Source organism: Podarcis raffonei, chromosome 5 (assembly GCF_027172205.1).
Source record: "Podarcis raffonei isolate rPodRaf1 chromosome 5, rPodRaf1.pri, whole genome shotgun sequence".
NCBI lineage: Eukaryota > Metazoa > Chordata > Lepidosauria > Squamata > Lacertidae > Podarcis > Podarcis raffonei.
This window is the reverse complement of record NC_070606.1, coordinates 23,132,775-23,204,863: the sequence shown is the minus strand read 5'-3', so window position 1 is coordinate 23,204,863 and position 72,089 is coordinate 23,132,775. Positions and strand designations below refer to the sequence as shown.

The following is a 72,089-nucleotide window of genomic DNA, read 5'->3' as shown; positions in this document are numbered from 1 at the left end:
TTGACCCTGGATGCATTTTGCCTGTCATCTGCTACATCCGTTGGACTAGTGGTTGTTTCTGCTCCACTATCTAATTTAATTTTTTTTTCTTTTTGTTTTTTCCCCACTATCTAATTTAAGAAAAATGGTTACAGCAGCTACGGGAACTGTGCTATACCATTCTTGTACTCTGCTAGTCGCTGAGATGACATTATACCTATCAGCAATGTGCTCATAGCCTGTTCCACTTTCGAGCTGCCACATTTTTGCAAAGTGGCTTGTTCAAGAGCATTTGTAGGAAAATACTCAGAAGACTAAACACAATCTAGGCTTCTGCATGTTTCTACATCTATTGCAAGCTCTGCTTTTGGCTACTAAACAGCCCTCTTGTGGTGCAGATTGTGTTGGAGGTTTTGCAAACTGCAAGGATGCTTTCATTTTTGCTTCAGCAGCAAGCGCTGTTGCTTCAGCTGATGTGATTTGAGCCTGGGCCTTCACTTTGTGGATATCCACAGCCTGTTAGAGAGTGGAAGAGGGTGGAAGACCCTCAAGTTTTTTCTTGAGTTCACTGTCAGTTAATGCTGATCTCGCTCATCACTAAATCTCAAAAGAGCAAGATTCACAGGCTTTGCTTTACATCTCAGCTGCTTGTTCCTGGTGTAGGTCTTCACTCAGCCCTTATTTCTGTTTGTTTGGGAGTCAGAGATGGGGCAGGGAGGGTGCCTGGCTCTTGTAAGAAACAAGGACCTGCAGGACCTGCAGCTAGGTGGTCTCTAGATACCTTCTGCAGTAGGAGCCTTTTTAGCAGTAGGGACAGCCAAGACCCAGCCCTTCCTTTTTTATAATAATTTTTATTAATTTTAACATATAAATTATAATACATACCACAAAACTTCACCACTTATACAATCTTTTTTGGACTTCCATCAGCACCTCTGATGATCCACCGTTTTTATCACTTCTTATGCATTTCTTAAATTCATATTGCCTTTAACTATCTTAACTAACCATCCTCCCCTTTATCCATTTTTGCAATAGTTCCAATAATTCACCTCACAAAACGTCTTGCAAACCAAGACCCAGCCCTTCTAGGCCTGTTGGGAATGAGCCAAAGAGAGAATTATGTATGCAGCCTTGCAATGACTTAGGGAGGGCTTATGCCAAGAGGCCGGGACCTAGCTTACAACCCCTCACACCCTTCCTTTTAAACCGACTTCACAGGAAAGCATATTGCTGGCCAGCAAACGTGACCAGGGATGATGGGAGTTTTTGTTTAGCAACATCTGGATGGCCAATGTTTTCCCGAAGCTGCCTTATTCTGTAAAGCCATGTGAGAGTTCAGTTACACTAAGAGACAGTGACTTGCCATAAGACACACTGTGGGTTTTGTGGCTGAACGGGGATTTGAACCCAGCACCCTACTCATTGCATCACACTGGCTGTCTTTAATTGCATCCACAAGACAATACGGAGTTGGCACTAATATTGGCAGCATCACTCTGCAGTTGTACGAAGTACAAAGCAAATTAAAAATCCGCCCTTGAGCTAATTCCTGTTTATTTACTCAAAAGCTCCCATTGATCCCTGTTTGCCTTTCTCCAAAGCAATGTACACAGGATTACAGCTGCAGAAATTAAAATTGTTCTTAGTTGTGTGGTTTTTTTTAAAAAAGAAAGAAATCAAACCAAATCTTGATATCTTTAAATACAACTCAGTCCTAGCTATGTTTACTCAGAAGTAAACCCCACTATGTTCAATGGCATTTACTCCCAAGTAAATGTGGCCAGGTTTGCAGTCACAGGGTCAATTAAAAAGATGGAAAACATCACTGGTTTATCTCGTAATTGCACTACTTTCAACCTTGTCCTTATGTATTTCATCAAAGGCTGCTTGGCTGCTTTCATGCTTTATTTCATGGCAGGCATGCCATGAAAATGGGAAGAACCAGATTCCTGTATTAAAAATCCTTGGCCCAGTAAAATATTCATGGTACTATAGGCTTGTTTGATTTTCAATAATCTTACCCAACAGGGCCTGTAAAAAGGATGCAAACCAGAAGTGATACTGGCAGCCAGGAAGATTCAACTCTCTTTGACACAACGTTGATGCGAATACAATCCCATTCCCTTTCAGACATATGCAGGTGTCAGCGACCAGAATGAGGCCCATTCTGTTTAATAGTGCTTAGTATTTCCCCTCCCCTTTGACAAGCCAGTGCTGCTGCATTCATACGCATGTAAAGCTTTTATGTACTGCAGCACATAACATTTTGCTTATGACAGAACTGCTCTTTAAAATATGGGCTGACAATTCACCCTCCCGGCTTCTCCAATGTCTTTACCTGCAGGAGGGGAGGGAGAGCGCATAAATTTGGAATAAGGGCATTATAAAGTACTTCTTCTCTCTCCCCCCCTCCCTGTTTGAGATATCTTGACGTATCTCAACCTCTTTTTCCAATCTACAACATGGGAATAGTGATGGCTACTGGATGGATTTGGGGATAAGTGGGACACGTACTGCAAAACAAAAGCAAAAATCACAGGCACCCCGTCCATCAAGGGATGCATAGAAGCAGGCTTCTGTGGCTGCTACTGATGTCCATGTATATAAAAACCTAAGAGCCCTGCTAGATCAGCCCAAATGCCCACATAATCCATCATCCTATTCCATGCCAAGGCTCCGTGAGCCAGTTGCTCCCTGTGTGGTGAAATAACCAGTCAAGACAGCAGAACAGAGGTTTTTTGGGTTCAAATAGGCCACAGCTTTATTGAATACAGATGTGAAAGGTCTGGCATAGGCATTAGGTGAAGTGTGTCTAATGATAAACCACAATTGGGGGCGCGCTGTTGTTGCATAAAGAAACACTTTTATTTTCATCTGGGATTCTTATCATTAGAATGCCTAATAGGAAAGCTAATAGGCTTCTTTTAAAATGTATGTTTCAGCTTATTATTATTTTTAGTTCCTCATAGATCATATCCCAATTTTTTTTGATTTGGGGACATGTCCACCACATGTGGAATAAGGTTCCTCCATTTTGTTTACATCTCCATCACTTATTGCTGTTATTTTTATTTTGACTAATTTGGATGGGGTCAGGTACCACCTGTAAATAATTTTCAGTGTTTTCTTTTATCAGATAGCACACAGTGAATTTTAAGTCTGTTTTCCAACATGGACTCTCTTCATGTGAAAATTCGTTTAGGCACAAGGTTTTGTTCGACATCTTTTCCATGAAGACAGATGTACAAGAATTCATGCAAATTTCTGCCAAGGGCAGCTGTTCTTTTGGATTCAGAGGCAATAAGTACAGTTATAGGTGAAGTCCATGGACTTTAGTGGTGGTTCAGCAAACACTAGACATAAAGCAACCTAATTAGATCATATTAATGCATAGCAGGAATAAAGCATCAGACTACCAATCAAGATTGTAATTCTTATACTGCTTTGGTTGCTTATGTTTCCTTCTTAGGCATGACAGCAGATGGACTCTCTAGCAGCTGGAATGGGTTGACACATAACACCATCCTGATCTCTCTCTCTTTTCTGGTCTTCTCCCCCCCCCCCCAGGTCTTCTACCAGAATTTGCATTCATAGGCTGCATTCTGCTGAGTAAACTATCTGGTGCATTGCTCACACCCATGTGCACTGAGGCCTACAGTTATACTTTAGCTTAGTTGCACCCAATAACTTAAAACTGAGCCTACATTGAGCCTGAGCTGAAAACTAGGCCTAAACTTTTGCTTTGTAACTCACTTCCCTACTACCGAGGTTTGCACTATGTCAGGGTTGCCATATTTCAAAAAGTAACAACCAGGGCACCTCAAAAGTTGTTGAGTGATTTTTCAAATGATTTGCCTAAGATCCAGGACAATGCGCCAACTTTCAGAAATTCTCCCCCGGTGTCAACTCCACCTTTGAAATTCTGGTAATGTCCAGGAAAATATGGACATACGACAGCCCTACACTATGTAGAACTGTATATATGGCTCCCCACCCCATCTCTCTCCAAATATGATGCCAAGATGACATCAGGTGGCATATAGGGAGTTGTCCTACAAACCTGCCAAAGTTGATCTGCTGTGGGTTATGCTTTGCCAGTGGGCTGATGAGGTAGCACTCAGCAGGACTGAACTCATTGCTCACTGGCTGATGAATGAAGGGTTCAGTTCTGCTATTTGCAGGGATCTCCTTTGCCAGCACATTTCCAGCCAAAGCAACACCAAGCAAGGTTGCCACAGGGTTCTGTCTGGTGCCACAGGATTCTGTTTTGGGCCCGGTCTTATTCAACATCTTTATCAACGACTTGGATGATGGACTCAAGGGCATCCTGATCAAATTTGCAGATGACACCAAACTGGGAGGGGTGGCTAACACCCCAGAGGACAGGATCACACTTCAAAACGACCTTGACAGATTAGAGAACTGGGCCAAAACAAACAAGATGAATTTTAACAGGGAGAAATGTAAAGTATTGCACTTGGGCAAAAAAAATGAGAGGCACAAATACAAGATGGGTGACACCTGGCTTGAGAGCAGTACATGTGAGAAGGATCTAGGAGTCTTGGTTGACCACAAACTTGACATGAGCCAACAGTGTGACGCGGCAGCTAAAAAAGCCAATGCAATTCTGGGCTGCATCAATAGGAGTATAGCATCTAGATCAAGGGAAGTAATAGTGCCACTGTATTCTGCTCTGGTCAGACCTCACCTGGAGTACTGTGTCCAGTTCTGGGCACCACAGTTCAAGAAGGACACTGACAAACTGGAACGTGTCCAGAGGAGGGCAACCAAAATGGTCAAAGGCCTGGAAACGATGCCTTATGAGGAACAGCTAAGGGAGCTGGGCATGTTTAGCCTGGAGAAGAGGAGGTTAAGGGGTGATATGATAGCCATGCTCAAATATATAAAAGGATGTCACATAGAGGAGGGAGAAAGGTTGTTTTCTGCTGCTCCAGAGAAGCGGACACGGAGCAATGGATCCAAACTACAAGAAAGAAGATTCCACCTAAACATTAGGAAGAACTTCCTGACAGTAAGAGCTGTTCGACAGTGGAATTTGCTGCCAAGGAGTGTGGTGGAGTCTCCTTCTTTGGAGGTCTTTAAGCAGAGGCTTGACAACCATATGTCAGGAGGGCTCTGATGGTGTTTCCTGTTTGGCAGGGGGTTGGACTCAATGGCCCTTGTGGTCTCTTCCAACTCTATGATTCTATGAATTCTCCACTATCCCCTGATGAACAGAGGCTTTGGTCCTGCTCTCTGTGGGGCTCAGCTGCAGAGGATTGAATGCCACTCCTACCCATCAGCTGACCTCATCCAGTGACACCAGTTGATTGACAGGTGGGCATTGTTTTGCGGAAATTGCTTAAGGGCAAAACTGAACCCACTGGCAGGCCAATTTTGGTGCATGGGTTGCTGTAGTGCATGCTCTATACCATCATCCCTAGGCAGCAGGACCAGTGGTCAGGGGTGATGGGAACTGTAGTCCAAAAACAGCTGGAGAACCAAGTTTGGGAAACCCTGCTCTATACATTATAATATTATAATGCTGTGCATTGCCATGGAGGGAAAATGCACAGTGCAAGGATATCACATCGCAAGCTGCATTATGTTGAGGAAAACAAAAAAATGGAAGTGGCAGCAAAAGCAGCAGCCCTGTGCTTCTTCTATCATCTAGTTCTACCCGCAGACAAATGGGGCAATAGGATGGCCTAATAAGATTGCTCATTAACCACCTGCCAGCCAAAATATAAGAGAACGGTCTGATTTATTGTGGAAATAAAAGAACACACATTTTTTAGAACGGAATTATGTCTGCTGGTAAAAGGCACAAACGATCATTGCTGTGCTGGAGACACACATGCACACAAACCCCGTTAAAAAACCCAGACCTGGTTTTAGACTCCCCCACCCACCCCCAGTCATGTTCCACTGATTTTTAATGAAACTTGTTAAGTTTATTGAGTTATAAAGGCTTAGCAGATGGTTAATGGCCCAATCAAGTAATTAATTGCTACTTCCGGTTGAACAATGTTTTGTCAATCAGCCATGATGGCAGGTTTAGTGAAAACAGTTGATTATTTAAATGCTCTAATCATGCATACTTAAAACATTTTTTGGGGGGGTGGGGAGGGGCGGTTACTTAAGCCAGTCTGAAGAATTCTGTTCTCTTTGGAATAGCAAAGGCATAATTAAAACAGATGTGGTTAACATCTTTCTCTAGGGGAATGAAAACTAGAGCAATTACTGATGACGATGGTTCTTTAGAAAACCAAGCATAGCAAAGCAGTTTCTGTGCATTAAACATCTAGTTTACTCATAACCTTCTTACTTATAACCCGTTAATTTTTTTAGGGATTTACTTAAATTTTATTAATTATACATCAAATAAGTATAAAGTATGAGTGATAGCAAAGAAATTTGATTCAGTTAAAGGCAAGCTAATAAAATTTGCACTTTTTGAAACAATACATTAACTGAAACACAGCCACCCTTTGAAAGTTGCACATTACGAATGTCGCAATGCACTTATCCAGCGAAGTAACACATACAAAATTGCATAAACTAGGGTAAGCTGTTCATAGAAATGTATATGCACAAGTAAAAAATTATTTTAGAGGAAATTGTGTTGTGAAAATGTGTATATGAGGGAAAATTGCATATAATTCATTATATTGCATGTAAAAAAATGCCTATTAGGAGATGTTCTGGCTAAAATACTGATCAATTTTCATGAGGAATTATTTTTTTAAAAATTGCAAACTGTTGTGGAAATGTGGGGAACAGAATTTGACAGGAAAATGAGAAATTGAACGAACCTGAAATTGACCTATTTGCCCATCCCTAGTTCAGATAGACAGACAGACACACACACACACACACACACACACACACACCTCTTTCAACAGGCTTGTATGGGAGATTTAATATCTGCCATGGTCCAATTGTTTTTGCTACTGTTAATTTCATCCATTTGTCTCCACTGCATTGCTCTTGTTATTATATTCTTAAGATGTTGGTGATTATAGCACATCCTAATATCACTTATGATATAGGGTGGGTTAGAAATATTTTAAATACATAATGTAAATATTTTCAATAGCAACCCTATCATACCCCTAATATGAGTAAGTAGGAACTAAAGTGACTTGGTTGTATGGGAGGAATCATTTATGGGTGAGACCAACAGGAAAAGGAAACAAGGGAGTACAGTACAGTATATGACTAGTTTCAATTTTGTATATTGCTTTGTGGCAACACACTGCTAAGTATAGTTTGTTTCAATTTAGTCTGTGGTTAATTCATAATTTTGCAAATACAGTCGAACCTTTGTTTTTGAACGGCTCTCAAACACCGAAAACCCGGAAGTAAATGCTCCTGTTTTCGAACGTTTTTTGGAAGCTGAACATCCGACGCAGCTTCCACTTGAGTGCAGGAAGCTCCTGCAGCCAATCAGAAGCCACACCTTGGTTTTCAAACATTTCGGAAGTCAAACGGACTTCCGGAACGGATTACGTTCAAAAACCAAGGTACCACTGTACTATAATAAGTTAAGGGTAAAGGGACTTCTGACCGTTAGGTCCAGTCGTGGATGACTGCTCATCTCACTTTATTGGCCGAGGGAGCCAGCGTACAGCTTCCGGGTCATGTGGCCAGCATGACTAAGCCGCTTCTGGCGAACCAGAGCAGTGCACAGAAATGCCGTTTACCTTCCCTCCGGAGCGGTACCTATTTATCGACTTGCACTTTGATGTGCTTTTGAACTGCTAGGTTGGCAGCAGCAGGGACCGAGCAATGGGAGCTCACCCCATCGTGGGGATTCAAACCGCCAACCTTCTGATTGGCAAGTCCTAGGTTCTGTGGTTTAACACACAGCGCCACCCGCATCCCATTTGTACTATAATACTCGGGGCTTAATTCTGAGTAGATATAGAATTGCACTTTTTTCAAAAAGGGCAAACTGGAATGTAAAATTTTTTCCATACATTTAATATTGCTTAGATCAAATCACTCATTTTATTTCATGTGTCAAATCACTCCTTATAATGGTGTCTAATCTTGAAAACCCAGAACCCAAAGCAATTCTATTCCAGCCATTTCCCTTGGGGAATTTGACTACATCCTAATCTACTAGTTCAGAAAAACTTTTTCCTTCCTCTCCGACCATTTCTTCCTAGTTATACTATCATGTATAATATTACTATATCATTAAATAAACCCCTGTTCTCCCTGTAAAATACCTATAGGCTTTTACAATCTAAACCAAGCTGTGGCACTGGGGGCTCTTAATCCTTCCTCACAAATTCAGTTCTTAGCTCTTTTATACAGGTTTGCTCTTTCAGCATTCTAACACTTTCTCCCAGCCTTAAAAAGAACTGTTTTCATTACACCTCACACATTTACAAGATCTTTGCATTAACTGTGAGTGATTTTGCATTAACTTTAATTTTTAGAGCAGCTACAAACAAACAAGCACTCTTGAAGAAGCACCTTTAAAATCAACACCATGAGGCTGTTGAAGCAGTCAAGCCTATTGTTTTCATGTTGCTGCAAACTTCTCAATTTGGTAGTAGCAAGCTTTTTGGGAGGTAGCAGGTAGCTCCAGATAAATTGCTGGCATCACAGAGGCAGCCATCATGTAGAGTGACCCTTATGAGTGCCACGGAAAACTGGGAGTGGAAAACAATCCAGGTTCCAGCTGTAGATTCAGGACCTGGTCGCCGATTTGAGGCGTCAATATTTGTGGACACATTTCAATTTAGATTTGATATGGCATGGTGGGTCTACAGAGGATTCTGAACAACACTTAGCTTGTCTTGGAGCCTCTAAAGTTCAGGGTAGGCACTCTAGTTGGGCTACAACTCCCATCATCCTTAGCCATTAGCTATTCTGACTGGGGCTTATAGGAAATAGCGTTCAAAAGAACTGAGAGTGCCCCAGGTTGCCCTCCTCTGCTCTAAGCTCTGATGTACAAACAGTGTCATTATTGTGAAATCAGGGCCTCCAAGCCAGTTGCAAACACCAGGCTGCAAAATCAAGCCTTTCTAACCACTCCCTCTGGATGACCAGTTTCTCCGAACCATTAGATTTACGGGAGGCACTGGGGGTTGTGGAAAGGATCTAATTCATGCTCAGAAGCTTTCAGGATGAACAGATTCCAGACCCTCTAAGTGTCCCCATTTTTCAGCGACAGTCCCGGATTTAAAGAAGCTGTCCCAGTTTCTGATTTGATCCTGGAATGTCCCACTTTTCCTTAGGACATCCCTATTTTCATCAGAGAAGTGTTGGAGGGTACAGTAGGACATCCCTCTTTTCACTGGAGAAATGTTAGAGGGAATGGAGTTATGCGACCCCCGAGCCCAGGAGATATGTAACTATACAACCATTAGAAGACATATGAAGGCAGCCCTGTATAGGGAAGTTTTTCAATGTTTAATGTTTTTATATATGTTGGAAGCCGCCCAGAGTGACTGGAGCAACCCAGGCATATGGGCAGGGAATAATAATAATGATGATGAAATAGGATGTCCCTATTTTCATCGGAGAAATATTGGAAGATGAGATTCCAACTGCTTTCCTTGGGGATGGGCCTATGCGAAGTGACAAGCTGTTCTATCAGAGTCCTTTTAGAGCAGTGATGGCCAAACTTGGCCCTCCAGCTGTTTTGGGATTACAACTCTCATCATCCCTAGCTAACAGGATCACTGCTTTAGAGGTTATAACCCACATTACATTTTGTTACAGGTGAAGTCCTTGCTTTAAACTCCAGTAGCGGGTGGCGCTGTGGGTTAAACCACAGAGCCTAGGACTTGCCAATCAGAAGGTCGGCTGTTTGAATCTCTGCGACGGGGTGAGCTCCCATTGCTCGGTCCCTGCTCCTGCCAACCTATCAATTCGAAAGCACGTCAAAGTGCAAGTAGATAAATAGGTACTGCTGCGGCGGGAAGGTAAATGGCGTTTCCGTGCGCTGCTCTGGTTCACCAGAAGCGGCTTAGTCATGCTGGCCACATGACCCGGAAGCTGTATGCTGTCTCCCTCGGCCAATAAAGCAAGATGAGTGCCGCAACCCCAGAGTCAGCCACGACTGGACCTAATGGTCAGGGGTCCCTTTACCCTTTACCTTTAGCTTCATCATATTAAAAACTAACAGGAATATTTTCTTTCTCCAGAAAGCCCTGGTAACAGATAGGGATTTCCCTCTCTTGTTAACCACAGGATCTTGATTCTACTTTCAGAGGTACCAGAACACCAAAGCAGCAGCCAAGGATATACAACAAGAAGGAGGATAAGGGGAGAGATGGGGAAAGAGGGACACATACATTAACAAGGCATTCTCCACTATTCAACTGTAAGTGACAGAAACTATCAGTAAAACTATTCAAAATGGCATTGTCAAGGTTTGTTAGGTTTGGACTACACAATCCAATTAACACGAATTCACCCTGCAGGAGGCTGGAGTCAAGCATCAGCAATCCTTGGCTGAACTGTCAAAACTCTGCAGATTTCAAAGATGGAAGATGAGGCAAATGATGATGAAGAGCTTTGTGAGTTTTTTTGAAGTCCAGTTGTACTGCTTTTATCGATATGATTGCTCTATTGTGTGAGCTCAGTTTATTCATTGGAAGACAACCATGGAGCGAATATTCAAAATAATAATATTTATACATACGCAAACAAGTGAGCACCTTTTCATGAACCTTCTGGCCACCAAGCTGTGGGGAATATTATTGTTACTTAAAATATGTGTCAGCGCTGCCCAAGGTCCCAGCTCACACAAGACCAACGCTGCTTCTTCCTCAAGTTAAAAAGTCTTTATTGAAGTTCAGTTTCATTTCCAGACGCGCAGCGCGCAACGCTACGTCTATGCCTTAGACCGTACAAGTCCCATCTGAATCTCCTCCCCCCTGACACCAGCTTAAGATTCTAGCCTTACTCCACCTCTTCCTCTGTTCCTTCTTTCTCTGGGTCCTCCTGCTAGTCGGAGTCTCAGCCCTCCTAGATTCTTCTGACGCTGAGTCCGCCGACTCTTCTCCCCCCCTCTTTCGGGCTTTAGGACCTGGCTCCCAATCCGGGTTTTCTGCTGTCCCGCGCTCCTCCACATTTGAACTTGGCGCGCGCGCGCAGCCTCCCACTTTCCTTCTGACCGTTACACTTGTGTCACTGCTCCCTCTTTCGGGGAGGCTAGCTGGACCTGGCCTTCCCTCCGTTTCCCCACTCCCCGATGGAGGAGAAGCTGGTCCTGACTCATGTGACTCTTCCCCCCCACTGTGCTCTGGTGGGGGAACTGGTCCTAATCCTCCGCTACTCCTTTGGGACTCCCCTCTGGTTCCTTGTTTATGGATCGTCCCCCCTGGGACTCGCCTCGCCCTTACCATAGGCGCCCCCTCCTGGGAATCTTCTGATTCGCTGGAGAAGCTCATGGAATCTCTCGGGCCACTGTCATATTCCCCTACGCTCCCCTCTGATTCCTCTCCTCCGCTCTCTATTTGCTCTCTCCCCTGCTCTTCTGCTCCTGAGCCTCTGACAATATGAAAGACCATCAACATTCCCAGGGAGATGAGTCTGCTGACATTTTCCTACATGTTAGAACTGTAGAAATCTTAATAATGGGCAGTCTTTTCAGTGCTAAGACTCTGGCAGAGTTCTGGAGCAGAATTAGAGAGGGTTGCCCATGAGGAAGAGAGCTGAAACACAAACTCATTCAGGGAGCAGTAATCTTGTGGTGCACCGTCTGGTCAACCAAACAATTTGAAAGGCGTGCTACTTATTTTAGCAAAACCTTTACAAAGCTACCGCAGGTTTAGTAGCTCCTATTTCAGCTGTGGTTTTAATTCCTTGCAGAGTTATCAACCACAAGGCTCCCACAACTCCAAATGCATTTTATAAAAGTACAAATTGAAGGAAAGACAAATAAACTATTCTAGTTTCCAGAGACAGTTCTGTTGCATTCTGTTATTAGCCTGCTCCATTTTACATTTGTTTTCTAGAGCCAAATTTATTTTATTTTATTTTTTGGCCTTGTATAGTACGGCAAGCACCGTAACAGGTTTTGCTGACTTGGGGGGGGGGGGAATTGTTCCGCTAGTTAGGCTGTCCCTCTGACCATCTGTTTTTCATGCCTGTTTTCCTGATTTAATATGCTTCTTCATCATTTCAGCTTGCGTCTCAGCCTTTTCAAATAAAAAGCAAGCAATAGCATTGACTGAGCATTCACCTGGTTTCATTGCTAGAAGCAGAATATCTTGACCATGTGCTGTGGATGGGGGAGAGGTACAGTGTTGCTTCAAGATGTGTTACCATGCGGTGGGAGGGAATCTCCAGATGCATTGCTGGGAGGGGAAGGGGGAAGAAGCACATTACTTAGAATGAAATTGTTCAAAATTTGAGAGGAGGAAATTTATGAAATGGCAGTCAACCTAATTGTGGGAAACATTGCCTTAAAAACAAGCAAGCACCTTGGTAGCCAAGTGCCTTTTGGTTTGTAACTCAGATGGAATCATCCAAAGTATGGCCATGATCACAGTCACAAGACCCCCCTAGGTATGCAGGAGTATATCTGTTTGTGAATTAAAATGGAAAGAATATGCCCATCTCTAGTTGCCATATGCTTCTGGTTCATTCAGTTATTTGGCTGGGAATTGTGGAAGCAAAGCTGTTTCTTCCACAGCTCTGTAGGTTTGCCCTTCACAGGGTGAGACCCTTTCAGTCAAATCCTCCCAGGTTGCTAAATGTTACAGTCCAGCCCAGAGAGATGCAAACAGAACAAACTTTTATTGATCCAGAGCCACTTCAACATTTCTACAGGGGCCTAAACAGAGTAGGACCATGACAGAACTTTCACTCAACTGCCCTTGGGGGTCTACCTCTTTCCCCTCACTTTCCCAGACTTCAACTTGTTTGTTTACTTTTACTTAAAGGGGCAGCAACATAATAAACATCAGAAAGGGCAAAACATGTACATTCATTTCTCTGTAATCCCCTTTCACATAAATAAGCCTCCCAAGAAACTAAGTTTTACGTGGCACACATGTACTGTTAATAAAAAACAACAACCTAAAATTAAAGGTACTAAAAGGTACCCACCCTGAGACCTGTGGGTATAGGGCAGTATATAAGTTCAATAAATAAACATTTTTAAAAGGGTTTCCCTCTCTGTTTCTGTAGTTGCCTACTGAAACAAATAAAACTTGGGATAGACAAGGAGTAGATTTTTGTGTGTAGGAGCTCTGGTCAGAATTCTGGTACAGATACAAAATTCCTGATCTGAGCTGGGAATGTGCTCAGAGGCCCCAGTTCCTTCACAATTCTGTCTGTTCCCCTGAGCAGCTATGACTCCAGATAGTCTTCTGAGGTGGCATTGGCCTCTTTTGCTCCATGTATCATGGTTTGCAAAATGTCCTCTTCATGCTTTATGTAGAAATTTATGCTTTGTCATCTTTTTATATCACCTTCCAAATGTCATGGCACTCCCCCATTCTGAAAAAAGAGCTAAATTCCTCTCTCAAATCAGCTGTCTGATAATTGTCAAAATGAATACTTGTTCCCTTTCCCCATATTCTGTAAAGAATTACTGGAAGGCAGCCATTTCCCTGACAATCTGTCTCGGCAACGTTTCTCCACGAGCTGCAATCTGGCTTCTCTGTTACTTGTACTACAGCCCCCTGCAGTGCTCTGGGTCACAAATGATTGATTTGTACTGTCAAATTATAATGATGATTTGGTGCTTTCTCTCTCCCTGCCCTGATTTTGGATATCTACCCTCTTTTGCTGCAGTATGCCATCACACAATCTTTATCCCCCCCCCTTTTTAGCTGAACCCTTTTAAAAGTTTTTAAATGAATATCAAGAATAGAATCAGCCTGTGCAATGAATAACAGCTGAGCATTCTCTCTGCCACCATCCTGCCCCATAACACTTGATTTTAACAATGAAAACAATTCTGTGATGCCTTTAAGGAAATTCAGCTCCACGATCCTAAATGAATATTCAATGTGACATTAAAATTTCACAAATTTTGATGATGCAGGTTTGAATGCAGAACATACTTTTCTTATATGAAATAGTTCTTACATTTTTAAAAAAGTTATATTCCCAGTTACATCCCCAGAGATGGATAAGAGTTGTCCATAGGAATTTATAAAGATCTCAATGATTTTAAGGTGTGTGGGATGGAGTGCCAATGTGCTACCCCCATCTCAAAACCTTTCCAGAGGTAGCAGCAAGAATAGAATCCACCATCTTACTGAGTTCTTATTTAGTGTGAATTGTGTGTGTGTGTGTGTGTGTAGTGGTACCTTGGTACTTGAATGGCTTGGCTCCCGCAGAAATAGGCTCCTGAGTGCCTCAAACCCGGAAGTGAGTGTTCCGGTTTGCGAATGTTTTTCGGAAGCTGAAAGTCCAACATGGCTTCTGCTTGAGTGCAGAAAGCTCCTACAGCCAATTGGAAGCTGCGCATTAGTTTTCAAACTGTTTCGGGAGTCAAATGGACTCCTGCAAAAGATTAAGTTCAAGGACCAAGGTACCACTGTATTTACCCACTAATGCAAATTCCAAACCAAATACAATTCATTCTCCATAAGCTATGTTGGGAAGGGCTGTGGCTAGAATAGAGTGATTCATATCAGCTCTGCCGTGTAATTCACAATGAATACTGCAGCTCATACTGGGAGTGATTTACCAAAATGCTTGTTTACAAAGCTATTGTACTACCAACCTTACCATATGCTTGTGAAACATGGACCACTTATAAACGCCATCTCCAACTCCTCGAAAGATTCCATCAGTGGTGTCTCCGAAAATTTTTACACATCACTTGGGAAGACAGGCAAACTAATGCCAGTATACTGGAAGAAGCAAAGATCACTAGTGTTGAAGCAATGGTTCTTCATCAACTTTGTTGGACTGGTCATGTGTGGATGCCTGATGATCGTCTTCCAAAACAACTATTCTGAACTTAAAAATTGAAAGCGTAATGCTGGTGGTCAACAAAAGAGGTTTAAAGACTCTCGCAAGGCAAATCTTTAAAAATGTAGTATAAACACTGACAACTGGGAAACACTGGCCTGTGTGTGCTCCAGTTGGAGAACAGCCTTTACCAAAGGTGTCATGGGCTTTGAAGACACTCAAACTCAGGACACAAGGGAGAAACGTGCTAAGAGGAAGGCACGCTTGGCAAATCCACACCATGATCAACTCCCACATGGAAACCAATGTCCTCACTGTGGAAGGATGTGTGGATCCAGAATTGGCCTCCACAGTCACTTACAGACTCATTGTTAAAACTGTGTTTATAGAAGACAATCTTACTCAGCTACGAGTGATCGCCACAGAAGGAGGTTTACAAGAACCTGTCAGTGTCGTCCAGTGGCATTAGACCCATATTGCAGCTCTTTCAGAAGCCAATAGATAGTGCTTGGTTGTCCTCCACTTTGCCTATGTGATGCAGAGACCAGATTCCCTCAAGCTTTGCAGTCCCGAATCAGCACATACTGAACACTAATTGAGCCAACTGTTGTGTATATTTATGGAACTTAACAAACAGAAGTATGCAAATACTCAGTAAAAAAGGAGAGATGATGTCCTACCTAATCAACTGACACAGTAAGCTCTTTTGGTCACCAGTCCTTTCCTTTCTGGTCCTTTCAACCAACTCATCCTGATCCTCTCACTCATCCTGATTCCACCTCACTGTCCTGCTGCCCTTCTCCATCCATCCATCCCCCATGTTCTTCTGATGCAGCAGCACTGCAATATATCATGGAAGGATAACAGTGGGGCAGAGCTCTTCCTTTTGAAGAATAAAAATTTTTGCCCTAATTTCAAAAGAGATTATATAGATGAAATGTCTATGGTTGGTAAAAAAGGGGGGGTAGGGAGAGACTCAGAGTCATAAAGTAGTTAAATAAGTGTTTGCATGTTTATCTGAATAGGAATTTGACAGCTGTATGTTATTCATGACCTGCAAACCATCAGTAGGATTAGGGGCATGCTTCTTCTGAAAATAACTGTCAGCTTGAAGTAGCAATTATGGTCTTTGGGCTGTTTTGTAGCATTTGAAAATAAAACAACAGTTCCATTTCCTTTGGGGGAAAGTTGTTTGAATATGATTTTCTAAAAGGTTGCTAAGACGGGGTCAAATATGCAGCTCCTTTTCTTATGGCCAAAGAAGTTTGTAGAAGGAAGTGGATAAAGGAGCAAAGAGGGAGGATTGATGAGGAACTGCCTAAGTGACTGCCAGGCCCTCATTTGCCGAAGTAGAATTTGAGAGGAGAACCCCCTTTCCTTTTCCCACCATGGTGAGACATTTTGGAGAAAGCTTCCTTTGAACTTGGTCCCCTTTATTTTGATTTTGTGCATCTGTCAGCTCTCACTAGAGACTACTGGATAAGGGCTACTTACGAGCTGATGAAACGAGATTGAGGGGATATATGAGCAGGCAGTGATAAAGATTGGGTCTCACCTGTGCTGGCATGCAAATATCACTGATTTACTCAGCTGTGCCACAATTACATTGCTAATATATTTACTCACACAAAATTGGATGACCAGCTGGGGCCTATTTATGTTGCTTTGGAGAGCTAGACAAATGAAGCCCACTCAGCCATGTCGCTGTTATACCTTTGTCTCATAATCAGTGCATATGATACATGCGCCTACTGAGAGAGAGCACTCTCAGTTCCCACAGTCTCTTTGAATGTGGATTCCCCTTCGTGTGGCATGACTGCCACTTATTAGGCGGTGTGTGCACATTTCATTTCACTTTTAATTTGTATACCGCCTTAAGGAAATCAGTCCTGAGTGCTCACTGGAAGGACAGATCCTGAAGCTGAGGCGCCAATAATTTGGCCACCTCATGAAAAGAGAAGACTCCCTGGAAGAGACCCTGATGTTGGGAAAGATTGAGGGAACAAGGAGAAGGGGATGACAGAGGATGAGATGGTTGGACAGTGTTCTTGAAGCTACCAACATGAGTTTGACCAAGCTGCAGGAGGCAGTGGAAAACAGGAGTGCCTGGCGTGCTCTGGCACATGGGGTCATGAAGAGTCAGACACGACTAAACGACTAAACAACAACATACACAAGGTGGTTGGCAGCAAGAAAATATACAGCAAATGACACACACCTTATAATAAACTAACCCAATACAAAAAGTAGTAGTAAAACATAACTTTAAAATGGAACAGCTTGTATCAAATAAAGTAATATTCAATAATCAATTAGGATACAACAGCACACAATGAAATTAACTCTCAAAACTTCAGCAAATGATAATTAAACAGAAATTTACTCTTAACAATTACAATAAATGACCAAACTATGATCAAGAAAAAAACCCCTTCAAGACACAATGCATAAAATACCACAATACATGCAAAACCCATGTAAAAGAATCAAATTGGGAAAGCCACACAACTTATAAAGCTATTTCTTTTAAATCCCTAATCAAGAGAGGAATGCAAAAAAATCTGGGCACTGTCAGGTACACTTTATGGAATTGCAATTCCAAGCAACCATTAATAAACTACAGTGCCCAGAATTCTTTCAGGAAGAGAATGTGCTTCAGATGTGCTTTAAAGGTATTTTGAAGAAATCAGCATAGCACTAAGGAGATCGTTCCATCAGTACAAGCATTTCAGCTTGCCAGATGGAATGATCTCCCCTCTCCCCTCCCCCTCCCCCATGCTATTCTGGGGTTTGCTGCCAAGCCAGATGCAGAGGGCACACAAAGGAAGAGAGGGCTGGAAAGCCCATTGGCTAATGGTAGACTTTGCATTGGCTTCTGCTAGCAGGTTTCATTCATTGAATCAAGTCCATCGTGTGTAGGCTGAATACACTGTGGGTTAAATCAGTAAATACATACTGAACCTTGCTACTTACAGTCTATGGCTTCTGCTGTTTTGCTCTACTTCAAGATCCTAGAAGTGGGTCAAGGAGAACTGGGGATCTTCCACTTTGATGTACACTACATACATTTTTAGTGATGACTTCAATTAAACACATTCAATATTTTTGTTGTATGCTGCCTTGGGAGGGATTATTTTGAAAGGCATATTATAAACAAACTAAAATAAAACAAACCCTATGTTGGTTTTGTCTGAGGCTGTCTCGTGAGTTTCATAGTAGAGGAAAAATCCAAATGAAGCCTCTTCCTAGGTCTCAGTTTAATCCCTAAAACACTGGTACACAGTGTTTTATGATAGTTCTCGACCCATCCCCTATTTGTCCATCCATTACATGCAGCTAATGTACTGCATCAAACTAATGCCCTTTTCAACAGGCTTCCATTAATGCTATAATTTGGATTGGTAGTGGTGTGCACAAACCTGATCAGTAACAATTTTATGAGGCTCGCAGAAAGAAACCCAGTTCCATTAGGTTGCTAGGGGTAACCCTGGAATGTTGTTTTTATGGAAGCTAGCTGTGTTCATGTGGCAGTTGGGAATTGGTTGGCTCATGTTGAGAAAATGGTTGAAGATGGCTTGGCTGATGAAAGCGGATAACATCTGGCACAGGGAGGACAACAACTGTGAGAGAGAATATGTGCAACATGTTCAACCATCCTTTTATTGTAGTGCTGAATGAAAAGATATGCCTGCCTCCTTAAATTAACTATTGCCGAAGCTTCCATCCCTCTCTCTCTCTCTCTCTCTCTCTCTCTCTCTCTCTCACACACACACACACACACACACACACACACATAACCAAATGGTCAAGTGTTTTCTCTTATGGAAAGCTGGGACACTAGGGTTCAAATCCCCATTTAGCCATGAAGGCTACTGAGTGAGCTTGGGCCAATCACCTTCTCTCAGCCAAAGCTACCTCACAGCCAAAGCTATTTGTGAAGAAGAAGAAGAAGAAGAAGAAGAGGAGGAGGAGGAGGAGGAGGAGGAGGAGGAGGAGGAGGAGTAGTAGTAGTAGTTTGGATTTGATATCCCGCTTTATCACTACCCGAAGGAGTCTCAAAGCGGTTAACATTCTCCTTTCCCTTCCTCCCCCACAACAAACACTCTGTGAGGTGAGTGGGGCTGAGAGTCTTCAAAGAAGTGTGACTAGCCCAAGGTCACCCAGCAGCTGCATGTGGAGGAGCGGAGACGCGAACCCGGTTCCCCAGATTACAAGACTACCACTCTTAACCACTACACCACACTGGCTCTCGATGATGAAATGGAGAAGGGAGAAGTGTCCTCATTTGAGAAAAAGTGAGGTATAACAACATATATGCCATTATTATTATTATCTGAGTGGCTTCCAATATAAGAAAATGCCAAACATTAAATTATGAGGGACACAATTGGAAGGCTGGTTCAATGTGCGTCCCTTGGATCTCTTTTTGTAGTAATGCCAAGTATACAATAATGATGCATATGGAACACTCGTTCTCCTGCTTGCACTCATAAAGCATCATGCAAGTAGTGCAACAATGGGATATGATTTAGAGAAGGCATCCATGCTTTCCCGAAGTCACTTGCGATAAAGAGAGCATAGTCATCCCTTTTTGTAGGCTGGTTACAATGCTTTTACCACTTTCCCTTCAGCACAACTGAAAATGCAGTCATTGTTAGAGTTGCCAATTTGTCACTATTTTATTGTTCCAATTAACTGGTTAGGTAATCTGTATGAGGGAGCAGGGTCTGAAAAGCAAGAAAACAAACTCCACCAGGGATGACCCATCTAAGTTTGCCAAGCTCCATCAATGGCCTGCTAGATTCCAACGTGGTTTGTCCTCTGACTTACAAGGTGAGCTCTCTTTTTCTTGTTTTTGCAGTGCAAAGCTTCTTGGAGGGGCTTCAAAGCATGGCATACCACCACAGCACTAAGTAAAACACATTTTTAAAGGATGCAGGAAGCAACCACAGATTGCATTCTGCACAATTCTGTCCAAAAAGGGCCACTGTACATGCAATAAAGTTTCTGCCTCCACATTGTACTGCAAGCCCTGAGTTCCAGTCCCAAGTACAGTGGGTGAACCAGCTTGCAGAAAGGTTTATAGATCTGTAGACTGAGGGTATGTACACATTAATTAAGCACAGCAAAGCCATTTCCCACCACTGAGTTTCAAGTTGCACTTGCACCGTGATGTACACATCAGAGGCAGCAAGGATGTCTTCACTTGACAAACATGTTTCCTCACCTCTGTACCACCCTGCAAAGCTCCTATTAGTGAAGCTATCATCTGTGCATGTGCAGTGGCTATCTCATAGGTACATGCATGGTTTAAATATGAAGCGAATGTGGGATGATAATGATGATGATGATGATATTTTTATTGTTTATACCCCGCCTATCTGGCTGGGTTTCCCCAGCTACTCTTGGAGACTTACAGCATACATAAAGCATAGTAAAATATCAAACATTAAAACTTCCTGATACAGGGCTGCCTTCAGATGTCTTCTAAAAGTTATGTAGTTCTTTATGTCCTTCACATCTGAAGGGAGGGCATTCCACAGGGAGGGCGCCACTACTGACAAGACCTTCTGCCTGGTTTCCCATAATATCACTTCTCACAATGAGGGAAGCAGCAGAAGACCCCCGGAGGAGGACCTCAGTGTCCGGGCTGAGCTAAGTTAAGTTTTCTAGTCAGATTTTGCTGGTCTGAGAAAAGACGAATCAAACAGCAACATTTCCCACAGTGCTTTGGTGCACCCATGGCACTGTGGACGATTTAAAGTGATGGTTTCATAAACCACCTACTGCTTCTGTCAAGTAAGTCTGAAGTTGGGGTGTGTGAGATTGAAAGTGGCACCTCAGACAGCACTTTGTGAGACCCCCTCAACCCTGGAGCTAGTCCTGAGCAGTATTCTTGAAATACTGGAAAAGTTGCCATCTTTAGATTTTGCACTACGTAGCCAAAGAGGAGTGTTTTAGTGCAGCAGATGTTCTTGACACTACAGCAGAGCATTACTTTGACCAGGAACCTGCTCTATGGCATGTTGTATAACACATATACCATTAAGGTCCTTATTTCCTAATGGTATTTGATTTGGCCATCTGTATTAGCCACTGAAAAAATAGCAGTCTTGGGTTTGATAGATGAGCTCCTTTGGTTAAATGACAGTCTGGTGTTGCTGATACGAATATCAATGAATGGAACAAGGAGACAGAGTCGCCAGTGTGCCAAGCTGCAGTGCATATTTGCCTTATTTTATGCCATTTCTGCTGGGGATTACTGAAAATACATTTCAGTCACCATCCGCAGCCATCCATTTTAAGGAACGTTATCACTCTGGAAGTAAGGCGGAATTGAATGGGCATTAGCATCACTGGTAGTTATTGTTAAAATGCTGGCAAAGTGGGGGATGGATGGATGTTCTGGTGGAAAGGGCATTTCAAAGCCTGGGGGCCATTAAAGACCACACACAGCTGAACCTCTGACAGTGGCAGAACATGGAGAAGGGCCTCTCTCAGTGATCTCCTTGGGTGGGCAATTGCATTTGGCTGAAAGTTGTCCTTTAAATATGCTACGATTTTTGCTGCGCTATCCTTTTTGCAGGAAGCCTCCATCTGAGGTTGTAGGTTTAAATCCTCCAGTCCTAATGTGAAGCCTGTAACATTAATAATTTTAATTCATGGTGAATGAGCCTACCATCAGTTATTGCTGTTGTAGATAAATGAAGCCTCCAGGTACAGACTGTCAGATGCAGAAGACAAAGAACAGGGGAAGGCCATCTCTTTTGTGCCCGGCTTGTGATTTTCTATAAGCATCTCTGAGGTTGCTTCTTTGAAAGAAGCATGCTTGATCAGATCAAGTAAGGCAAGTTTTCTGTCCTTAATAATTAAATAAATCAGATCAAAAAAATGACACTCCTCTGGTGTGCTGGAGTGAGGATGGGGGAAGGAGAATGAGGAATCTTGGAGTCTGATAACCACCACGGACTCATGCAGCAATGGCTCAGGTGATGACATGCCTATTAAAGACAGTGGTGCACACAAATTGGCCTCTTCAGTTCAGTATGGTTTATCACAACACCTTTAGTATTAGGTTATTTTGAACCTCAGTGGCAAAGTGTCCCATTGCCAATGCAGACAGTGGATATCCTTGTCTCTTTCCACAGATTAATTCAGGCTTCCTCAAACTCAGCCCTCCAGATGTTTTTGGCCTACAACTCCCATGATCCCTAGCTAGCAGGACCAGTGGTCAGGGATGATGGGAACTGTAGTCTCAAAACATCTGGAGGGCCGAGTTTGAGGAAGCCTGGCTTAGTTGATTGGTTAGTTCATTATTTAGTTTAGAGAGAGAGAAACCAGATTGTGTTGACCTCCAGTTCCCATCAACCCCAGCCAGCATGGTCGAATGTGAGGGACAACGGGAGTTGTAGTCCAACAATCACTGGAGGGCCACAGATTCCCCATCCCTCATTTACTTGAGTAGTAATTCAACAGGGATACCATCCACTAATTCATTTGCTACATTTTAAGATAAAACACCAGTTAAATCATTACTTTACTCAACATGAAAACCACCAGTTAACTAATTAAAAGCAATACCCAAAATAGCAACACATTCAGAGGTCTCTTGTTATCCTCGTTATCTGTTTGCCATTATGGTGCACATTCCAAGCCATCGGATATAGATGAGCCACAATTTATTGGTCTCGGATGTAACCAAAACAGATGAGGCTCCCTAGTGGTGCCATTTTGGCTCCCCTCTGCACCTCCCTGAAGGTGACCCCTCTTAAAATGTTTAACTGAATAGTTCAACATAAAGCCTTTTCCATTTGTGATCAGGAATGGCACACACACTTTTCTTCGTACTAAGAGGCAGTACCTATCTTCCTCCTTCAGAGGAAGGTGGAAAACTCTTACCCCCTGCTAGGTTTGTCCCACACTATGATCTAAAGATTCTACTTCATTATGCTTTTCTTAATAGAAGAAAGAGATGTCTCTAGATACCTTTTATTGAAAGCCCAAAGCTCAAATCCACAGAATCACACCTCACTGCAGGAACTTCTTAATCATCAGAAATAAATGCAGCAGGTAGTAAGAATGCTAACTGCAAAAAAACCCCCAGTTAATTGATTTCGTTCAAACCAGCCTTGAGCCGCATGCTTAAAAAGCTCTTGAAAGAAACACTAACTGCAAATTCTTTGTTGTTCTGAAATTTGTAATATAGCTAACAAATGAAATCACCTATATTTCTATAATCTCTCCTTCCACCAAGGCATCTTTACATGGTAGGTATCTAAGGAACAGATAGGTACTGCTTGCCAGGATGATACTCTCTAATTATGATCTCCTTTATGAAGATGAATCTTCTCAAAGCTACCAGCAGAACATGGCTGTGAGTTGTAACTAATACCCGCTGAAACATACTGGAACACTGAACAGCAGTAGCAAAGAATCCTGGATAGAATGAGGCACAGATGGCCTCTCAACATTATCTTGTGGGCAGAAAAATAGCGTGGAAGGGAGACATTTCAACAATTTCTCCAGAGGGAGGAGAAATTCTCTAAGAATTTCTCAGGGGGGGGGGCTCACCACTGAGGAGTGGCAAGAACACAGCTTCCCCTTGCCATCTCTCCCTTAAAAGTTTTGTTTTGTTTTGCTGCTTCTGCAAAAGGCCCCTGAGGTTATGCTGGCAGCCCAGCCACCATTTTGTATCCCCAACAAAACCCTGAACCTAATGTCATTCTAAGGCTGTGTGTGTGTGTGTGTGTGTGTGTGAGAGAGAGTGAAATGGCAGCTGCCCCAAAAGAAATAGTGGTGAATATTCAGAGAAAGTTCTGGAAGTGGATTTTTCCTTCAGAGTGGTGGTGGTGAGAAAAAGAAAACACTTAGGAAGGCATATTTCTGAGGAATTTCCACTCTGCTCTAACTCAGACAACAATAGGACATAAAAAAGCTGGTAAGAATACCTACAGTGACCTGGGACCCCCAGCAGTGGGGGACTTTGGGCTTTCAAATTTCAGCGGCACCCAGTGTGAAGCCAAAATTTGGTGCTCCCTCCCACCTCTGGCCTTCTGTTGTAAGTCAATGTTGTGGCACCCTTCCGGCAGTACCCTCTTGCCAGTGTGGTGTGGTGTAGTGGTTAGGAGCGGTAGACTCGTAATCTGGTGAACCAGGTTCGCGTCTCTGCTCCTCCACATGCAGCTGCTGGGTGACCTTGGGCCAGTCACACTTCTCTGAAGTCTCTCAGCCCCACTCACCTCATAGAGTGTTTGTTGTGGGGGAGGAAGGGAAAGGAGAATGTTAGCCGCTTTGAGACTCCTTAGGGTAGTGATAAAGCAGGATATCAAATCCAAACTCTTCTTCTTCTTCTTGCCTTGGCACCCAGTGTGGGCAAACCGGCCACGCTCCCCTAAATGCGCCTCTGCCCACAGATTGGCTTTACAATGTAGTCCACAATCATGGAGGTGTGTTGAGAAGGGGCCAGTGTTGCAAGGCCAGCACTTGCAGCCAGACATCTTGGCAGACCAGGTAAGGTGACTTCACACCATTACCACTTACCAGCATTGCTTCTTTGCTGCTCCTTCGGGAAGAGACAGGGTAGCCAGCTGTGAAATGTCAAGTCTGGTGAGAAGCCCTGCTTCCAAAACCGGAAGCTGCATTTTTAAAAAGCAGGCTGTTATAATCCACTGAAATGCAGCTGTACTAGCAGCAAATGTTGGGACAGCATCCCTCTGTACACACCTCTCTGCAAAGGCAAGGTGCACTGTTAAGTCATTTTGGTAGCTGAGGCAGAAAAGCCATTTCTTCTCCTCTCTGGCAGGAAAACAGAACAATAAATTAAATAACTAGAAAATTGCTGCCCTTCTGTGACACCCCAAATCAGCTATCTTTGTTGGCTGCCTCACTCTGGCTGATAGTCGGCTAGCCTTGCCTAAAGTCTATCCTATTTTTTAAAAAACTTTTATTTGGAATTTGTGATTGATGTGTATTTAGCATGGATTGTAACACCTCACTGCAACCTTGCATCGATACTATGCTATAACCAGGGCTCTTTTTTCCCAGCTGCTGCTGCTGCTGCTTCTGCTGCTGCTGCTGCTGCTGCTGCTGCTGCTTCTTCTTCTTCTTCTTCTTCTTCTTCTTCTTCTTCTTCTTCTTCTCCTCATTACCTGTTATTTTCAGAAGGTAGCATTATAATTCTTTGGTTTTCCAAAAGCAGTTTCTGTGCTTCTTCATCAAATGTAGACTTACCAAACTAAATGTTGTCCAGTCACATAAATAAAAGCAGATTTGAATTCTTTGCACCAAGAAATATATTTTTAAGACCCCTCACTGAAGAAATTTGCAAAAATTAAGTTTCACCCATAAAATTATACAGCCCTAATGAGGCATACTTAATTCCTCCCTCTCAAAGCCTTCCCCCTTTCAGTTTCTGTATGGTGAATAAACAACAGCATGTGTCCCATAGTCTGTGTTTGCTGCCACCAGCGCAGTTCTATTCTCAAGCATCTGTTTCCTGGATAGTTACTGCAAATATAGATTCCATTAGTGTATTGTGAAGTCAGGACGCTAGGGCTGTCTACATAAGGAATGAATACACAGTTTGTTCTACATACAACCACATAGTAGGTGAACAACAGCTACACAATTCTTCCCTTTGAACTACTGAAAACCTGGGATGCATTTTTCTGAACTTCAGATGTGCAGAAAACAAAGAAAAGCTCTCCCAAAGATGTCATTCTAGCATGAAACATAAATCAAATCTTGCCCTTATTTATTTAGGCCTGTTTGCTGAGTTAGAATTTAATAGCTTTTGAGTGACAGAGAGCATTACTGTCTACCACTCATGAAATCTATCTGATCAAGATTCGTGAGCAGACAGTTTTTATTTATAACCTGTTGCTTCTGCATCACTTATTTTTAAGCTTTGAGGATTCCAATATGCTTTGGAAATACCTTTAGCAATGCATGCACACCACTCCTAATTCAGCTAGGACAACACTGAAATAAATGTCGTGGAATGTGGTGCAGACCACTTCCCTCTGTCATGAAATATTCCCTGGTGTGATCATGACCTTCAGCATGAATTGCAAATCATGTGGAGGACCAATTCATGTGATTTGGTATTTACCAGAAACTATATATGTCCACTGCATTGTGGAGGGCCCACTCTCCTCCTCCAGCACACCATTTCAGTTGACTGCAGAAACCAGGCAGTCTTCAGAAAAATGAGGCTATTGTAAGGCTCACCCAAATGACTGCTTTCTTGATGACACTCACTAAAGGCTAATGAGATCTGAGAGACCAGCCAATTGTTCTTCATTAACCTGAGCCAGTTATTCATTTCTATTAGGTCTGCACACTTTCATTTGTTTAATCTGTAGATTAATCAACCAAAGGTTTAGTTGATTACTTGATGGAGCTGAGGCACAAGGGCAACACTTCTTTATTTTTTAGCCTTTGGAGGTTCTGCTGTGTTTATTTAATAAGGAAAGAGAAAGAAAATATTAAAGAGAGCCTTTCCTTCTAATAATGAGCATAGCTTCTATTTACTGGGGCTAGTTTTTCCTAGCCACTGACCTAGGAGTAAGCCCTGATGAACTTAATGGCCTTAGTACTGAGTAGACACTCGTAGATCACACAGCAAATTGTAAGTTCACTCAAACTAGCTTCATTAACTCAAAAAGAGACCTATAGAAGTTGTAACATGCACATTTATTTAATTGATTCAAAGAAGAATGATCAACTAAGATTTTTAAATCAGTGGACAGACTCAGTAACTATTTCAGTTTATCTGGGGATATCAGCACAAGGATGCTTGAAAGACATGTTTTCCTCTCATCTGCTGGTAATGTGTCCTGACATAATAACAGCATGTAGACTCCTGGGCCATAGTGTAGTATATTTGTGCTCAAAGAAAACATGCCAAAACCGAGTGAAGGTCTTGTGGCATCCCTGTGCGCAGTGACCATAGAGCTCAGCTACAAAGATACAAAGCCCCGCTTGAAACTTTCTTTCCTCCATTGCTTTTCCCAATGTACATTTAAAATAATAACCTATACACAAGTAGACCAGGTGATGTAGTGATGGACTACTGGATTACTGATATACTGGTGGTCACATTTTCTTTCTTCTTTTGGTGCATGCAAGTTGAAATTTCAAAAAAAAACAACTATATTTAATAGACACTATTTTTAAGCAAAAGGAGCTCAATGACAAGCAAATAATTTGCAATGTAAGATTTAGTATTCAGAGGCATAATTGGGGAATATATTATATTGTCAACATTTAGCTATGATAATCAACTTTAATCATCCCAGTGTCGAAAAACCTCGAGCTTTTACATTCATTTGAAAATAATTTATTCTAATATATTTTGTATTCATGCAGATAAGCTAGTACAAAAGTTCTTTTTTTAAAAAAGGTAACCTGAAAAAGAAGTAGATCTAAACCCAGTAAGGAACATGGTATGTTCGGAAGCAGTCTTGAGATGTTGGGGCCTGTGTTGAAGGAGAAGGCACAAGATAATTCTAAGTATGTGTCAGAACAAAAGCCACGTTCAACCATCTATCTGAAAATACAATGTTTAAAAGTGGGGCAAGGGCACATTACCAGCACACCAGGAAGACAAAAAATGTGGATAAATAGGTTATATTTATTAAATATGACAACTTGAGGATTTACAAGACCAATTAAGTAGTCAGATTCAACCAAGTGTGGGGCGGAACAAGCTTAAATAGCCTGTCACCACCTCTCCCCATTGGGCGAAAGCACCCATCAAACCACAATGTTTCCCCCATGGGAGATACCACTTCTCCTCTTCTTCCAGGGGAGGAGGGGTGTGGCAATTTTGTTTCCTCCAAAAATGGTGAGAATGGCATACGCATGGTTTGGCGCCAACACATCTATCCCTTTGTGGGTAATTGCTGATATTCTCATGAACATCAGTAGGACCCTCCACTTGATCAGGGAAGACCCTGCTTTATCAGCTTACTAATCTCCTAGAGGGCTCTACTCATGTTCAAGTGAATGTAAGTGAAAACCTCATGCAGACATTTCCTGCTCAACAAAGGTAGGGATAGAGGAGGAGTCCATTTTAAATTGATTTATGCAATGAATCTGGTGCTCCTGAACCAATTGAGCTTTGCCTGCATCAGACTATCTCTTGCATCTAACAGCTGCTTGTGTCCAAGCCATTTGTGCATTGTCTGAAATGCAAAATTGTAGGAAAAAATACGTGTGTGTGTGTGTGTGAGAGAGAGAGAGAGAGAGAGACATATACAGTAAATGGGTCAAGCTGCATGCGCTACTATATCTCTGCAGCATACAGTGGTACCTTGTTTCTCAAACTTAATCTGTTCTGGAAGTCCATTCCAAATCCAAAGCGTTCCAAAACCAAGGCGCACTTTCCCATAGAAAGTAATGCAAAAAGGATTAATCCGTTCCTGACTTTTAAAAACAATCCCTGAAACAGCAATTAAACATGAATTTTATTATCTAACGAGACCATTGATCCATAAAATGAAAGCAATAAGCAATGTACTGCAGTCACACAGTCAACTAATCAGTAGCTGAACTGGGTTCCACACAGTCACAAAAACAAACTAACCAAAAAAGCCTCAAAAACAAAAACGCAAAATAAATAGCAAAAACAGGCATCCCTCAGCGTAACACTCAACACGGAAGCATGGCACTCAAATTGGAAGTGCACGTTCAAAACAGAGCATGTTCAGCTTCCGAAAAAAAGTTTGCAAACCAGAACACTTGCTTCTGGGCTTGCAGTGTTTGTGTTCCAAGTTGTTTGAGTACGAAGGCCTTTGAGAACCAAGGTACCACTGTACTTTTATAATAATCAATACAAAAGCATCTTATATGGTTATATGTATTATGGTATCTGTTTATGTGTTACATTAGAAAACCTAGAGTGTGCATGTATCTACTATGCATATTATGCCATATGTGTGGTATTGCATATAATGTATGAGAATTGTTTGCATTTTTAGCAGAAATGATTAAAAAAAATCACTTCTCATCAGGAATTAGAAAAAATATATATCAATGTAGATGATCTCAACATTTAGATTTCAGAAAATTTGGGAAATCAGAGACCTTGTTTTTAAATATTATGTCTTCAGGATAGTTCAGAGCACGAGACTCTTAATCTCAGGTTTGTGGGTTTGAGCTCTAAATTGGATAAAGTTGCATTGCAGGGGGGTTGGACTAGATTATTCTCATAGTTCCTTACTCTACAATTCTATGATTGTATGATTCTTGGTGAATACCTCAGGACAGCCAGTGGTTAAGTTTGTCACATTTTCTGGACATAATAAACAATCTCAGAACGGGCTGGAGATTTTCTGGCTAAAACAATTATAGTCAATACCCCTAAACATTTTATGAATCTAATGGGAGAATAAACTAAATTTTTGAAAAATGTTAGTTTCTTCTCTAGCACGGTGAATTGTCAGTTCCGTTGCTACCCCCAATGGCAGCCTCATTTCCTGTCACGGTGTTTCCTGAGTCTCACATGGAAGTGAGCATTTAATATGTGAAGTAGGAGTTGGAATCTAGCACGGTGATTGGTCAGTTTTGTTGTTACCACCTCCAATGGCAACTTCATTTCCTTTCTCAATGATTTTCTTGAGTCAAAATGAGAGTACTCCTAAACATATTTTTTTTAAAGAAAAAAAGCACTGAAGAAGACTAGGTGCAAGAATTACTCTCATAAGAACTGTTCTGGTGGAATGTGTCTGGTAGGATCAAAGGGTAGGCCTAGGAAATTTGGACCTAGACCTTCAAGCAGCAATATCCTCCCGAGCCTGTTGCTCTTCAATGCTATTATCTAGTCAGCCTGAATTCTGCCCAACGCTACTTGGAGCTGTCCATGGTTCTGCTTCCTTCCCTGAACATTTGCCTTGCCTTCCTGGTCTTCCATGCATACTGACCAAGTCTGACCGAGGCATCTGTCTCACAGCCATAAAGACCATAGCTCACAGGTCGATCACATGCAGAAGATTTCACGTTCAGTCCTAAGCATCACCATTATCTGTATCAGTTGGATTCTATCTTCCTTGGCTAGTGCAGTGACTCAAGATCAGCCTGCAACCTCGGCATAACCTAACATTGATATGATTGCCATTTTGCCCCGTCCCAAGCACTTAGTTACTGGTGTCACTGTTCTCAGAGCATGTTCCCACATCTATGGGCATCTCATTTGATTTTGCCATATATGACTACAGTGAACTTGAAATGTGAGAAATGGAAATAGATTGTACACGAGGCGATGCAGAGTTCTACCTCAGATGTTTGATCTAGGATGGACCATTCACTCATGTAGGTTGTCACAGGATGTTGCAGTTGTCAGCTGATAAATGTGCCGTGTGGAGCAGCCCTCAGGATTGGGCTGTTCACTCCCAGTATAAGTGTTTTACCAGGCAGATCACAAACAGAAAAAAAGGTGCTGCTGGTGAGCTTTTTAAATAAAACAGATGGAAACCACTAAATTACTTTAATCAGGCAATTGGCTTCTTTTGTTCTGTGTCATGGTTACCAAACCAGGAGGTTTGAAAAAATTATTTTTTCTAATGCATATTTTAATATTCTCAAATGGAACCTTTGCTACTCCATCATGGTAGAAGTGCAATAATGATCAAGACACATGGCATTATTAGCAGAATTAATGACCACCTGAGGTTAATGGCCCAAAGCAAAAGCCTCCAGCCATCAACTGTCTCAGCTGTCCATTAATCCCTGGGAAACGGTCTGTGCATTCATCAGTATTGCTCAATTGAAAGGTGAAGTTTCTCTGTTTGATTTGCCTTTTCATAAAATAAAAGCACTCTAGTTTTGTCATGTAATCACTTCTACATTGATTACCCGGGGGGGGGGGGGAAGGTCGTCAAAATTTGCCTATTTAATCACTGAATCCACATTAAATATTTGTTATAAATATTGCCTTCCAATGCCTAGTGCATTATAGTAGTACACCAATGAATGTGTGGACATTGATTAAAACATCGAAGTTATACAACTATATGTTGCCTGTTGTCTCCCTCTCCTAAATCTCACATGCTTGATTTTGGACTTTATAGAATATATTTAGAAATTCAGTCCATCTTTGATGTATTGGTGATATTGGACAGTTAAAACTGAGGAGAAAAATATACTGATTCTTTTTTTTTTTTAACGTTACCTAATATGAATTCAGTTGAAATGTTGGTACATGAAAAAAGCAATACCTGATGACTGACCAAATTACTAGCAAATATAGGTTGCATTCTGCAGTCACAAATATGCTTCCGGCTGCTGCTGACATTTTGGAAGGTGGTGTCATGGTGAGGGAAAATTCCCACTTTCTTTTTTCTAGTAGTGTGGGTTAGGAAATGTCAGCTTTCCACCTCTTATGGGAGTTATAAACATTGTTTATTATGCCCACCATCAGCAAAGCCCAGTGTGTAGGCAGGCAGGCAGGCAGATGCTACAATTGTTCATACAGAGAACAAGGTGAGCCAGAGTAATTTTTGCAGCAAGCTTCTGCACTCCCACGATGTTTCTGATCTAGGGGTGAATGGAACCCCCTGATAAAGTCTGATAAGCTTTATCAAAAGTCTTACGCTTTCCCTTGAAAGGTATTTCTCCTTTGCAGAAACCTCCAAATCCAGCCGACTGCTTGTGACATCCTCCAGATGGCTTTGCAGGGCAGGCAAAATGCGGAGGGGTGGTCAGTCTAATTAGGCTTGTGGGCCTTCCCCAATGCTGGTTTAGATGATGCTTAGGAATATTTCCTCTTTGGGAGAAATTCCGATGCTCTGAAGACATTGTGTCTTGGCTGGGCCAGGGGCTTCAGACAAGGCCCCCCATTTCCTTCAAACATCCAGTATGTGAAGGTGCAGAGACCCTCGGGAGAGTGCCACTGGGGCTGTGGTGACCCAGTTATGAATGCCTTTTTCAGGGAGGCTGGCCTGACACCAACACTATTATCCTTTAAGCACCAGGTGAAAACCTCTCTGTTTTGAAAGCATCTCTATGCTTCTGTTTGCTGTGGTTTATTTTCCGTGCTTTATTAGGGTTGTTGCTGTTGTTTTTAAAAATGGCTGTATTATTAAAAACGTTTTTATTACAGTCTGTGTTTCGTTAGTTGCTACACTGCGGATCATTTTGTATTGTTCCTTTTAATGGGTGCACGTATTTAAAGAGATGATATGACACGTTGTTATGTTTTGTTCTAGAATTGTACGCTGCCTTGTGAGGGCTGTTTTGCAGCTGAGAAAAGCTTTCTATTAAATAAATAATTCCACAAATAAACTATTACTGGGAACCAGACTAGAAACAATTCTGGACGTAGGGTGGCATATAAATATTTTAAATAAAGGACTCCTCCATCTTACCCAACTTTCTGGCATCTATGTTACTTTCAACAGGAGCAGAAATAGAACCAATTTTGGAGTGACAGAGATAGGTGGCGGAAAAGACCCCAGGCAAGTAGTTTCCCCCTTCACTAACCCCTTATGAATTCATTGAAGGAAAGGCCCGTATCACACATTAGAAATTCAATTTGCTCCTTTAGCGACCTTCCCATTTCCTTTCTCTGACGTTGCCATTGTGCAGTCCATATTGTAAATTTAAGGGTCTCAGGGATGAAGATGCTGCCTCATGTTGTGGGACTGCAGCCCCCAGTATGACCATTGGCTGATTGGTGTAAGAGATAAATAAGTAGCGGATTTATCTGAAGCTCTCCAGAAAATGTGTTCTGTGGCCAACCTTTCATGTTTTGCACTGTGCAATACATTATAAAGTGAATGCCTATTTCAGCGCCTTTATATTTAATAGACTTTATTGTAGACATGACAGGCTGCCCCTTCTACCACTTTCTCTGGCTACACTAATGAAATCAAAGCCTTCAGAAATATTAAAACTGAAACACTGAAGGTCTCATATAGTTATGTCACAGAATGTCAGTGCTTTAAATGGGATGTGTATTTCATGTCTCTACTGCATTCTGCTAGTGAAATATCAGTTAATTATACCTGTGCAGAAAGTAGATCACCCTGCCCCCCACTTCGTAGCTGCCAGATGGTGTTGAGCAGATTTAGTTGCTTCACAGAGCAGCTGAATTTTAACCAGGTAATTCTGATGTTAGAAACAGCAATTGTACCTCAGGTCTGTGTTTGGCACTTCCAGCCTACAGTGCAATAATGAAATGTTTGAGTAACAATTGTTACCTTGACTTAATACTTGTGTAACCATTGTTCCTTTTATTGGGAATGGTGATAATTTCCATAAGAAAAAAGATCTTCCGCCTTTCCTCACCTGTTTTGCACAATCTTCTATCATTTCATCTGGGACTCTTCCTTTTCCTTCTGAATTGATTTGTTGGCATCGCTGAAGAGAAACTGAGAGGTGAAAGTATCTGATAGCAGTTGGCGGTCCTGCAAGTCTTCAGCCAGTATTGTTTCTCTTTGAAACTGTATGCAGAAATATCACTGTCTTTCCTAGCTTTAGAGTGTCACCAGAGTCTTTGTGATGTCAGCAGCCATTCCACCAATCCCCACGCTCATCTCAGTCCTATTTGCATGACTTGCAACTAACAGATTTCACACTTCAGAAAGGCACAGCCTTCCTTGACCCTGTAAGCAAAAGTTCATGGAAGGGAAAATGTTGCCATATAGACGTGAACAGAAGTTGGCACATATTTTCCCATTTGGTAGCTTTTCACTAGCATGGATTAAGCTGGTCGCTTCATGTGTGTTCATGCTTCTTAGCATGAAGCTGGAGCCACAGCATTCGCTCTGTATATGTATTTCTAGGGGTAGACTAAAACAGCTTCCCAACCCTGTTCATCACCCAGTTTTGCAGGGACTGCAATATAGACAGGAACTGATCACCTGCCATCAGTGGTGGGTGGTGCTCATTGGGATTGACAGGGCAGAAAACAAGGAGACCGACGGTAGGTGGTGCCAGAGCCAATGAGGCAGTAGACAAGTAGGGGCAGTACTATTTTTCTAGGAAAAGAGGTGCTTAAACTCACCATGAATGCCTCCTTTGTTCTGGGAGCCAGTGTGGTGTAGTGGTTAAGAGAGGTAGTCTCATAATCTGGGGAACCGGGTTCGCGTCCCCGCTCCTCCACATGCAGCTGCTGGGTGACCTTGGGCTAGTCACACTTCTCTGAAGTCTCTCAGCCCCACTCACCTCACAGAGTGTTTGTTGTGGGGGAGGAAGGGAAAGGAGAATGTTAGCCGCTTTGAGACTCCTTCGGGTAGTGATAAAGCGGGATATCAAATCCAAACTCTTCTTCTCCTCCTCCTGCTCCTCTTATAATGGCAATGCTGCCCACCTGAGAGGTGCCAGAACTGAGTTCCAGTAAGTTCTGGCTGCTGACATCACAAAGACTCTGGGATGCATTCTGAAGTGCTCCACTCTGGATGGGGGTTGGCTGAGGATAGACAGGAGTCGGTGGGGCAATGCCCCATTTGCCCTATTCATCTATCCTTCACTGCTTCCAGAAATTTTATGGGTTAAAAACCAGGCCAATGTGGCATGACTTACAAGACTGTTTTCGTTTCCAAAGGGCTGTGAAGTTGAGATAACTTTTTCCCCTAACAGAAGCTGTGGGGAACATTTATTTCTTAATGTGCTGCAGGCAAAAAGAAATTAGCCAGGGCCTGAGGACTGAAAGGGAACCCAAAAAATATCTTATAACCACTTATCATTTCACCTTAAAGAGCTCTTTTAGTTGCTCAGTTCCCTGCCCAGACACTATGGCAGAATTTGTTCCATAGTGACTCAAGGGGGGAAATGTCACATTGTGAGTCATCAGTGCCATTTAAAGAAACATCTACGTTTTCCTGTGGGGCTTATCCTTATTACTTGACCTCAACCTGCTTATGTAAGAAGACAGCCTGATAAGAGGTATAATACTCTTGCCTAACTAGGGTCTCTTTAAAGAAAAATAGCTAGGTGTTTGAGTTAAGCCCTCTGCAGTGAGGAATATAGGCAACCCAAACTTCCAAATATACTCTTTATGGGACAAGAGAAATGCCTGCACTTGTGGATGGTTATAAACAAAGAAATCTATAGTAAAGTACATGCTATAATGTTCTCCTTGCAATGGCTCAGCTCCATTAATCCAGGTCTCCACTAGAATTGGCGCAGGTAGCAGCCTTTATTATTTGGAACCACATTTGATCGATTATAATCAGAACTTTGTAGTAAGGGGTCACAACTGTGGTCAAAAACAGCAACCCAATTAAGGACTTTGATCTATTTTATCAATCCAACAAACCAGTCATCAGCTCCTTGTTATTTTCAATTCATTTTTATAAATAATTTATATATATATATAAATAAATTCATCTGGCAGCCCCACACCTGTCTCCCAAAATATCCCCATGCACCTTGTCCTGCTTTTAACAACCCTTCACCCAGCTCCCATTCTAAACTTCACTATGACCATCACATTCCTCTATTACAGTTTGGGGAGTAGCCATTGTTGACAGCCTGCCTATGATTCTGTGCTGCTATAGCCTGCTCTGGAGGAATAATAAGCCCTGCAGGTCAGTGGCGTAGCGTGGGGGGTGCAGGGGGGGGCGGCCGCACCGGGCGCAACATCTGGGGCTTAGGGTTAGGGGGCGCAAATCCACAGGTTAGGGGGCGCAAAACCACGAGTTGGGGGGGGGCGCAAATTACTTGCCTTGCCCCAGGTGCTGACAACCCACGCTACGCCACTGCTGCAGGTTATAGGTGTTGCTCCTCCAATATGATTATTTTTGCTATCACCAGGCAAGTGATTCCTTCCATCTCCCCTTGCCAGTTTTAATTTTTGGCCAGACATCAGCCAATGAGCTAAGTCTATAATAAATTAAATTTTGGGACAACATTAAGTAGATACCGTGTTTGGTAAAGTGCTATGCTTAAAGATACAGGACTCAGCTATACAGCTGCAACTATAATGTTTTAAGTGAGTTTTAAGTGCATTACGCAAATGTGACACTAGTTGGCAATGATGAGCTCATGGCAAATTCAATATTTTTTCAAAACGCTTTTTTTAAAAAAGCATTTTCACAGTGTTTTTTTTAGAAATATGTGTCTAGATTCCATCTGTACAGTATCATGTGGGAGTAATAAAAGCCCCATGTTCCTAAATGTTCTCTAAGTATTTTTGCTCTAATTTCTCTTGTCCATTATATAATTTCTGCTCTTTCTGTTGGGATGCAATTGGGTCTCTGGAATGCACGTTTCTTGAAGGGTTCAGATGACGCTCCCCACCTACTGAAGGAATGCATGGGGATTCTTGCAGGTCCACATGGACCCATCCTACCCCTTGCCACTGCCTCATCCATCTGCACATTAGGCCAGCGTCTGAAGGAATTCTAAGTGCATACACATGTTCATGCACAGAGCTGCTGCATAGCCTTCTATGATAGCTCTCAACGCACATGCATAACTGCACATCCTAGCAGAATGCGCCATTGGCAGGGTGTGTAGCTACCATGTGCATGAGTAGCAGAGGACAGCACTACCCCCCACTGCCCCACAACCAAATTTCACCCCTAGAATTTTGAAGTTCTAAAAATTGCCTGGTCTGTTTTCATGAATTATTTTTTTAATGTTCTTCTAGTTCAATGGGAATACAAGAGGAGTACAAAAGAGGGGAAATCAAGGCTTTGCTTTCTCCGCTCAGGGGTTTTGTGCTGGTATATGTTTGATCCCCTACCTGCTGTCTGAAGTGGTACAGTCCTGCAATACTTGCATCCTGCATGGCTGTTGATCGCATAGTCTAGGCCTAAGAAACCTAGATAAACTGGTATAACTCTAATTCTAACTCCACCCCTTTCATTAACACAATCACTCCATGGTTTACTAACCTGTGCATAATGGATTTATTAAGGCAGTCAAGATAAAATGAACTTCTGTGGTTGCAATTTAATTAGGGTGTGCGTGTGTGTTTCATTGTTAGCATATTCTTAACCAAATGAGGCCTTGGAGCATGTTTCAAATAAAATATACACACAATAAACAACTGGAGATTTTTCATCTCTTCAATGAATAAATTCATTGCTAATGGAAGGCAAAGACCGAATAAATCATTCCTTAATTTAACCTTTTCACTCTTGATAAGATCAGCTAAGCTGTCACCTCCCACTTATAAGACTACATCAAGTGCAATGTGCAGCTATTCTGAATTGTTTACCACTTGATGAAGAAAAGTATACAAAATCCTTGAAAAACAGCCAGCTTTGCATGGGAAAACAGTATGGCTGCAGGACTGAGGAAAAGAAGAGGGGGGGAAATCCCCAATATATAATTTTTAAAAAAGAATTTGTAGGCTGATAAGGCATCATCATGCAGCAATGGTTACTATAATCAGTTTTGACCTGAATAAAGAACTGTGTATGATTTAGATGCAGATTTAAGGCACCCCTCGCTTCTTGTGCTTCTGTTATAAATCATTGTTGTGGTGCCCCCTGTGGTACTGGTGCCCAGTGCAGCTGAACCAGTCATGCTACCTGCATGCAAGGCCCAGAATGCACAGTGCAATGAACAGTCTCCGCTCTATGTTCCAATCCTCTTTGTCATACAGTGTGACAAATGTGTTTTCCCCCCATCTTATTTTGTAGGAGGGCAACTGAGTGACAGTGACTTGCTGACGATCACCCAATTTGTCCACGCTGCTAATATGTGAACACTGTCTCAAACTAAAGTTGGACTTTGATGCCATATATATTCAATAATAGTTCAATAATAATTGCCTTTTCTTCCCAAATTGACTTAACTGTTAAGGTTTCAAAGAGGAACGGAAACATTGCCCCTGAAAACTCCTTGCAAACCATGATTTGTGCCATAATCTTTCGGAGTCTATTTTACTGATGCTCCCAATTGAAGCAAATGCCAGGCTTGTCACATGCCGGTAAAGCTAATATCAATATTCAACTTTTTCCTTCTGCTGTTATTATGCTGTGTTGATGGGCTGCACAGGTTAAGGATGAGCACAGCAAAAAGAAAGAATGAATCTCCATCCCTTCTAATAAGTCTTGGAATAGCCATTTCACTAATATTCATTCCAAAGGTGGCGCTAGCAATGAGTGGAGTCAAACAAGTCTCATTTTATGATACAGAGAAAAGTTTATTGGATGCTTTTATCAGAACTCTAAATGCACTCTGATTTATGTTGAGCAATAATGCTGGCAGCGATGGAGATTTTTTCTGAATGAGAATCACCTGCTTGTATATAGGTAAGATTAAACACCCACTCAGTAGAACTTCCAGATACAAATCAATATCTATATCTATATAAATGAAAAGACATTGAAGGCAAGAACTTGTGTGGATGGGTTTCTTACACAGATGAGAATTTTTTTTTCAGCCCAGCGGCCAAATTTTCTCATTCACAGTCATCCCATACCTGTCAACACGATTTGACCAGGACATCCCAGAATTACAGAAGCCATACTCTGGTTTCACCTCAGATTGTATAAATTTTTCAGAATTACAGAAGCCACTCCAGCTTCTGATTGGATGACCCATTTTCGGCACCAAGCTCTCCCACAAGAGCTTGGCACCAAAAGATCAATGTCTTTTGCATGAAGGAAGGCACCCAATTTACAGCCTAGGGAGGGGGAGCTGGTTGTGGCGAAGGCCAGACTGCCCCCACCAGAGGAGGAGAAGCCAATGGAGAAGAGGACGATAACAAGGAAGAAGAGGAAGAGCTGGAGGTGCTCTTGTGATGCTTGCTGAGGGAGCTGCTGTCCGTAACAGAAACAGGGGGCTGGGACAGGGAAGCCCCAGCTGGCTCACAAGAAAGCACAGCACGGAAAGATGCCTGTCCCGATTTTAATTGGCAGAATGTTTTCCAGAGGGCATATTCCAGTGGTGGCTGCAGCTAGAGAAGAAAGAGGGTGGGGCAACGGATGGGATTTCTTACCTTCATATAGTAGGGTACATTTTAGGCACACAAAAAGGGTTTGGCGCTTGAGTGCGCATGCGTGCACACACACACACTCCTGCATTCAGGCAAGCATTATCATGGTTTAAGGATGCATTCCAATGTGGAAAACACACTCAAAGTGGGTGTAGAACAGAGCTGGAGAGGAGATGTAGTTGGGGAAGTTTGTGGTGTCTGGGAAGATTTTCAAGGACTAGATAAAGGGACCTGGGGACCATATTTAGCCTAAGGGTTCTCACACCCCTGCCTTAAAGAAAAGCATACTGCATGGGTGGTCCGAGTCCAAAGCAGTTGTGTTCAATTAAACCTATAGATGAAGAAAACGAGGACCCTCATATCCTACCCCATCCCTTAATGCCATATTGTGCTATACTATAGTGTGGCGAACAAACAAAATCCAAACCGTGATTCTCTTGATTCTCAGTAGCTGTGTTCACCAAGGGCAAGAAGCAGATTTAGTCCGCACTCTGTTCCCAAGGGACCCGTTTACTTTCTGCTGTGAACATGTTAGGTATCACTCATTCCCATAGAGAAATCAATTCTTGGTTATGGTGTGTGTGTGTATGTACGGGGGGGGGGGGGAGTACTCACAACCCTGACAGTAGGTGACCAGGAAACACATGCAATGGAAACAATATGCATCTTCTCCATCCTAAAGTCCAGGACTATGAGAGAGGGACAATGTGTCTCTGTCATCCACAACACACTCAAAACAGGGATTAGTTTCAAGAAGCAGGAAGCGGACAATGCAGAGTCTGGAGGGGATAACCATTCCATAGTTCCTCTGGGCCTAGTCTGTAGGCCGTATTCAGTTTGAGGAACCAACTGTAGGTTGGGGGAAGCATGCCAGGCCCCAGCTCTTTGCTTTCCCAGTGTAAATGGCCTCTGTGATGGATGGGAGGGCTGGGTGTCAGGCAAAGGAAAGAATGGGGAGCTCTCCATTCCTCTCCCATCATTTCAACTTGACAGGCTTTTAGCTGGCACCACTAATGATAACAGTAAGCATTTCTTTGCTGATTTGCTGAGCATTCAGAGTGTGACACATACATTATCTCAGTAAAAAATGGAAGTATCTCGACAGAAAATGTTCAGTGGTGCCTGTGCTCTGTAGCACAAAGGCAAAGCTCACCACCACGGACACTGTGCTAATGCATCAGGAGGTCTCTTCTGCTTCCTTGACTCCCACCCCCTGATGTTAATGGCTAATGGGAGGTGTCTGTCAAGAGTGTTTCCTGGCAAGAAAGTTGGAGTTGGAAGAGGAGGCATGAGACGGAGGAAGAGAAAACATAACACGGATGTCAGAGGTAAGGGAAGCCATGTGCCCTTGGGGGAAGGGCAATTGTGCAGGCTCATCAGGGTGCCAACTTGAATAAAATATTGGGGGGGGGGCAAGTAATCCCCAACCCACATAACTGATCACATGATGTGCTGCACAAACACCATTTGAATAGCAATGCCCATCAACTGGGGGCAGCCCCTTCAAATATTTTATTGGAGGAGTTGGCTTCTGTCAGCCTCATTGTCCCTTGATTATGCTGCTTTATAAGAATAGCATGCAGTGGTGCTTTTGACTAACCTGTGTGCTCATTCTAAGATCAAATAGCCCTCACACCAGCCTTCAACGATTTTATTTTCTCTGGAGTTTGGTACATCCACAGTTGATTATTCATTGCCAAAACATTAATCTGAATTCTCACACAGGTTATCTCCACCTAAATTCCTATAATGGTTTAATAAATACAATCTTTCTTAAGAAAAATGAACCCTATTAATCTCCATATACCTTTTAGCCTGATGATTGTTCAGATTCCCCACTGTTAAAAATGCGACTGAGCAAGCTGTAGTCTCAGTTCATTTCCTGGGAGTGTGTACATAAACAACATTTATCACAATAAATACCAGTGTGTTCACATACTTGGCTGGTTCTATGGACTCCTGTTTTTGTGCTTCAGGATCTAGGCAGAAGGCCTGGCTTTCCTATAAGATCTTCCTGAGATGTAGCTAGTGTGAGGAATTTTTAAAAACCGGGCTCCATTGCATAGACACTCATAGGGAATTCATTCTCTCGAGGGCTGATCATCGAACAGTCAAACTGGCAACATCTATGCACAAGAGGGAGGTATCAACAGATTTAGGGGAGCCCTAAGGTTCACAGAAGTAGAAAACAAATAAACTTCTTCAAAACCCAAGAGAAGGAAAGAAAACCCTGAGGACTGAGCATACTCAGTAGCCACAGAATGCTATTTGTTGGGAGCACGCAGGATGAGAAGACCTATAACACTGATAAGTAAATAGCTTGCCTCAGGGGGTCCATCAAGGCCACCTCATTTCCCCCTTTTAGACATGCTGTGGAACCCATTGCCAAACGCCATGCCTGTTTGCTAACCATTGCAACAAACACGTATTGTTGTTGAGGTTTTTTGTATTTGTATGTTAAGAAACCTAGAAAGTCCTATAAAGCTCTTTAGGCTGCAGGCACTCAAAAGGATTCTCAAAGTATCATTTGCTTGCATCATTTTGCTTGAGAGCCTGGATAGCTCAATAGCTGCAAGATTGCAGGTTTGATCCCCGTGTGTGACAGCTGCATATACCTGCATTGCAGGGGGTTGAACTAGATGATCCTCAGGGTTCCTTCCAACTCTACAATTCTATGGTCCTATGAAACTTAATAATAATAATCATTTTATTATTTGTACCCTGTCCATCTGACTGGGTTGCCGCAGCCACTCTGGGCAGCTTGCAACATATATAAAAAGATAATAATATACATTAAAAATGCTTCCCTTTTGTGTGTGTAAATCTGCCCCGACATATAACACGCAAAATCAAATAAGTAAATTACAGTCATACCTTGGGTTACAGATGCTTCAGGTTGCGTTTCTTTGGGTTACAGACCGCCGAAAACTGGAAGTACCGGAACGGGTTACTTCTGGGTTTCGGCGGTCGCGTATGCTCAGAAGCACTAAATTGCACTTTGCGCATGCGCAGAAGCACAGAATCACAACTCATGTGTGCGCAGACGCGCCGCTGCGGGTTGCTGCAGGTTGCAAACGTGCATCCCGCATGGATCACGTTTGCAACCCGAGCGTCCAATGTATAAGCAGAGCCCCCTACTCTCTACTCCCCAACAGCTGTAGCCTTTCCAGCTGCCTCATTCTGCCTCATTACACGGTCAGTTCTGAACTATGTCACAATGCAGGACTAGGCAGTTGCTTTCTGTTTGGCTGTCAAATCTTATGCAGGTAAGATATAGAAGGAAGGCCTATATTTGTTAATGTGGCACATGCCAGAACTGCACAGCAGCACAGGAGATAGCACAGTGATATTCTATGGTCCCATTATTAAGTAATTCCCCTGCTCTTATGATAATTGTGCAGCTACTGAGTGTGTCAGCACTCCAGGGTCCATTAATTGTACTCATAATGTTTATCATTCCAATTTCTGTCAGCCTATAACTTCAAAATCGCACATATTTAGTAACAGTTAAAGCAACACATACACATAGTACAAGAAAATGTTCTCACTTCATCAAAGCTGTTAGCTGCTTTCAAAATTATCTGGATGTTCTTGCCCAAGAAGAGACCTCAAAAACTGCCTTAGGAATTCAATTGTAGCAAAATTCAGTTGCGGCCCTCAAATTGAAGATGCTAAGAACTGAGTTGTGGCAACTTGTACATCAAGACTAGATCCTTGTCTAGTCTAGTCTAGAGTAGATGCCACAGACCAATTTGTAAAGAATCACAGCCGTGTTTCGAATTTGCCTCAGAATAGCTGCGCTTCAAATCCCAGTATTCAATTTTGAAAAGAAAATAACAGATAACAAGGAAGAGGCCATTGGCCCATCTTGTCAGTATAGATACCATATTGTATACCATATTGGGGCAAAGTTAGGAATTGGAAGCACTGAGATCCCAAACATCCTTTAACGAATTGATTAATGTTCAGCAACATTCAGAGGGCCATGATTTTCCACACCTGATGTTGTTGTTTAGTCGTTTAGTCGTGTCTGACTCTTCGTGACCCCATGGACCAGAGCACACCAGGCACTCCTGTCTTTTACTGCCTCCCGCAGTTTGGTCAAACTCATGTTTGTAGCTTCGAGAACACTATCCAACCATCTCGTCCTCTGTCGTCCCCTTCTCCATGTGCCCTCCATCTTTCCCAACATCAGGGTCTTTTCCAGGGAGTCTTCTCTTCTCATGAAGTGGCCAAAGTATTGGAGCCTCAGCTTCACGATCTGTCCTTCCAGGGCTGATTTCCTTAAGAATGGATAGGTTTGATCTTCTTGCAGTCCGTGGGACTCTCAAGAGTCTTCTCCAGCGCCATAGTTCAAAAGCATCAATTCTTCGGTGATCAGCCTTCTTTATGGTGCAGCTCTCACTTCCATATATCACTACTGGGAAAACCAGTAGCTTTTCAAGGCAGGTTCTTCCCCATGTCATATTATCTTTATAGTATGAAATACTTTGCAGGACTCTAGCTTAGCTCTCACCTTTGGGTTTCTGTTTTTGAGAGCTGCACATGCCATTGTGAATAAGATCCAACTGCCTTGGAATCTTGGGAGATTCAAAGCTATTCATGGGTTGGGTGTCCTGAACCGCTCTGAGAAATTTTCCCTGACTTCTTCAACCTGTTTTGGCTTCCCACACAATTCTGCAAATGTTTCCCATGGAAAGGGGACTCCCTCCCCCCCACATTTACTTAATTTAAATCTTGATGAAGTGTAGGTGGCAGTTCCAGTTTGGGCAGAGAAGATCATCTTCTACATTTTGTGCATGCTTTCTATTTCAAGCTGTAAAGCGATTTATGGTAATACCGTATGGGAGCAAGCAGAAATGTTATGCACTGAGGGTGGTGTTCAAGCTTTTAACATCTGTGCGAGCATGGAAAATCATACATGATTAATTTATTTTCTTTATGTCTCCATACTCTTCTCAGAAAGCACGGTTCGCCTGCTTCACTGTATTAAGAGGCAGAAATGCTGCAATTCTTTACAATCAAAGCAGGTGTAACCAGACTGTTAAGGGAAATTTCTCAGCATCCCCTGTACAGCTGCCCAGTCAACCGGTCAACCAGTCAGGCATGCTCAATTTTTACAGCTCCTGCAGCAAACAACAGCTACGCCCACAGCATTAGATGTTGTGTCAAGCAGTGTGTTTTGGCTGTGTGCAGGTGGCACACTGCGACATGCTACAATCTGAGGCCTTCCCCCCCTTTTTTTTACTCCAGTGAGGTTTGAGAATGAAGACCCTAAATGTTTAAAATGCTTTTATCCATGGAGTTATAGGAGTGGGAAACAGGGAGGAAAAAAAGAGAAGGAAACATTACACGAGCAACATGCAAAATCTGTTCTTTTCTGCCTTCCCACATTCTAGTACCTGTCATGGCTATGGCTAGCTTTCCCCATATCTAGACCCAGAAGGCTTCAGAGGGAAGGGGAAAGAAAGCAAGAATGGAGTAAGCCAAGGGTCCTGTTCTGTTGACCAAGCAGGTCAACAGGCTCTGAATATCTTTACCAGGACTAGCCAATATAAGCAGCAGTGGCTGATGTGGTAGTGTGGACCCACTCTCACTACAGTGGCATCGCTGCAGGTCACCTGTATGGGGATGTAGTGCAGTGGGTAGCAATGAGAAGAGGGCTTAGGGGATGAACTGACAGCTGTTCCAGAAGTGCTGCACTGGTGCAGCTGCACAGCCCTCAGAAAGCTTCAGCAAGTGTTGGGATGGCACTGAACCATTTGAAATTCCTTGAATTTCAAAAAGTAAAGTTAAAGGACCCCTGGACAGTTAAGTCTGTCAAAGGTGACTATGGGGTTGCAGTGCTCATCTTGCTTTCAGGCCGAGAGAGCCAGCATGTGTCCACAGACAGCTTTCTGGGTCATGTCGCCAGCATGACTAAACCATTTCTGGCACAACGGAACACCGTGACAGACACTACAGTGCCCGGAAACACCGTTTACCTTCCTGCAGCATCGGTACCTATTTATCTACTTGCACTGGCATACTTTCAAACTGCTAGGTTGGCAGGAGCTGGGACAGAGCAACAGGAGCTCACTCCATCGTGGGGATTCGAACTGCCGACCTTCTGATCAGCAAGCCCAAGAGGCTCAGTGTTTAGACCACAGCGCCACTTGTGTCCCATGCTTTTTGATGAGAACCCTACATGAAAACAAGGGGCTGTACTCCCACAGGCTGAAGATGGATGTACAAGTCCATGAGCACACCAAGGCAGTTCAGGGTAACATAATCTCTTGGGCTACTGATTACCTTAACCTGGGGTAATCTGTTGTTGGCATCTGACTGCCTCAACAGACAATGGAGTGCACCTTAGGGGGTGAAGTCAAACCACTGGAGATTCATAGTATTTGCTGTGGCTGCAGAGACCGGTAACTTATAAATGCTGCCTCCTGTGTTGCTTTTCTGTATTCGTGGCACCAAAGTGATCTCTCCATTGTGCAAGACTGATTAGTGTGTATGGAGGTCCTGGGCAGCTCAGATGAAAATACACTCTGCCCCTTGGCCTCAATGATGTGGTGCAAAGGAAAGCAGAGCAATACATTTGGCACCAGCTTGGCTGCAGGAGTTGCCAAAAGGAGCTATACAAGGTGCCATCCAACCATCTTAGGGACTCTACTCCAGATTTGTGTACACCTTAGCCTTTTCTTTTCCCAAAGATGTGCTACAACACAACATATGCACTTTCCCCCCAGGGTTTACTCCCAAAGACTTTATCATGAATGTCTATGGCCGCAATGCTGTGGAGGTAATCCCAACTTTGTTAACTGGGTAAAAGGAAAGGCCTATGAAAAGCAAATTAAATTGGTTGTATGAGTACTTAGATGGGGGAGTTTGTGAAGGCCTATCTTAAAACATACACAGCGGATTCTCTGAGCCACAACATGAAGCACCTGGTGGGCTGATTAATAGTTTTTCAAAAGTTGCAGAACAAACTCCAGCGACATCCAGAGACAGTGAGACTGGTTTTTTACAAGGCTTGTGGAAGTTGGCAAATGCAAATGATTCTTCTACCTACACAAGAAATGAAACTGCAGCAGTCACCTACGAGGGATGATGTGTCAAAATTTAATGGAGCTCTGAGAAACCATATTCTACATTGGGAATGTGTGTTATGTGTGGCCCTCACTATACACTGTTGCCGTGGGCTACCTTGATTGCCCTCCCACCAGCCTCTGCTCTGAAAGGCTGTTCAGCACAGATGGGAGGATTGCAATAGACAGAAGAAGTTGCCTGTCTGTGTAGATTGTCTGTATCTTATCATTTAGCTACATAAATCAATCCTGGATACTGTTGTAAATAAAAATATGCCCTTTTCCCTTATGGGGTATCCAAGAGCCCATATAGAGTCCTTACATAGGTTCCCTATTGGTAGGAGAAAATAACAGAGGCCAACCAGAGAATATTGAGAAGCAAAGCAGCTAGTAAGCTTGATCTTTATTGATCTGTTGCAACATGGTGCTCCCCTCACTCGCAGGAAAGGAGGAGGACCCAGAACCAAGGTGTGCAAGACCTTATAAAGACTTTTGAAATTCCCATCCTCTAGATCAAGACCACCCCCAGAAACATTATGCATTCATCACAGAAGGGGTGTAACCTAAGACCACCCCTCAGATACATCCCACCTACATCACAGAAATTTAAATGTTGTTTTTCTCTTGTCCTTGTTTATCTCCTGTCTGGCAGGTTACTTGATTAGATTTCCTGGGGAGCCTGGCCATTCTTTTGTAGTGGTAAAATACTTATTTCCTGGGCCAGGTCACAGGCTCACACCTTATTCAAACAGACATATCCTTGAGACAGGATTTGTGAGGAAAGAGACAATGGGGAGGCTTTTCCAGTTTAACCTTGCAGAGAAAGGATCTGGTCAGTTTAGGAATCAAAATGGTTCCAGGTTGGTCTTCCTGTGTTGATCTATGTATGTGCGGTTATGAACATTGCCATATATCTAAGACCATAAAATTCCTATCACAATACCAAGAAGCGCCTCCAGCTCCTTTCCCTTGGCCAAGACTTTCCAGCAAAGAGGCGCATGTGCAAGATGCATCAGCAGAAGACATGGAGCCATGGGTACTTCAAAGAGCAGTTTTTGAAGGCTATAAAGGTAAAGGTACCCCTGCCCGTACGGGCCAGTCTTGACAGACTCTGGGGTTGTGCGCCCATCTCACTTAAGAGGCCAGGGGCCAGCGCTGTCTGGAGACACTTCCGGGTCAGTGGCCAGCGTGACAAAGCTGCATCTGGTGAGCCAGCGCAGCACACGGAAACGCCGTTTACCTTCCCGCCAGTAAGCGGTCCCTATTTATCTACTTGCACCGCACCTGGGGGTGCTTTCGAACTGCTAGGCTGGCAGGCGCTGGGACCGAGCAATGGGAGCGCACCCCGCCGCGGGGATTCAAACCTTTCGATCGGCAAGCCCTAGGCGCTGAGGCTTTTACCCACAGCGCCTTGGCCACAATTAACAGAATAATGGACTTAGAGAAATGAATAAATATGCTGCAGTCTTCACATAAGCATTTCAGTTCAATGCACAATCAAATGAAATGTGTGATTTAAACACTGTTTATTATATTCAGCGGTTGCTTAAGCATAGTAGATATGCACTCCCTGTCTTCTTTTTTTAAAAAAACTTGTTGTTGTTTAGTCGTTTAGTCGTGTCCGACTCTTCGTGACCCCATGCACCAGAGCACATCAGGCACTCCTGTCTTCCACTGCCTCCCGCAGTTTGGTCAGGCTCATGTTTGTAGCTTCGAGAACAAAAAAAACCTACTAAAGTTCAAAAGAGTGGGAAAGGAAATAGGTATACAAACATTTAAAAACAAACAAACAAACAAACAAACTGTCCTAGCTGCTCTTGTCTTCTTAATCACATTCAATGCAAACTAAATTTCTTTACACTATTTAAAATTGCCTGGCTAGGCATTCTTTCCCCCACCCCAAATGAAAAGAACTCAGAGGAGAATTCATTTTTTTCAACCAGAGCATTTTTGTCCTCTACAAGTGAATCGCTTTTACGATGCTGCCCCTGAACCACCTTCTGAGTCCTCCTGAGTGTTCCCTACCTGCTGTCTTCTGTTGCAAAGAGAAAAGAGGGCAGGGAGGTTTAACTCTGGCACAGCAATCCCGCACAAAAATTGTAATAAATTTGCAATGTGCTCAGTGCAACTTAAGTCCTGATTGTGTTGAATTATACTTACTGGATCTTTTTTTCTTGGAGAAGAAATGGCGTTCAGGGTAAGGATGGACAGCTGGGTCTGTAACCAAGCCTGAGTCAGTTTCACATGTACTGCTTGCAAAGTCTATTTCCAACCCGTTTCTTCAATGGAAAAAAAAAATGTGCACCGAAAAATCAAAAACACATTTTTAAATGTGTCTTCTTTCAAATAACACATTTCTAAATATAGTTTATCTTCAGCTATTGATTACTATATACACATTTGCAAAAATGTAGAGATGCTTCAAAAGATTGCAACTCAGGAGAGCCGTGAATGATTTTATTACATTGGATATATAACTTGGCTGCCGGATTCTAAATTGTAAGAATTACTAAGAATGAGAATCTGGTCCTTAGCTGCCACAGTGTTTCTTGCTCCTCACACCATGGCATAGGGTGCTGTCTGTATAATACTGTGCAATACATCAGGATTAATGGATCAGCCTATTTCCATTTCATGTCAGTTTCACATACGTTCAGTGCAACACCATTGCAGTCTGTTTTCTGTGGGAGTTTTTTTTAATTGTGTGGAAAAAGCTTCATTTATCTTCCATGCATTTTTTTTTTGTACACTATTGTTTCTAAAATATGCTTCTCTTGTATGCATTTTCCCCTAATAAAACACTTTTTATATTATTTTCTGTGCATGTCCCCCTAAAATATGCATTCCCTCCCTCATAAAATATGCATTTTTATGTATGCTGTACACATTGCTTGAAGTGGAAATGCATTGCAACATGTGGAGAACTGTGCACTTTGATTGTTAACTGCATATAACCCTGGGAGATGCAAGATGCTTCACTTTAATTTGTGGATTATCGTTCATCCCTAGCACTACAGTGGCACTTTCTCCTACTTTGGACTAGTCTTGCCTTGGCAACCTTGCCCAAAAGGCCACTGGAACCTCTCTGACCCACTGATGTTGTTAATAATAATAATAATAATAATAATAATAATATACCCCACCCATCTGGCTAGGTTTCCCCAGCCACTCTGGGGAGCTTCCAACAGAATATTAAAAACACAATAAAACATCAAACATAAAAAAACTTCCTTTGCATGGCCCAGTATAGCTGAAGGAACGTCACTACCACCATCTTTCAGCCCAGACACTGAGGTCCAGCTCCGAGGGCCTTCTGGCAGTTCCCTCACTGCAAGAAGTGAGGTTATAGGGAACCAGACAGAAGGCCTTCTCAGTAGTGGCACCTGCCCTGTGGAACGTGCTTGCATCAGATGTCAAGGAAATAAACAACTATCTGACTTTTAGAAGACTTCTGAAAGCAGCCCTGCTTAGGGAAGTTTTTAATGTTTGATGTTTTATCATGTTTTTAATATTCTGTTAGGAGCCGCCCAGAGTGGCTGGGGAAACCCAGCCAGATGGGCGGGGTATAAATCATCATCATCATCTTCGCCATTATTATTTCTTTCCATCAGCTTTCAAGCAATAAAAGGAGCTCTGGGAAATCTTTTGGGGGATGGCACCCAGGACAAATAACTCATTTGACCACTTAGATAGCTGTGGCATGATTTCAGATGAGGCAAGCTGGAACTTTTCCTAGCTGCAACAACCCACACAGCTGTAGGCTGCTGCAGGGCACTGGCAAATGCTTTGTCACTGCACGGCTACCTGAAGAGATCTATCTGGAGGGCTTCTGTTTGTTTCTTCCAACTGCTAGCACCACCTAGAGCAGGCTGGCAGAAGCAACGACGTTTCGGTTCCCCCATTTGTTTCATGCGACCAAACTCAGTGCAAGACCATGCATCCGAGGACAGTTGGCTTCCAACGCCATCCGAAGCAGCTCAAAAGACATATTCAAAATAGCAGAGGACATGTTTCATTATATAGTCGCGCTGGCACAGAGAGTGATGACAAGGCTGGCCGCATAAAGGAATGAGCCAGGTGGACAGATGAATATTGGAGGGAGAGATCAATAAAGCAAAGTCTGGTCGGGTAAGCAAAAATGCGAGCCAAGGCAGCTGACATTTACAGACAGATATGCAGACAGACAACTAATAGGCACACAGAGCCCATCAGCCCCAAGTCGCATTATCTAGTGTGTGTGACTCAAAAATGAGGCATTTTGGTTTGATTTTGTTCCCTATTACTCCATTTTCAAAGATGCCATGAGGATTGATTTTTCTTTTGTTTCTGGGTTTTCCATCAACATACCTCAACGAGTGCAATTCATATTATTTTGCTTGTATGTATGGATTTAGAAAAATGCAAAAGCCATGATCCTGCTCCCTCTCTCTATGGAAATAAATGGGGTGGAAGAGATCCTTATTTTATTCTGGCATGTGCCCCTTCATAAGCAAAATGCAATAAAAAGAACTTCTTTCGTCCAGCAATCATAACATTAAAAAAAGAAGAATGAAAAAATAGGAGTATAAACACAGGCCCACCATCCCATATGAAATTCATATGAGAATTGTCTCCATTTTATTACAACACGTAGGTTTTTAAACAAATATTTCAGGGCACAGCAAACATCAGGTTTATAGCAGTCATGGCTTTCCCAAAGATTTGTGGGAGCTGCAGTTTGGTGAGGATATTGAGAATTCAAGTTCCCTAGCCCAACTCATAGAACTGCAATTGTCAGGGTTCTTTGAGGAGATGGAAGGCTTATTAAACTGCCTTGGTATTTTTTCTTGAAATGAAAGACAGTATATAAATTATTTTAATAATAATATGTTTTAATAATAAACCAGTTTAAGCCTATACTTTGGGCTGGATTAACCTATCTATTTCATTTCCTCTCATTTCCACATTTTCCCAATCTTAAATTCAGTTTTACTCGGTTTCTCATAAGACCAATTGAATTTTTCTCTTTTCTCTGCTTGCAATTTCCCCTAAGGTATGTAAGCAGTTTGTCCAATATACATAGCTTGGCAAGCAGTTTCCCAATATACATAGTTTGGCAAGCAATTTCTCCTAATGTGATACATTTTAAAAAACATACTTTCCTTCAATATAAGGTTTTTATATGCTTTTGTTGTTGTTGACGAATTGTATTACAAAGTTCGGAGGAGTGTGAATTTCAAATGCTAGCTGTGTTTGTGCATTGGTTCAGGAAGTGAGAGGTAACTAGATTTGCATAAAAATATGAACTGAATGTATTCACACTCATTCCTACCTGTAGTGTAGGCTGCCATCCAGAGTACTGATGGATCATATAATTAATAACTTTTTACATACCACAATGTTTCATATAACATAAATCTTGATAAATAATGATGGATGGACAAGACAATAAACACACAACAGGCTGAGAAAAGTCTAAGGGAATATATATCAGCATCTATGCCTAATGCAAGCGGTGAGAGTAAAAAGGGGTTTGTGGCATTTCTTATCCCTTCGGGGTAGAAGTTCGCCGAGGTGTCATTCTGATTTTTTTTCTCCAAAAAAGGAGAAATAGCAGAATTATCGGCTCACAGCTGGAATAAAGAGCATTTCCTCTGCAGTGATTTTGAGTAAAGCAGATGTACACATTAGAATGGGTCACTGAACAAGGGCTAGTCCAACACAGCCAGAGAGCATGTCTGTACGAATTCCTTAAGCAATTTATCCACATACTGTGCTTGCTCAGCACCAGCCCTGAAGACAGTACTTGCAGACGGCAGGAAATCAGAGATCAGGGATGGATTTTCAAAGGCCACGGGGAAGCTCTCACCCCTCTCCTCTCTGATCCATGAGCCACATTTTCTCATACAGAAATTTATTCACATGCAGCATGTGCACATCTTGCTCTCACTTGTTCAGCTAGCACACAGTTCCTTATTCATGAAGGGCTAGCAATATTCTAAAAAAATAAAAAGTAGCAGTAAAAAGGTAAAAGGTAAAAGACCCCTGGACAGTTAAGTCCAGTCAAAGGTGACTATGGGGTTGTGGCGCACATCTCGCTTTCAGGCTGAGGGAGCCGGCGTTTGTCCACAGACAGTTTTCCGGGCCATGTGGCCAGCAGGACTAAACCACTACTGGCGCACAGAGGACCGCGACAAGTGCCAGAGCTCACAGAAATGCCATTTTCCCACCACAGCGGCACCTATTTATCTACTTGCATTGGCATGCTTTCGAACTGCTAGGTTGGCAGGAGCTGGGACAGAGCAACAGGAGCTCGCCCTGGTGCTGGGATTTGAACCACCGACCTTGCAATCAGGAAGCCCAAGGAACAGGCTCATTGTTCTCTTGGAAAAGGAGCCACTGTTAAGAATGCAGTTGACAGAAGGCTTTAAATTGGTGGTGTGAGACATGTGAGGCAGGGACCCAGGGAGTATGCTGCCACTTAGTTCTGGCCAAAGGAGGGAATTATAGGGAGACAACCCAAAGCAGCTAAGGAAGCTTTTTTGTGTGTGTCCATAGACCAGAGTGGACCAGCTGATTCTTTTTGTCAGTCCCTGATTGAGGGAGGCAAGGATGGGTTAATACATGTTACGACCCTAAACTATGGCTGGACCTACACTGACCAGTTTAATGTTATTTCTCCCTATTAGAAAGATATTAAATATGTCGTTCTAAAATGTCAGAAGGCACACTTGTTACTTAAAATGGTTTTCACCTTGGGTTTTTTTTGTTTTTTGTTTGACAAATGTAAGTAATACACAGCCAAAACTCTGGTCCTTTCTAAGCTGCTGGTCTCTGGTTTCTCTGCTATGCCCTCTGGAGCCACATTTTTATGAAGAAGCAAAATGGCAGGAGGAGAAGCTGAACAACGCCCCTCAAATACCATTGGAGGGGGGTCGGAGTTTGAATGCAGTCTCTCTCTTTTTTTTAAAAAAAGGGTAAAATGCTACAAAGGGACATATGAGCAGTGTTTCATGGATATAGCATCATAAAACAATGAAATATTAAGTGATAAAAAGACAAGTTAATAACACATTGTGAACGTAAAAATTCAGATGTCATGTGTCCATCTATGTTATCAAAACCCTTCTTAATGTTAAAAGCCATCAATGTAGATCTGCCCTATGTCAAGGTTAAGATGCCCCATAGCATTACCACCTCCCTCGGGTATTATTCTGTAATTATGTAAAACTTAAACATTATTTAGTTATTTATTTACTTAGAGGCCCCTCATAATTGGAGGCCCAAACTGTAGTTTACTTGTGCATGAATCCAGCACTGCGGGGAGGGGTACATTGACCTGTCCCCCACTGCCTTATCAAATACCATTACTATCAATGAAAACAATGTAAATGTCCACCTCTTTCTTGTGATCCCAATTCCCTTAGCATAAGACTGTGGTCCATTAACAGCTCCCGAGACAGAGTGACATTGACCCATCCTGTACTGTCTCAGGTATGCACGAGTCTTGACCATGGAATCTGCAATCCTCTCAGTTAAGCTGACAATATAAAAATAACTTTGCAATTTGGGGGTCACTACCTGGTTAAGCAAGATCAGTACTTGGGGTGCAGCTGATCCCTGCAGCTCACTCTGGGGTTTGGTTTACCTTGCCTTGGCTCCCCAATTTCTTCTGTGGCTAGCCATCATCACTGCTAGGAAGATTAAATAAGGGAAGGGGGGAACTGTATTTTGTGGAGTAGGGTTAATGGGAAAGGATTTTGATGGTGGGGAGGGATGACAGGAAGCAAGAAGGACATTTTTCTAAGCACCCATCTTTTGATCAAAGTGGGAAAGAAAGTGTGTGGGGGGGATTAATGCAAGACTCTCCTCTTATTTTGAGTCAGGTTTGCTGAACGCTTTAGGTTTGCATCCAAGCTAGGCTCAGGCATCATCCAGAAACATCCTTCATTGTCTGCAACAGTGAAAATACGGTTTTTGTACTAGCTGCAGAAAATTCTGGATAAACAGCTCAAAGAGTGTGGTGATATGGTTCCATTAAACTAATATAAAAATCACACACACAAACGTGAGGCTGATCTTCAGCTTCATTCATCAAACAGGTGAAAACACTTACCAATGCTTTTAAATCTACTTTTGATAATTAGAATGCATGAGCCGCATGCATAATCCTTGCATATGCGGCTGCTGCAAGGATGAGAGAGAATTGCTAAGTTGAGCTTCCAGGCATAGATTGATTTTAAAAGAAGCATAGCCAAATAGAGCACCTAAGGTTTTGAACTGCTAAGACAAAGCAACTGCAGGAATTTTAAGGAAAGAGAAAATTGCTTCGATAATATCATCTGCACTTTCAGGGTGGGCAGGGGGAGTGGTCTGCCCCCTACATCTCTGCGGAAATTTAAATTGAACTTGGAAGACCTACTTGTGTAAAACCTCTAACGTGGGGGGTTGCACTTCTCTGAACGCTAAAAAAATAAAGACAACTACAGGGCTACTTATCATTACATTTGGTCATTTGAAGACAACCTGATGCGATGGCATCAAAAGAAAAGATTCATTTTGACCATGTTCATTTTAACTAGGTGCGGGATGTTAATCTTATCCAAATTTTAACTATCTTGTAATAAATAAATAAAACCACCCCTACCCACACAACCTTGAGGGTGCTTCTCAATAGTTTTTTTGGGGGGGCTCAAAAAGTCCAACTGTGTAGGATTATTCTTAAGCAAAGTTGCACACGTGAAAGAGGGGTTTAGTGAAGGGAATTCTCACCTGAACTTCCCACCTGAACTTCCCATGTGCCCTCCTCAGTTCGCTGTGAGAACTCAAAGCCTGTACCTATTTGTTACCCTGTCAGCTGTTTTGGCTGCCACTACAGAATGGTCCTTGGCATGTTGCTGCAGCCAAGGGCCCTGGGAAACTCAGTGTTCCTAGTGCACCCAGTATTTCCATAGTCCTAGTGATTTAGGGACTGAATGGCAAAGGGTAGGGAAATGCCAGTTTTTTTAATAAAAAGGTTTTGTTTTATTCATTCATATATTTATTGAATATATTGTGGTGTGCTTGTTATGGTTTCTCCTCCCTGCCTTCACTAGTACAACAGTCCTGAGCCAGGTTAGTTTGAGATAACTGCTCCAATGTCATCCAGTGAATTTCTTGGCTGAATAGGGGTTTGAATCAAAGTTTTGCAGATGTAACTCCTGCATTGCATCCATGACACACCTTTGTTCTTGCAGATGTTGTTGGACCCCAATTTCCCATCAGCCCCAGCCAGCATGGCCAGTGGTCAGGGACGATGCAAGCTGTAGACTAGCAACAGATAGATGGCTACAGATTAGTAGGGTTGCCACCTGTCCTGTATTATACAGGATCGTCCTCAGTCCGGACACTGAGATCTAGCTCAGTGAACTGCAAGAAGTGAGGTGACAGGAAACCAGGCAGAGGGCCTTCTTGGTAGTGGCACCTGCCCTGTGGAAAGCCCTCCCATTGGATGTCAAGGAAATAAACAACTATTGGACTTTTAGAAGACATCTGAAGGCAGCCTTGTTTGGGGAAGTTTTTAGTGTTTGATGTTTTACTTTGATATTTTAATTTGCTGGAGGCACCCAGAGTGGCTGGGGCAACCCAGTCAGATGGGCAGCATATAATTAACAACAACAACAACAACAACAATTGTTGTTAGAATGTAAAATGCCATGTCCTGTATTGATTCCTGTTTTACAGTTTAGAGTATTCATTTAAACAACCTTAAAATATCAGTGACTTCCCTTCTTCTCTTTCCATGGTTCATTTTGCATAACACAAATCCCTGCATATTTTACATAAACTAAACCATTCAGTATTCCATTATTGCATCCATCAAAACTTATTTACACCGTTGAATTCATCTTAATGCTGTCAATGTTTTAAAGTGTACACAATTTCCCCTCATATAGTTAATAAACATTTTCCAATCTTCTTTAAACGTATGTTCTTCTTCTCTTATTCTATACGATAGGTCTGCAAGCTGTGCATATTCCATCAGTTTAAGTTGCCATTCTTCTTTAGTTGGGACTTCGCTCGTTTTCCATTTTGTCCTGTATTGATTCAATACAAGATGCAGATTCAATACAGGATGCAGTTTCCTGCATTTCCCCTATTTTCGCTCTGCTTCTGCTCTCTCACGTCTTTCCTTTCCTTTCCCCCCTTCTCTCCCTCTCCTCATCTCTCCCCCGAGGAGGAGCAAACCAAGGCAAGACTTCCATGTTGTCACTTCCAGTTCCCTGAGTTTTGACTGGGTTAAGGCAGCCATCTGCAGAGCTGCACCCTGAGAGCAGTGGGCCTTGTCCCTCAGAGAGCAACGCGCTCTGAGTCTCTAGAAACAAGCAGTTTTGTGTCAGTGCAGCCCAGAAGCCTGAGTTCTGAACATAGTTATCTGCTTAATATTTGAGAGAGGAGGAGAGTGAGGGAGAAATAGCTTCCCACAAGGCTTACCCTCTCACTGCCCCCTAATATTTCCTTCAAAAATTTAACATGTGGAACAAAGCTCATCCCCTCATCAGAACATGCCCACTTATCTATTTATTTTTTTGCCTTGGGCTGCATGTATTGCTGTACAATACATACAGTACTGCATGTTTGTGAAAGCTCATGTATTTCAGCACCAGCTAGGAAAAAGAATTTGCCCCCCTTCCCCACTGCCACCCTGTCCTGTATTTTGCCAAAACAAAGATGGAACCTTACAGGTTAGCTACCCCTGCTTGATACAATCCTGGATCTTTTGTTAGCCACCTGAGCCTGTGTGATGAGACAGACTATCAATAAACAAACAAAGGTCAGCTCTGTGATTACACTACACTTACAAAAATGAGACACTTGAGCGTGGATATCAATTTGCATGTAAAGCAGCTTTCAAGAGCCTTCACTCTCCTAAGAATGATGCACAAAGGCATGAAAGGAAACACCAACTCTTGCATTTGAAATTCAGCATAATTGTTTCTTAAAGAGAGGCATTCAAATCAATGATAGCTAGGAGCTGCACACAGTCAAAAACTTAATACTGTTTTTATCAAACCAGGTTGTACATTTCTCTGTGTCCTCCCCCACCCCCAGTCACAATAAGGAATATTTTAAAGCTTCATAATGGCGCAATTATATACAAGTCAGTAAAAAGAGCCTCTGTCCTTTTTTTTGTTAATTGGTGGAGATAATATATACACAAGGGGGTTATAATTTGTCTAATTTGTTGTGCAAATTAGGCAGACACTTTTCATGGGAGAGTCTGCAATTTTCTTAAGAAGGCAAAAGCAGTAATAAGAACACTGAATCTGAAAGAGTTGTGGGTTGGCGTCATTATCCCGGAAGGAAAATAATCGCTAGCTGCTTCAGTGTACGGAACATGTATAGTGTATTATTTACCTTAATAATGTTTCAAATGAGATGTATGAAAATAATCTTGAATAATTGCACTAATCCCAAAGATGCCATGCTGTTTGAAATCATTTTGTGTGTGTCGTGTGAAGGAACCCTGTCTGGAAGTGAACACGGGCAAAATGTGTGCCAATGAGAACTAGAACGTTAGGATGAATTGTGGGCACTGCCCCACCAAACTCAGTGTGCCCTCAGCCAACCCCCCCCCCCTATATACATTAAAAACAAGACAAAAGTAAAATACATTAAAAACATCCCACCCAAAGGCCATAGGTAGTTAAAGGGCAAGGAGTTGGTTATAGAGGAAAGTTTCTACCTGGAGCCTAAAGATACATAATGATGGCACCTGGCAAGCCTCCTTGGGGGAAACATTTCACAAACAGGGAGCCACCACAGAAAAGGCCTTGTTGCAGAGGCAGGACTCTGAGATCCAAATTAAGTTAAAATAAACTCTCCCAATAAATCTATCACGAGAGTGGGATGCTCCGGTACCATAGCGAGGGTCGTAGCCCAGCGGTAGAGAATTTGCTTGCACACAGGAGGTCCCAGGTTCAAATCCTGGCATCTCCAGGAAGCGCTAGGAGCAGGGGCGAAGGAAGACTAACTGGCACCCGGTGCGGGGTGTTGAGGGGTGGTGCAAACCACCCGGCGGTGCATGCACAGTGCCGCTACATGTGGCGCATGCACCGTACATAGCTTTGCCTTTTTGCCACCCCCCTCAGAGATGGCACACAAGACGGACTGCCACCCAGGCCCCTTTTCCTCCACCACTGGCTAGGAGTGCCCCCTGTCTGAAATCATAAGGCAGCATCCCATGTATGTGCCTGGCAAAGTTACCTCAATCACACAAAGCAAAGTATGTTTGTTTTCTTACCCATAGCCACCTCATGTAATGAGCATGTTGATGTCGGGCACTATGGAAAACTTCAAATGAAAACACTCTGCAACTGGTAGCATCTCTCCATGCACTCTTCTGTCATCTTATCCCAGTGTGCATCCGACATGTGAGATCTTTAGAATTGTGATGATTATTAAGATTGCAGCTGCCGTGCTGCACAAATACCACTTTTCTGCCCAAACACCACAAATATCCTTGACAATGTGTCTGCAGCAGCATCTTTCGAATGATGAAGTGCAGCAAATTTTGATTTATGAAAGGAAGGAGGCATCCAAACTGCAATTACAGACACGGCAGCCAGCACAATTTGGTGATTAAGTGCTTTACTGGGGTGGGGGTGAGGCAGGAGAAGGGTTGAGTTCGGATGCCTGACCAAGCCCCAAGCCCCTTTTAGTCAGTGTGTTTCAGGGTTTTAGAAGCTGAGTGGATGGGTAGGAGGAAGATAATGGATATTTATGTACCACATTTTAATTGTCATAAGCCACTCTGGGGCCAATTTTGTCTGAAAAGCAGAGCAAAATATGAAATAAAAATAAATGTTAGAATTATAATATGAAGTAGACAATCTAGAGGTTATTGAAATCTAGGCGCCTGGCTGCATAGACCACCCCACTGATAACTTCAGTCTTTAGTAATCTTCACCGTGATCCACAAATGTCAAAGCTCTGCTCATTTACTCAAGTTTAATTTTGCTTTTGACAAGAATATCACTGCAAGAAAATAAGCTTTGCAGCCTTTCTTATATCAATCTTCTTTGGTTGCCTTCTCTTCTTTCCTTAATCAAAACACAGCTTTCTCCAGAAAGGCTCCATTACTGAATTTTGAGAGAGAGAGAGAGAGAGAGAGAGAGAGAGAGAGAGAGAGAGAGATGTACACACTCAGTTGCCTTTTGTTATGGCAACATCTTTTGATGGAGAAGGATCACTTATGGCAGCAATAGGGGTGTCTGGTCTTGAGTTCTTGATTTCCACAAATGCCCCAATCTTTTTGTAAACTGGCATCACACATTCAAGGCACCAATCTGTGCAAACAATGATGTGGTATTTGCAGTGCAGAACTGGAATCAAGTCGAGCATTACATACATTGCACATCATTTCTGCCATTGGCTTAGCTACTTGACAGCAGTTCCACATCTGTGCAGGATCACAGCCTGTCTTATGCAAGGGAGGCAGGGTGTGGTTTTGCTTCCTCAGTTAGGTTGATGGGGCATAAGAGCAAAGGAAGACTGGCTGGGTTGCAATAATTTGTGCACCAATCCGTGTCATATCATAGCAGCACTAATATAAGGTAGCAGGGCCTTTCCAGGCCACAGTTGTTTGTACAGTAGAAATCCATCCACCATCCAACTTTCAAAACAGAACAAGATGAACTACTGGACTGAGTAGGGGAACACTTTTTCAGCAACAGCAAATGTACAGGGGTTTGTTGTTGGGATCAGAAAACCTCAGATATTTGCTGTCACTTGACTAAATGCTAAGGCTAATATCTCTAAGAGGGACGCGGGTGGTGCTGTGGTCTAAACCACTGAGCCTCTTGGGTTTGCCGATCAGAAGGTAGGCAGTTTGAATTTCCGCAACGGGGTGAACTCCCAGTGCTTGGTTCCAGCTCCGCCAACCTAGCAATTCAAAAGCATGAGAAAAAGTGTAAGTAGATAAATAGGTACTGCTCCAGTGGGAAGGTAAATGGCGTTTCCGTGTGCTAGTCTGGTTTTGGTGTTCCATTGTGCCAGAAGCGGCTTAGTCATGCTGGCCACATGACCTGGCTCCCTCGGCCAGTAAAGCGAGGTGAGAGCCGCAACCTCAGAGTCATCTGCGACTGGACTTAACTGTCAGGGGTCCTTTACCTTTACCTTTTAATACCTCTAAAAGAAAATGTTTAGTTAAACAAAAACCAAACCTAGGAGCTGGTGTCCTAAAATGGCATTTTCCATGAACAGAAAAATGCAAATGGATATTTTTTTCTTCTTGTTGTTAGCATAGCTTGAAGTAAGTAATTTCAGAACTCCCTCCCCCCCAAAAAAATCCGTTATATCTAAACTGTTACCCTACTTTCGTGGAATATCCTATATCTGAAAATGTCATTTTAAAACAAGAGACCTCTCCACAGGGTATTACGTCTTCTCTTAATTTAGTCATATTCTCACTGAAAGTCAGTTGTAAAAAGTTGGAGGCGGGGAGGCTGCTTACTGGGAAGGAGGGGGTGGGGTGAGACGATAGGAAGCTCAGCATAGTGCAAACACACTAACAGGAACACCAGTTTGGCCCTGCCAGTGCATTCACAATACACTGACCTCAGCGGTTGGGAGGCCAAGTCCTGCTGCTCCATCACACTGTCCGCTACTGGTCCTATCCTCATTAAAACAAAATTGCTGCTTACATTCAGTGATGTTTTCTATGTTTTTTTAAAGCAATGGAATCAAACCCGACAGTTTTCCTACAACTGGAAAATGCAGTCTGAACCAACTTCCCATTACAATGGGGGAAATACTATATTTTTTGCTTTTGAAATAGTCTTTATTCAAATGTGTCCTTGGATTTTGGAGTTCACAATTAACAGAACTTTTTTTTTATGAAGTGAAAGCAATGCATTAGTATTTCTCCTTTATCTCTCTCTCTCTCTCACACACACACACACACAATATCATTCTGAATTTCATACAGAGCTGCAGCTTTCAGTTCCTTTGCATCTTTTCCCTTCTCTCTGTGTTGCAGATGTGCATACACGCATCGATAAAAACACTGCAAGGGGATAAAAGATTTTAGCATGATCATGCATGCAATCACATCAACATTAGTTTTGTCCACTATTTATGGGCACCATTTCTTGTTTCTTCGTGTGTGTGTGTGTGTGTGTGTGTGTGTGTTAGGACTCAGCTACACTGGCAAAGAAAAAGCGCTTTATATGCATTTTAACACTGTGACACCAGATGGCACTGCAGAGTTCTGTTTTGCCCAACCCAATTTCTCATACAAAGTTGACAACACGTTTGACTGAAACTCTTCTTTGATGTGTCTAGATCCAGCCTTATTTTACTCTGTGCACTTGTAGTTTTGTACCTTTTATTTTTCAATAAAGAATATAATATATATATAAATATATATAAAGATAAAATAAAATAAAAATCCTTTTGTCCAATAGTTTATCAATGCATGCAATGGCTCTACTCAACTCAGTTGGTAGATCCTGGGTCTAAAAGACTGTTGTGTTGCTCCCACTTTGGAACACAAGGAGCTGTCTTAGATCAAAAGTTCATCTAGCTCAGTATGGCCTACAGTGATTGGTAGCTGCTCTTTGGGGTTTCAGACAGGGAGTTTCAGCCCTACATGGAGATGCTGAGAACTGAACCTGGGACTTTCTGCACACAAGATGGATGCTTTATTGTTTAGCTATGGCTCTTCCCCAACAGAAGAACAGAGCCTTCATTTTAACTGGCAGTACTAATCGGCACCTGTTCTGCCACCCTACTTCTGCTAATTGAAGCTAGATTGCTATCTGTCAACTTAACCACTAGTAACTATTTGGCTCATAGCTTCTCAAGAATGATCCTTTTTAATTAGAAGAACAGAAAGCAAGCTCCATCACCCTCCACACCACATTCTTAACAGAGCTAAAGCAGGGCTTGTGCAGCTATGTGGAAACCCGAGACTGATCAAAGACAGCCCTCCTTTCATTCTTGGATTAAGCCAAAGTCATAGCAGGCTTGATGCAGATCTATGGACCAGAGTAATTTCATTCTTCTCAATGAGCTTGGATTCTGTGCTGCAACATCAGAACCAAGCCACCTGCAGGAGGCTTTCCTTGCCAAATTGCAGCAATTACCATGGTGTATTACACCATTGGGCCTTGTCACCGTGGCTGTGCTCGGTGATCTTAATTTTTTGTAAAAGGTGCTCAGGAGCTGCGATGAACAGATCCTGAGCTGTCTTTGTTTTTGCACCTTAAGAAAAATGTAATGTTGCTAATGCACAAGGGATTCCCACTCCATTCCTCTCCTAATGGAAAATATCCCTAGCCCAATTGAGCTTTTAATCAATATTCAGTAAGGCTGCCAACTTTTTTTCTCCCTGGCAGGTCTTCTGTGCCTCTGACAACTGCATGGCAAGCAGAAAATCAGCAGATGAATCTTTCCCAGTTACTGCATCAGCATGCTGGGGGAAAGCTTTACCTCCTAAATTTCTAGTTAGCCAGCGCTTACAACTATCTGTAGATTCACAGATTCCAATTCCTTTCCTAACCCCATAAGAAACAATACAAGGTGAACTCCATCATGATTTTGTTAAAGTAGAATTTATCAAGAAGTTTGATTCTGTTCATTTAGGATTCAACTGAAACTGTGGTTTCCTGTCCTATTAGAACTGTTCATTGACTTAACAAAGTGGCTGATTGTGTTTTCCTGTTCATGGTGCAAGACAGCCATTCCCTCTAAGCAACACTCCACTTCTCTCCTTCCTCCCCTTTCTGTTTCTCTTTTCCAAAAGGCATGGTTGTGTTGTGAACCTCAGGGTCCTGTAGGATTGCCATATGTCCAGAAGTTCCTGGAAATATCTGGAATACTGCAGTCGGCAGCAGTGTCCAGGTGGAAATCAGACAAATGTCCAGGAACATCCAGACGTATGGCAAGCCATGTCTGGATTTTCACTGTTTGAAATATGACAACCCTAGGAGATGATGATGGTTCCTTCTTGTTCCACAGAGCCTTAGCAAATTTCTGATTCAAAATTTCCAAAAGATACTTGCAATCAAATCAAGTGATATTATCACATGGAACTTATGAGGTAGGGAAAACCCAGGGCCGCCATTACAGGGATGGATGGAATTTTCAAATGGTGGCGCTGTGTCTTGGATCATAGGCAACAACTTTGAGGGCTTCCTTACTTCTTTAAATATGGCAACCCTAGAAAAATCCCACTCAGATTGGTTCAGATTCCAAACATGCATTCTGGTTATACAGATAAAACAATGTGGCCATCCACATGCTTTATGTTATTTGCTGGCAGTTCTCAATGGATCGCTAAATCAGCATCTGATACCAACAATGCATAGTTTCTGCTGGAAGCATCCATGTTTACAAAAAAAATAAAAATCTATAGCCCTGTATCGGTGTTCCTCAACTAATGCAGCAATAAAACTGCTAGCACATTTGCAAAGCTAAGCAGGGTCCGGTTTCAAATTGGGGGACTGCTTGTTGAGACCCCTGCATTGCAGGCAGACCCTCAGGGTCCCTTCCAACACCATGATTCTATGAAATGACTGCTTATGTGTGCTGGGAATTCAGGTTGCACCCTGAGGCCCCCAAGCCCTTTCCCAGTAAATAACTTCAAACGGACACATAATTTTAGTTTACGTTTTTGGGCAAAATTTAGGCCACAACTTTACTGATTCCAAAACAAATTGAGCGGTATTGGCCTAGGCATTGGTCAGGGACTATAACTGACTCCTGCCTCTCTGGCTGGCAGTCTGAAAGGGTAAACACCAAACGAGGGGCAACAATGGTGAAGATCGATTGAAGCTCATCCTGGGGTTCCTGTGGTCCTGGCATGGCCCTAGCCCCCCAAGCGGACTTTGGATGAGATCCAGGACACCCAGATTCCTTTAACCTATTTCTGGAGGGGCAGGTGATGGCCACACCTCCCCTCCTGCACATTTCTATAAACCAATGCCTAACCACCAAACCTTACAAAGTTCTGACGATTGCTAAGGGGGTAGGCGAAAACCAAGCCAATCTGCCAAATGGAAAAATTCCTACCCAGCCCTTGCTCCAAAGCAGGCGACCCAATCCAAAGCAAGGCCAAAGCAGCAGCACCTAAAATAGGGAGGGAGGGAGGGCGGGTGTTGGGCGGGTGTTGGCAGCGCGAAGCAAGTGGCCACCCCCATCGCACTGCCACATTTCTAGGTCCCTGGGATCACGCCACTTGCCTCAATTGGCCCAAACAGCCAAGCACGATCCCAGGGCCCAACAGACAAGGCTTGGGCCATGCCTAGCAACAACACATCCCGTGGGGGTGGCTTAAGGGTCCCGAGAGCAATCAGGACCCTCAATTTAGGAGGATCCCATTTGTGCCTGCTGCCCACTTGACCTCCATGCAGCCAGGGTCCTATTTGTGCAGAAGCCCATACCTCATCCCTTCCTTCCAATTTTGGTGGGTACAGATTGCACCTAGAGAGCCTTCAGGTGCTTGGGTTTATTCTCCTGTGCAAACAGGACTTGAGATGCCTGGAGAGTAAAGGCAAGGCCTCATTCTATACTCAATGCCCACCTGCACAGCATTTATCAAGGAGTAGGGAATCTTCTTCTTCTTCTTCTTCTTCTTCTTCTTCTTCTTCTTCTTCTTCTTCTTCTTCTTCTTCTTCTCCTCCTCCTCCTCCTCCTCCTCCTCCTCCTCCTCCTTCTCAGGGGGCCAGATCTGTCTCACCCCACTCTCCAATTTCTGCCACCTGGCATCATCATGATAGGTAGAACTGCCCACCTAGTAAACTTGACTCCTGGGGCATAGTGGGTTAGTGGTTCTACTTTGCCGGCACATTCTCCAAAGCAGCACTCAGCAGGATTGAATTCTCCACTCACCAGCTGATGAACAGAGACTTTAGTCTTATTTTCTGCAGGGGTCTGGTCTGCCATCACATTCCCTGGAGAGAACACTTTGGCAAAGCAGCACCAATCAGGATTAAATCCTCTGCTCACCGGCTGAAAAGCATTATTTGATTTGGCCCACTGGATAAAATAAGGTCAGTCTCATTAATTTTGAATGGGCTTTGGCTAAGTGATTTGGAGCACAGATACATGGAAGAGGTATTAAAATATAGCAACTGGTTGTCTTCATCTGCTTTAGTGGTCAGCCCTTATTATTTCTAGCTCAGCTAAAACCATGCAATTAAATGGAGATATTGCAAGCCATTTTGCACAGATAACAACTTCAGTGACTCGGATCACAGTAACAAATTCTAAAATATCAAAATCAACATGCCAGCTATTACAAAACCATTCTCTCTCTCTCTCTCTCTCTCTCTCTCTCTCTCTCTCACACACACACACACACACACACACACATTGAATTAGAGTGCAGTTCCATATATGTTTATGAAGAAGTAACTCCCATTGAGTTCAGTGGAGTTTACTCCAAAGTAAGTGCGTATAGAACTGCTGGAATATTAATACAGTTTTGAAGATGCTTGAACTCAGGAAAAAAGGGAGAAACACGCTAAGAGGAAGACACGCTTGGCAAATGCTCACCATAATCAACTCCCACCTGGAAACCTATGACCCCACTGTGGATGGACGTGTGGATCCAGAATTGGCCTCCACAGTCACTTACGGGCTCACTTTTTAAACCATGTTTATGGAAGACAACCTTACTCGGCTATGAGTGATCGCCAAAGAAAGAAGAAGCCAGTTTTGGTCTTTCAAACAAAATGACTCAGATGGTGAATTTGCATGAGTTTTTGAGCTCTTTCCAAATTGAGATTATCAGTAAGAATGCTTGGTACTGGTAACTCTTGCTACCATGCCCTGAATTATTCATTTATAACTTACGAGAGGACAGAGGAAACTTGCCACGTCTCAAAACTATATGTGTATTGGATATAGTGATCATTGTCATCATTACAGTGTGAAAATTGGAATGGGATACTGGACCAGACTACCTTTGAGGACTATAGTATAATATCTGGACTTCTATTGAAGTTGTTAGAAAATTGCATGTAGATATTATTTAGTGTGTTCTTAAACTTAAAAAATAAAAGGACCATTTCTCATATGATCATTGTCAATCATTTCTAATGTGGGCACTTGGGCACAAGTAGATTTCAACTTGAGACAAAAAAATCAGCAATACCGTATTTTTCCATGTATAAGACTAGGGGTTTTTTTACCAAAAAAAATGGTTTAAAATTGGGGCTCGTCTTATACACAGGTCGTGCTAAGGGGTGTTTTCTTAATTTGGAGTCCCCCCCCCAAATAGGGGATGTCATATACATGGGGGCATCTTATACACAGAAAAATATGGTGATCTTTTTGGTCATCATATAAGCCCCTTGACACAACACCCCTCCTCCCAGCATCTCTCAGGTTTGGCTCACTCATGTGACCATTACCAGAAAGTACCCAGTGTGTGTCAACATCTGGCTCCATGGTGGGTATGGATTTTCTGAACCCCAGTCATGTTTGGCTTCTGCATTGTGCTAAAAGGTCAGTATAAGTGGATTGTAGCATGTGCCTGCTGCAGTTGTACGACCTTTCCCCCTCACCCCGTGCAAAATTAATAGAGCTTGAATCCAGCCTGCGCAGAATATTTTCTGTCGTTAGCTCTGTATGAAGGCCTTAGTACCGCTATTCAGTCTGCAATTCATGCTGTCCCAGAACTTGCATTTTGCCACTTCTGTGAGAAACGCAACTCATTCCCTCACTGGTACAATTGGGGCAAACGTCTGCAAGCTGATCTTCACCCCATATCCCCCACCTTATTGCGCTAGAAGTTGAACTGGCCCGTAGTAATTAGAACTATTTCTCCAGCTTTTGCACATGAGATCAAAATAATTCCCTTTTAATCTGCTCTGTAATTTAGAGAATGCAAACAACTGAGCGCTTGCATACAATGATAAGGTAATTACCATGTATCATAATTAGACTAACTATAGCTGCCATATAGGAAGCCCTTACATGGTGTTATTTGTGCCCAGTGACTTAAAGTGTTAAAGAGAATTCAATAACATTTGTTTCACATGATCTCCTAGTAAGGGAATTCATGCGCCTCTCTTAATTAAATGGTAGGTCTCTTGACAATTATCTATTATTTTGCTGGTTGCTGTTCTTGCTGCATCCAATGCTACGGAAGTCGGTTTTGTTCTGTCTTATGCTGCATTTCTTTGTCCAAATCAAACAGCAGGTGGATGAGAAAAGCAATTATAAACAATCCTCTGGCACCTTAAAAACTCAGGTTGTGATCCTAAACCCATTTACCTGAGAGTAATCCCTTCCCCGCTGAATTCAATAGATCACACCTCTGAACAGATGTGGTTAGGATTATGGTGTTAGTCATCATATGTATGCCCTTTACCAATTCTCATGTTTTAAAGGGAATCCTATAGGCTTGGGAACTTCTGTTCTCTATGGCTGCAACTGGCTTAACCATTCCCAATGCAAACCACAATTTGTAATGTGGCTTAAACCTATGTGTACTCACTTGGGAAACAGTCATATTAAGGTTGCACTTGTATTCAATGTAGCTACGCTAATCATAATTATAAACACCGCCACCCATGTGTTGCGGCATGTGGAATTAGTTGGAGTGGGCTTACCCCCAGAAACTTACCCTCTGCTCCCCATGTCCTATTGAATTCAGCAGGGTTAGGAATCCAACTTAGCATGCAATTCTAACCCCATTTACCTGCAAGTAATCCCTTCCCTGTTGGGGATGCGGGTGGCGCTGTGGGTTAAACCACAGAGCCTAGGGCTTGCTGATCAGAAGGTCGGCGGTTTGAATCCCTGTGACGGGGTGAACTCCCGTTGCTCGGTCCCAGCTCCTGCCCACCTAGCAGTTCGAAAGCACGTCAAAGTGCAAGTAGATAAATAGGTACCGCTCTGGCGGGAAGGTAAACGGCATTTCTGTGCGCTGCTCTGGTTCACCAGAAGCGGCTTAGTCATGCTGGCCACATGACCCAGAAGCTGTCTGCGGACAAACGCCGGCTCCCTCGGCCTATAGAGCGAGATGAGTGCCACAACCCCAGAGTCGGCCACGACTGGACCTAACGGTCAGGGATCCCTTTACCTTTACCTTTAATCCCTTCCCTATTGATTTCAATGGGGTTTACTTATTGACTTGGCTAGTAACCTGTTTATTTTGCATAACCTTTCATAGGCTCTATTGAGAATTTTATTTAATTATTTATGTAAATTTCCCAGAGAGTGCTGTAGTACAGTATGGATGGATTTACAAAAAAGGCGGTGGGAATATGTAGACCCACTGAAATTAATAAATGTGGCTACGTCTATTAATTTCAGTGGGTCTACATTGAGTGAAACATAGTTGAATGCCACTCTAAATATATAAATAAATAAGATGCTACATTATCATGGGCCTACTTAATCAAGATAAAATCAGACTGTCCCTTTCCAATTAGCAAGAAAAATGTTATTATCACCAAAAGAGGGGCAGTTGTTTTTCTAGCATTAGAAAGCCATCCCCAAGTAATATTGAAACCACACCCACAGAATCAAGTCTGTTAATGAATTTTAACCCAACAAAACTTCATGCTGGAACTCTGTACAAAAGCTTTTTGAGCAAAAAGTAAGGCCCCCTAATTATGTGTGACGTAGTGGTTAAGAGCGGTAGACTCGTAATCTGGTGAACCGGGTTTGCGTCCCCGCTCCTCCACATGCAGCTGCTGGGTGACTGTTCCCTGACAGTGCCCTTGGGCTAGTCACACTTCTTTGAAGTCTCTCAGCCCCCACTCACCTCACAGAGTGTTTGTTGTGGGGGAGGAAGGGAAAGGAGAATGTTAGCCACTTTGAGACTCCCTAGGGTAGTGATAAAGTGGGATATCAAATCCAAACTCCTCCTCCTCCTCCTCCTCCTCCTCCTCCTCCCTCCTCCTCCTCCTCCTCCTCTTCTTCTTCTTCTTCTTCTTCTACTGTAGACATGCAAACTATCAATCCATCAACCACATGAGTTATGGCTAGGGACAGGGCTTCCCACAATGAGCCAGTTTCACCACAACCCCTTGAATGCTGAGTGCATCTGTGGTCCAAATTATAGTAGTCACTGCTATTTTCATTTAACTTCCCCCCATTTTCAAGTGCAGTCTTTGAATACTTAAAAAAATGCAAATTAAACAAGCATGTGTGCTAAATAAAAATGCAATTTTTAAACATTGTGTTTAATTTGGGCCTACACTGATCTTGCGAAGAGGTCTATGATGCCTTTTTATGGGCAGCCACTGCTGACTGAAGTGCTTTTCTAGCAATGCCTGAATGTTGCTATGTTTCTCACATTTGTGCCCGTTCATTCCTTTCAAAGAAACTGAACTGTTAGAGTTGCCTGAGAGAATTTAGGCCAATACTTTCACCTTGATTTCATGAATCTCCTAACATTGTCTTTCTGGGTAGAGGCAACCTCTTCTCTGGTCAGTCACACCACTTCTCACTGCGATAAGCCTTGGGCATTTTGCCAGCCCTCAGACGTTTCAATTTCTTAAGAATCTGTTCTACTATGCACTTGATTTCCTCCTGAATGTCTTCTTTTACCCCCCGGGAAATTTGTTTCCTAGCTGAGTTCCCTCTTCTCCTCTGGGAAGTCATGAGAAAATAATTCATCTAATTTTTAACAAGACACACCTTTTGTCAATAAACAGTCTGTTAGAATCCTTGGGCCCTCCCAGTAGACTCCATAACTAACATCTTACTCTGAAAATGTCATATTTACATTTTATAATAAACTATTTGGGTTTGTTTGTGTTACCCCTTGCTGTTTTTCCCTGTTGATATTTTCCTCTCAGTGTGCCAGATAGACATACTCCTCCCAAGCCAACTTGTACACATGTTACTTTCTTTTTCCTAGTCGTTATCACTTATGACAGTCTCTTGCGCAAGCCTCTCAAGCCTCTTGAATCTCTTTGACTGCCTTTGCTGCTGATTTGCTTCAAACCCTTTCCTGGACATTCACTTTGCAAACTGACACGTGTGATTCTTTGGAAAGCCATCTTCTACTGTACTGTTTCAGAAATATCTGACACACACTTGTGAGACAGTGCTAGCGTGGGTCACACAAACACAATGCAACAACTTTTCTGAAGCTAGGCAGTGCTGGGTCTGGTTGACGCCAAGATGGCAGACTTTTTGGGAGACTACAACATATGCTATCCCAAGAAAGAAAGGGGGGATATGAATGTAATAATTAAGTTGCTGGCTGACATGTGGCATAATTTTATTTATTTATTTGATTCCCTTTCAGAATCAATTCTCCTAAAATATCTAGAAATTATAAAAACAGCAACAATAAAAACAATTCTATATGACAAAGCTCATGGCCACTGGTCCCATCACCTCCTGGCAAATAGAAGGGGAAGAAATGGAGGCAGTGAGAGATTTTACTTTCTTGGGCTCCATGATCACTGCAGATGGTGACAGCAGTCACGAAATTAAAAGACGCCTGCTTCTTGGGAGAAAAGCAATGACAAACCTAGACAGCATCTTAAAAAGTAGAGACATCACCTTGCCAACAAAGGTCCGTATAGTAAAAGCTATGGTTTTCCCAGGAGTGATGTATGGAAGTGAAAGCTGGACCATAAAGAAGGCTGATCGCCGAAGAATTGATGCTTTTGAATTATGGTGCTGGAGGAGACTCTTGAGAGTCCCATGGACTGCAAGAAGATCGAACCTATCCATTCTTAAGGCCCTCAGCCCTGAGTGCTCACTGGAAGGACAGATCCTGAAGCTGAGGCTCCAATACTTTGGCCACCTTGTGAGAAGAGAAGACTCCCTGGGAAAGACCCTGATGTTGGGAAAGATGGAGGGCACAAGGAGAAGGGGACGACAGAGGAAGAGATGGTTGGATAGTGTTCTCGAAGCTACCAGCATGAGTTTGACCAAACTGCGGGAGGCAGTGGAAGACAGAAGTGCCTGGCGTGCTCTGGTCCATGGGGTCACGAAGAGTTGGACACGACTAAATGACTAAACAACAACAACATATGTCAAAGCAGTTAAAAACAATTCTATATCAGAAAATATATACATATATAGAAATGTAGGTTGAGTAGTTAAAGTACATAACAACTGGCCATTGTACATATTCAGCAGACCGTATGGAGAATGTGCTCACAATCCTTTCACATTTCCCAGTCAATATGCATAATCTCCCATACGAATTTTGTACATTCTCTGGCCATTGTTCATAATCACCAACAGACTGTGGGGAATGTGCATATTTCAACTGTATTGGGTACATTCTCTATTTATTATGCATAGTTCCCAATATAAAATATTGGGAGAGAGGGGGCAGAAGCAGTCCTTAGTACTCAGGCCAGTGACCAAAGGGGGAAACACCTTTGCATAGTCCTAACTGTTTGTATTCTGGGATGTCTAGGTAAGAAAAGACCATTTTCTGAGAGTTAAATGTGTAAACATACTAAGCAGCACTTATCTCTCAATAAAGCCCAAGTTATTTGCAATATTCATATGCTAATCACAGGGTAAACACCAACAGGCTAGGAATTGCTCTCTAGACTACAATATAAAGGAAAGGGGGGAAATCCAATCCAGAAGAAAATAACTAATCCTTTTATTATTATCACATACCAAAAAGACAATAACCAGAGGCAGAATGAAATCCGTATACATAATGCATATTCACACCAGAATAGAACAAGGGGAGAAAATCCAAACAGGATAAATTAAATTTACATTGTGTTGCTTCATTATGCACGAACAAATAAAATTTAAAAAGCCATAAAAACCCAGCCATAGATTATGCTGCACACGAAGAACATGAACATTTAACTTTTTTATTATTATTATTTAAGGCTCCTGTTGCCTTATATTATAGTACACTAAAAACAGTAGGGAAGAGACATTAATAAATCCACTTTCGAGACTGAAAATTGTAATGTAGGAATCCGAAAATAACATAATAAAACTCCCTTTAAATCATCTTAAATCCCTTAAATAAGGCTGGTGAAAACATCGTAGATCACAACATGTCAAGTTTGTGAATAACACTTCTCAACTAACCCCCCCCCCGCCCAACTCTCAGCATTCCATCCATATTAAAATGGAACCAATCCAATCTCAAGAGACTACAAAGTAAGGGGGGGCATATTCTTAAAAATACAGTTGCTGGAATCCGCAGGAGGAGACAGTGCTATTACATTCAGATTGTCAGGGCAGAGTCAGAACTCTCAGAGTCCCCTGACATGGAAGAGAGCATTTGGCAAGGACCAGAAGCAGCAGAGGAATTTCTG

General features: G+C 42.6%; 1 long non-coding RNA gene across 1 annotated transcript; it reads right to left on the bottom strand.

Moving 5' to 3' along the window:
- Positions 1–32,677: 32,677 nt before the first annotated feature.
- LOC128413802 (uncharacterized) lies at positions 32,678–33,505 on the bottom strand. Its single transcript, XR_008330465.1, has 2 exons — positions 33,172–33,505; positions 32,678–33,043 (listed from the first exon to the last, which is right to left on the bottom strand). It is a non-coding gene; the product is annotated as an uncharacterized LOC128413802 (long non-coding RNA).
- Between the last annotated feature and the right edge of the window lie 38,584 nt (positions 33,506–72,089).